Here is a 60,948-nt window from a genome sequence, read left to right on the forward strand (position 1 = left end):
TGTGCAGAATAGACAGGATTCATTTGTTTTTTTAGGAAAAAAAAAAGATGTTTTCTTTGGTTTTCATGCAGTAAGCTGTGTCCTGTGCTTTGCCCACATTCTGTGGGTATCGTTTATGATGGCATTTGTTTTTGAGGTTTTAGTGTAAAGCAATGTTTAAAACACTGGCATCCTTGCAAAAATATTTGGTGAATAATAGTATATTTTCAAGAAACAGGTCAGTGCTATAAAGGTAATAGTTTTGTTGGTATAGATAAAAGCAGTGATAACCAGCAAATACAAGTTCTTAGTTCTCTAGAGGCAGAATGCGGTTCCAGACCTTTCAGTCTTCACTCATCAAAAGTTGATTTCATCCTGACGCTTGGGGCTGAATTTCCTGGTCTGCTCATTTAACCTTCCTTCAAGGTGAGTGGGAGAGAAGGTGATGAGGAAGTAACGATGGAAAGAGACATGAAGGACTAAGCCCACTGAGACTGGAACCCTTGAGACTATACAGCAGGCAGTGAAATGTGCAAACAATATTACACATTTGCTCTTGTGCTCATTAATTTTATTACTGTTGGAGAAAGTTCTACATATACAGCTGATTTTCCTGCTCCTTCCAGATGAAGTCACAGCTGGGTCACTCAAAGGCATATGCCTTCTTCCTTTTTTCCCCCCTCCCTTCAGAAAGGGATAACTGTTTCTTCCCAGCTGTTTGGATTCGCCAGTTAACTCCCTCCCTGCAGTTTTCCAAGTGGTGTGGTATTACTGCTGTCTAGCTCCTGCTAGATTGCGCATTTCCTTTTTCTCCGATATGCTACACACCTTTTGCAGCATCTAAAATAGGAGTGATTACTGAGCACAATCTTACATTCACTGGATTTGTTCAGTGATTAGGTGTGATTGTGCTAATACAGCTGCATCAGAGGTGTTCTACTGCTGGTAGAGCTGTGCAGAAAAATTAAAAGCATTCGTATCTTGTTGTTCCATGAATTACGTTCATAGTCTGCTGTGCTCCTTACTAGAAAGCAAACAGTTACTGTGAGGAGGTGTATAGAAGAATTGCCTCCCTGTAGCTGTCTGTCTCCTATCAATTTGTGAGCCAGTGGCTGCTCAATGAAAGTGACATTGTGAAGTGTTTTGTCTCAAGAGAGCAATTACACCACACCTAGCAGAATGTCTTACTCCCCACACTGTCTAGAACTGAGCTTCTCTTCGCTTTGGTAGCTTCAGATTTTGCCACCATCTCTCTGCCTTGCCATCCATTAGAGAAATAACACCTTTCTGACTAGAACTGTCCCTTTCTCCTCCTTGTATACACTGCATACTTAATAACTCCTCCCTTTCATCATTGCCATCCTGGAATTACTTTCTTATAATTGCTTGATTGTCTTCTAGTTGATCTCACTTTGGACATTTCCTGAAAAACAGCACATAATCATCTCTGGTGGTGTGCATACAGTGCAACCCGGATGGATTCATTCTCATCTCTCAGCCATGTTGCTTATTGGAGCCTCACTGAAGTGCTGGCACTGCTTTTGTTGCCCGTTGACATGCTCTTTATAGGCTTCTGGAAGTCTTGGGGAAAGGTGGGCACCGTGATGATGACTCACCAGTGGACATTTCAGGGCTTACTTACTTTTAGCTCCATTTGTCTCTTATTAATTCTGTAGTTCTCCAAAAACGTTCAGTTCATTGCAGTTTCAACTTACTGTCTCTGTTTACAGCAAGGAAGCACAAACCTGAAGTTCGGGAGCTCTGGCAATGGGCAGGGCTTAATGCCGGCCCATCTGCTGAGAGAGGCACTACCTCAGGGGGGGACAGGCTGTGACAGGCTGCTGACAGTAGTGATAACCCATTGGTGTCAGGAGCCTCTGCACAGCAAGGTTCTGTTTTGTTTGAGTTAGAGCTGGTGCAGTGTAGCCCTTAATGAGCACATAAGTTAAATCATATTTTTAAGTTTAATGGAATTATTCCCAATTTACATTGCTGTAATTGCTCCAAATCAGTAAGCATCCTTTTCCTACACCACAGCAATACAGCTGCAGCGGAAATGGATTAAGTGTAAGAGTATCTGCCTTTTATTAGAAGCCACCATTGATTTAATTTATCTAATGCAAATAACTAGATGAAATAGCTGCAGTTTAACCGTCTTGTGTCTGCAAGTGATGTCTGAGTCCAATAGACCAAAAATTATCATATGACTTGACATCTTTTTAAAACCCTGTTAAAAAAATTCTAGAAAAAAATAAAACATTTTCTTTCACATTCTATTGAGGAATAAATTACAAAGACATTTATGGAATTTTATATATATACATTTATGCCTGGTGCAGAAGTTGTATCACCTTCTGAAATATTTTTTATATATATAGCTGCTGTAATAGCCTTGTCTCTCTTGAGTGGCAAAAGGAAGCAAAACCGTAAGTCAAAGCTTAGCTTAAAGCAAGGTATGAAAATAAAATGTGACTCATACACTAAATAGGATAAATTTTGAATACCCTGTTGGTTAAATTTTATGAATGGTGAATGTATGATTCTCTTTACAAGCATTTCTGAATTGTTACATGCAGTGTGTCTCTTAGAAATCCTTTCATAGACTGTTGAGTGCTGACTCTTCCTTTAAAAGAGACATCGTTGTGCAGTGCTGTTTGAAATGAGGCCAGAGAGGAGATTTCCATGCCTAATGTATTTTTTTTTTGTGATCATTCCTTAGCAAAGAGAATTCACACCAGAATAAGGAATATATATCTATATTACGAAAGATGGTATTTGTATTAGGAACCTCCCATAATTCAGGAGGCTAAATGCAGAGCAGAAAGGGAATAGGTAGTAAGGATCTTAATCTACATATTCGTGCCTGCCTTGACACAGTCCAAACCAAGGACACAGCAGCAGACAGAGGTGTCTTTTTCTTTCTCTTGGTTTCTGCAAGATCATTAACCATGGCTTTTTGGCAGTGCTGTATTATTCCATTCTAGCACTGTTTCTTTAGAAAATTTGGGAGAAGGGAGATTGTGATGACACTGCCTACCTCTCTGCTCACTTACCTGTCCTTGCCACCCCCAGGCCTAGTTGAGTCTTTTCATGAATTTCAGGGAAATTTGGGACTGAAATTACCATTGCAAAGAGAGTGTTCCTGTAAGCTTTGAAAGACTGCAATACAAACTCATCCTTTAGAAGAGATCAGAGAATGTAATTTGGATTCATTTGTCCCAGCCATAAGAGAAGTTTCGGAGCTTAGACTTTACTGGGTGTGCAAGTCAACTACTGGAGGCACGGCTATGTGAAAAATCATGCTTCTTTTTGTAGAGTTGCTTGTTTCTTACTACAACCGAATTCTCTCTTTAGTTTTAAAATTAAACTGATCTTTCTGTACATGTTTTATCAGAATTTATCAGTCATGTTAAAGAAAGATAAATAAGAGGGGAAGCTGTTTGAATTCATCACTCCTAAGACCTTCAGTTTATAACTATGAAATGTCCAGAGGAAAGTACATTTCACCATATTGTAAGTTATGGTAAAAGCTGCCGCAGAGAATGGCAAGGTGCAGTTCATATAATAAAATACATTCTGTGGGAAGATAAACTGAAGTGAGTCATATGTCATCTGCCTTGAATGGGTATGGTGATAAATAAAAGTGACTTCTTAAAAACGCTGATGAGCATTTCATTCCAGATATAAACGGAAGGCACAGAATGGACTGCTCTTAGCAAAAGTGTCCAAAAATCCACAAAGAGGCATAGAAGCTGTATATGCACAGCCAATAAAGCAAGGTCAGTGAAGTGTGTGAAGAGGATTGGACTGAAGGAACTTTCAGAAAACTTGTAGTTGATACCTGCTGTTCAAGGCTATTGGACAGGAGGAAAATTTTCCAAAGCAGGGAAAATAAATTTTTCAAGCATCACTAAAATGGTTTCTAAACACCCAGTAGCAATGTGGCAAGTGCAAATGAAGATGACACACACAATGGAAACAGGGAATTTAAGAATGAAAGTAACTGATCACATATCAGAAAGCTTTGAGACATGCCAGAGTACGTGAAGGTGTTTTCCCACAGTTTAGCATCCAGGTTAATTGAAATTTCAACTGAAGCTTTACGGTTGGAGTATTTACAAAGCCTTTGCTTTGTGTTTGTTCACTAGTTTCTAGTGAAGAGGGAACTGCTGCAGCCTGCTGTGATCTGTTGCATCAGCTGCTCATGTTCATAAAACTTGTGGGTACTTAATAGCTTTGACACTATCAGACTGAGATGAAAACGATCATTTTGTCAAAAGGAATTGAGGGATAGGGAGTGGAAGAGAGAGGCATGTGCACGCATATATCCACACTCAGACAGCATGGTCTTGTGTTTCTTGAGGAAGCCAGGCTGAAAAATAAGGTCCAAATAAGGGTGAATGATGCTTCTTTCTCTTCTTATCTCTTGACTGTACTTCTGACCAGGATCACACTTTAATCTTAAGATTTAGAACACTGTCCTTAATTCAAAGTTGACTTGTGGGGGCAGAAGTGACTGTGATTTGTAAATGGAAGGAAATGAGCCATGGCCTTTAGCTGGCACAGCCCAGATTAACAATCAATAGTCCAACAGGACAAATAAATCACAAAATCCAAGTCAAATCCTGTGCAGTTAAAGGCCAGATGGATGGTCCAGATCCAGAACTGTGTCTTTTGTGGAAAACAGGATGGATGCTCCTCTCTTTTGTGGATTTCTTACATGAAGGTTGACTATTGGTCCTGATAGATAACGCAGAATCCTCAAAACAGGAGCAGCTGAGATGTGAAAGGTAGAATGGAGAGGGAAAGGCTCTCGGTCAGGCTGCATAGGAGGACCATGGCTTTACAGCAGGTACTGCAGTGAGGACAGTTCTATGGCTGTACATGGGCTTGACTGGAAGACCTAGCCTGTTTTGGGGCATGAGCCTTCCCACTGGAGATGAATGAGGGATTATTCAGATAAGTTGTCATTTCCCTTGGCTCTTATTGTGTTGTGGTCTTTTGTCGCATGATACAGCTGCAGCCATGCATTCTCTTCCACTGCCTGTCCTGTTTGGGGCTCCAGCACCTCTGAGAATCACTGCCTCCAGCCCTGCCCTGCTCTGGCAGGAGGGAAAACACCCGAGCAATCCAGCTGTTGCCTTGACATTGCTAATGCATTTCAAAGTGGGTAGAATTGAGCAAGGACCAGGTTGTTAACACAGATTCCTAAATGAGTGGATTTTTAATGTTACCCAGACTAGCAAGTAATTGCGGCAGCCTTACAATATTACCCTTAATCAGAAAATACTTGTCCTACATCCCCATCGTGTATTTGAACTCAGAGTGGTGCCAAAAAGAAGAGAAAGGCAGAGTCCCTCAAGAAGATTGCATTGAATCTGCATCTGTCCTCTTAACAACTGAGTATTGGAAATTTTGTTAGTTTCTCAGTTTCACCAGTTTCACTTTCTCAAGAGAAAACATCCATAAGGTGTCAAAATGCACTTGGCTGTGATTCTATCCATGTATTCAACTAAAGCAGACAGTCTCAGCATTTGACGCGGGTCACATTTGAGTCATGCAGGGAATGGAAGTTTTATAAACCCCAGACTGACTTGAGATGTCGCATAGGCAGGCAACACCTGGCAAACGTGCATGGCACTTACCTGCCATTAATGAAAGGTTGTCACTAAGTTACTAAAGAGTTAGCATCCGTGTGCAGTGTATGCACGTACACACTCACACTTGCAGTGGGAGCAGGAATACAAGAAGGCAGGCAGAGCAGACACATCCATTCTGTTTCAGCTTCATAAAAGGTGCCTGTGGCTTTTCCCCTTGCTAAGCTTGGAGTACAGAAGTGCAAAAAAATAAAAGCAGCACTCTAGCTCATGATGCACAGCCCTGGAGCAGCCGTGGGCTTTATGGGAATGACATTTACAGCTGACATCAGATCTGAGTATTTGCATTGGATTTCAGTGTCAGCATTGGAGGTGTGGCTTAACAGGGACACTGCTTCAGTCTTCTGATCCAGCTAAGAGGCAGCTCAGCTCTGTCTGAGAAGATACTCCCTTCCTCTCTGCTATCCTGCTTGCATCTGACTCCTCCCTCCTGCAGCTCAGAACAGTGCAGGGTGAATCCAACAGCCTCTCCTTTCTACTATGTTTCTTCCTGAGCTACTAGAGCTTGGATATACCTGATATTCTGCCTTCCTTTCAACTGAACTTGTGAGTAAGGCACATTGCCTGATATCTGTCAAAAGTGAATGGCATGTTATTACCTGAAGAACCTAAATTAACCATCTTCCAGTACTGAAAGGATTTTGAAGAACTGCATTTTTTTCAGCACCTTTGATACTTGTTGTTGCCTGATTTTTGTAGGGCATGACTTTTTCTGGTTATCAAGGGTGCTTTCACCTGAATATTTCATCAGATGCCGCAAAAGAGAGTCTAGGAAGACAAAGAAACTTGTGATGTGGAACTAACTTCTGGTTTCAGCTAGTGAAAACTTGCAGAGTCAGTGAGAAGGTAAAGAAAAAATTTGCCAAGGACAATGTCAGCAACGCCTAGTAATTTGTCACTTAATGGGACAAGCTTCTTCGTGGAAAATCGTAGCGTTATGGATAAGCCTAGTGAGCAGAGAACTTTGAATGTCTTTCTATTCTGCTTGACTTTTATCATGGCATTCACAGCACTTCTAGGCAGCATTTATTCACTAGTTTCCCTGCTGAAAATGCAAAACAAAACAACGGTTTCAATGATTGTGACCTCTTTGTCAATAGATGATTTGATCAGTGTTGTGCCAGTGATTATTTTCATGCTCACCCAGTGGTCAAGTGATGTCTTCCTCCAGCCTCTGTGCACCACCTCAGCGCTTGTGTATTTATTCCAGGGCATTTCTAGCAACCTGAAAGGTTGTCTTCTAGTTTCTTACAACTTCTACACCATCAACAAAACTGAGACAATATGCTGCAGCACTTCCAAGCAACAAGTGAGTGTGGTATGGGCCATTCTTACTATTTGGGTCATCAGTTTGCTGATCTGCATTTTGCCTCTCTGTGGTTGGGGCGCGTACATCCCCACCTCCTGGGGTTGCTTCACTGACTGTGCCAGTTCCTACATCTTGTTTTTATTTACTGTCTACTCGCTGTGCTTCTGCCTTCTCACAGTGCTGTCTGTTCCTCTAACTTACCAGCTGTTGTGCTCAGATGAGCAACAGCTATTACATACTGATTACCAGGAAATCTCTCGAGGCTACATCACCCCTGGGACACCTGCAGGCTGCAGTACTACTACCCCATCTGTGTCACTGGTGGACCCTGTGGATAAAACCCTGAAGCATTTCCAAAATGCAAGTCCCAGTTCGGAGGCAGTTTTGGGGAAAGGTGTGGCTGAAAGCAGTGCACTCGAGCCCCGTTGCATGAACAGCATACAGAGCAGGAGCTTCGCAGTGGGCTTCGCCCAGAAACGATTCTCACTGATTGTTGCATTGACAAAAGTAATTCTCTGGCTTCCAATGATGGTAAATTATCAGATTGATTTACTTTCTAATGCTTACTTACATTTAAATGGGATGTGACTTGGTGTGCCGTGTATTGAAACAGGTGAACGGTAGGTATTGCAATTGTTCCTTATAGTATAGTTTGTGCCAGCAAAAGTCTTTTTAAGCAGGTCTGTGTCACTACATGAATTTAACTGGCTTTCAGCAGGTTTGGCAGAGCCTGATTCATCAGTATGTTACTCTGTCATCACATCATTTGTATCACCTGAATACAGGGATGGCTGAAGTCCACCCTTTTTTACTGCCACCCTTCTATACTGGCAAGCATTTGTTCAGTATTATGGGGTCTGTGAATTGTACTAAGCTAGCTCTTCTGCCCCTTCTCACAGCTGTGAGTCACGTCCTTTGCCAGACTGGTTAAAAAAAAAAAAAAAAAAAGAGTTTGTTAGAAAAATGAGGTTTGCTTGCATCTTTGTAATCTCTATAGCATTGGTTGGGGCAGGAGGCGTGGTGGGGAGGGAATGTTGTCCATGTCCATGCACTGGTATATTTGAGAACAGGTATAGTTGTGTCTAATTAGAAAGGAGTGTTGAGTACACAGAACATGGGTCGGGGACAGTTACCCTGTCGCCCCTTCCCAGGATATGTATAGACTCAGCACCTGAGATTCTCTCAAAGGAAGGAGAGCATTACAGAGCATCCGCAGCGCAGCCTGGTGTGGTGCTAAGCTCTTGCTTCTGTTCCCCATCAGGAGCTGGAGTTCCTCAATACCATGCAGGAGAGACTGAACTAGCAGCCTCCTCTGAGTTGCTTGTTTTAGTAGTGCTCAAGCATCTATATTTAGCTTAAGCAAGGATTTTTCTGAGAAATACAGAACGAGGAGAGCCTCTGTCAGTGTGTTTTCTCCACTCTGTTAGAAACAAAACTGTTAGGCTTGACAAATATTAATGACAACCTGTGTCCTTTAGTTGTGTCATATTCATAGTGAGATGTTCTGTTTATTCCTGGAAGTATCTCTTTTATGTACCTGAAGAGTTTTAAATTTCAAAATGCTTTGCCTTTCAGATACAAATGGTTGTCCAGCACATCACCGGCTTTCAAAGCTTTCCATTTGAATCCCTTAGCTTCCTGCTGACTTTGCTGGCTGCCACAGCCACCCCAGTATTTGTCCTGTCAGAACACTGGATCCACCTGCCCTGTGGCTGTATCATTAATTGCAGGAGGAACTCATACGCAGTGTCTTCAGAAGAACTCAAAAGTAAGTATGGAAAGGTGATGCAGCTGGAATATATCTTGCAATAAAGAAGGTAGAAAGTCAGTGCCAGTAACAGTACTTTGTACTCCTTGAAATAATTTTCCTGAATGGCATAAACATTACTCAGAACAATATGTGAGACTCGTAACATTAATGTGAGACAGCTGGATGGAAATCATGGATGCTGAGGCACAGAAGCTTGGCTGATTTTCCCAGGTTACTGTCAGATCTTTTAGCAGAGCCCAATGGACTCTGAATCCTAGTTTTTCTCTCCTCTCCTACTCCGGAAAAGATGTATTTACTAAAATCTGAGTTCTACTAACCACATACATGGAACATGCTAAACCTGTTTCATGTTGTGGGGGGAAAAAAGCATGCTAATTGCAAGCAAATTATAAGAAGGAGAGAAGCTATTGTTTGTACAGCTGTCACAAGGACACCAAAAAGCACATAGAGAAGAATGTGATTGCTGGGAGGGGCCTGTATCTCACTGTGTTCATTCTGCTTGTTGAAAGCTGAGGGACTCCTATGCAGTTTTTGCCTAAAAATATTTCCCTGCATGTTTATAAAGTTTACCTTAGTGTAACAGAGGATGCCAGGCCTTCACTGGCAACCTTGGGATCTTCTAAAACCCTGGTTTTCTGAGGGCCTCCATGTAAAACCAGCTGGAGGAATAGAGCAGTTCAGATGGAAGGGACCTAAAAGGCTCCTCTGGTCCAGTGGTGGAAGTTAAGAGCTAAATTACGTTCCAGATTCTGAGGATCTGAGTGTTGTTTCACATTCTCTGGAGTGACAGTCCTCTAACATCATCGGGTGAATTCTTGTCGTTCACTGCATGTTTAGGAAGAAAGCAAGCTCCTGAATCCTCGAGAAAAGCCATTCTCCTTCATGGCTTTCTCTTGCTTTGAACACATTCTTCAAGTGCAAATGGCTTGTGCTGTGGCTGATGCTGTTGTAACCACTTTCCTGGAGAGGATGACTGCAGTTCATCAAGAGGCAGTTTGTTTCAGATGTATTTAATGACACTATTTAGCGAGATAAATGTACAACAGATAGAAAAGTAGCAATTGTAAAATTATTTAAAATAAATCGGTGACTTTTAGATATGCGTACTAAAGACTATGCTCAAGTTTTAACTCAGTGACTGCTAAGGTCAGAATTTCACCCATAGTAAGCACACAAACTGTTGAGCAGAAATATAGGTTGTGTAAATGTGTCCTCATACCTTTTATTTTACAATTTAGCATGAAAATTTTGGTGGGAAGGTGATTTCATTAGTTAAATAAAAAACACTTCTTTAATTTCTACATAATGTGAGATGAAGAGGAGGATGAAGAATCTCAGGTGGTTTGTGTCAGGAGGAATAATGAAGGGGTATAAATAACAAATGAGAATATTTAATTGCTCAGTTACTGTGTCAGATTAGTTGAAGCAATGAGTTTAGAACAGAGAATGCACAAAAATTTCACTGTGTAAATACTTCAAATATTTATTTTTTTATTGTAGAATTCTGTTTTTCTTGCTTAACTGTTGATATTGAAGGTTAGTTAGTTAGATCTTCAGAAATGTTTTATCATTTTGTACGATTTTTTACTTTTAGGAATGTAGCTGAAACAGGCTGTGAAAAAGTGTTAAAACATTTAAGTATTTTCTTCTTTTGTGTATGGCATAAAACATCATATATTGTGTGGTTTTGAAAATGGCAGATGGTCTACCAGTTTCTGGGAATGCATTAGCTTTGGAATGCATAATTACTGAATTTATTAAGAAGGCAGTGTAATAACATACTGAGAGGTCTTTTGTCTCAACAATTTATTCTTTTTATGGATAGAAAATTGTCTGTTTCTAGCAGTAGTTAAATAATTTATTCCAAGTTTTAGAATGTCGTTTTCATTGTGTATGCAATCTCATTTTTATTCTTTTAATACGACATTTCTTTCCTTTCTGCTTAGCGAAACGTAGGGGCTTCGAATTCAACCTGTCATTCCAGCAAGGTTATGGAATCTACAAAATATCCCAGGAACACCATCACCACCACGATGGGGATGGTCAGTCGATGTCCTATCACAGCCTGGTGAGCTACGACTGCGATAGCTCGACAGAACCTGGCAGAGGCAGCGATGCCCGCCCCCGGGCCGGGCGGGCGGCGTTCAGCACCACGGCCCGGGCGGACAGCTCCCGGGGCGGCGGGGGCGGTGGCGGGGGCGCGGCCGGGACGGAGCCCGGCGCGGGGGGCAGCACCGACCGCCTCTTCCCGGACAAACCGGCGCGCTTGGAAAGAGAGGAGGTCAGAAATTTTGATCAGTCGACTTTTTCTGAAGGACCAGAGAGGAGGTTGTCTCATGAGGAAAGCCATAAACCTGAACTCACAGATTGGGAATGGTGCAGGAGTAAATCGGAGAGGACCCCTCGGCAGGTAAAATACAAACTTGCCCTTATTTTTTTCTGATACTAAGATTTACCTTACAAAACAATAATTTTTACTTAAATTGAAATTACTATTAGTCCTATTGTTAGTGTAGTTATTTTTAGTAAGAATCATACTTAGTATTCTATATTTTAGTAACCACACACCTATTTGCAGATTCTCATCCTGCAATAATTTCTCACTTGTCTTCTTAATCATGGGGTTGTAATTATTATTACTATTTTGTGTGCACCTTCATGATTTGTATGTGGTAAGAATTCAGTATGAATTCTGTTAATTCATCATAACAAATAGGGATTTTCTCTCAAAAGACTACATTTTCAAGAGTATTTCCAAGCATCTGGTGACTTTCTGTGTCATGCTTACTTTTTGGGTAGAGGAAAAAAGAGAACTACAAAATCAAACCTGAATGGTAAGTCCACAGAGAAATGCACATTTCAGTCTGGGCACAAAGATTCCTTTTAGATTCAGACAAAAATATTCCCAATAATATATTGCTCTTCCCTTTCATTTAGATTGTGGACAGTTATTGGAAGAAGAAATGCTAATAAACAGATAAGTTTTCAGGAGCTCTTAGGAGAAAGTGAAGTCGGAGTCTTAGTACATCAGCACTTCAGGCGAAAGACCTGTTAAATCTGTCCATAACCTCAGCTTGTGTATTCCTTTGCACAGAGGTTCTGATTCTGCTCTCTCACATTTGCTGTGTGCTGTATTGAATCCCACAGAGCTTTTCAGATTTTGGGAGAAGGGGACTGTCAAAACGATCTAAAATTAATAGAGTGCTGCAATCTTGCTATGTACCTTTCACCTAAAGGGGTGCCCTGTTGAATGAGCCACCGTTGCCATAAAAGTTGGGGTTTGCTTTCAGTTATCAGATTGCAGGACTAAGGTCTGTGCCACTTCAAAAACTTTACTTTTAATTTCTATAATCAGTGTTTGTTTAAGGGGCAAAGTGTCTCAACTGTTGCAGGTTGAATGCTCTTAATGAAAGAAGGGAAAGAGTGTTAGCCATTCCTTGTCAACTGTCTGTTAAGCAGGCAATGAATGTGAGGATTTTCTATCTCCTACAAATTCATGATTGTGAACCAAAGTTTGAACATTGGCTGTTAACTGAACTGAGTGTTGGAAGGTGCAGTGTGGAATTCAGCTGGCATTTACCATGACAATCAGTGGGAGTGGGTAAGAGTTTGTGTTAAGTCCATGGGACAGGCGCTGCAGAAAGCTTTAGGTTGGAGAGGGTCTCTGAAAGTCACCTAATCCAACCTCCTGCTCCAAGCAGGGCTGATGTCAAAGCTAGATCAACTTGCTCTCTACCTTTGGCACATACATAGGTAAGATGTATAAGCTGTATTTTATATCTAAATAAGGGAATCCCTCTCCTTCTGATAAACACAAGTTTATCATGTGAGTCAAAGTAGGAATTTGTTTGATATTTCAAATTTAACTGATTATCCCTTTCATGAAAAAGCAAATGTTCACTCTGTTGCAGTGTGCAGTGATGAACTGCTGTGTTTGTGGGCAAAAGTAAATGGTGTCTCAAACTGGTTTTAATCTACTAGTTCGTGCTAACCTCCTGTGTGCCATGTAGCATTTGCTTAATAAAGTCAGTATATCACTAGGTTCATCCTTAACTGTGGCTCTCCTTGCAGTAGTTTCCAGGTGGTGTTTTAAAAAAGTAAAAAAATCCCTTTTCCCATCTCTTCTGGCTGCTGTTTCAAATTGCTAGACCTGTGACTTCCATTACAGCAGGTGTGAGCACCTCTCTGTGAAGCAGCTGTAACAACTGCATGTGGACGGCTTTGTTTGCCCTGGGGCTTTATATGTCACATTTGGACATACTTCACTACTTTCATTACAAGGAATCCCAATTCATCCTTTTCTGACATTTCCCAAGTTATAACCCAATGTGCAGTTGCCAGGCATTAAGGCTTCTGTGGTCTAGAAGTTCAAGGCTTCTGAGTAACAGATTGCACTGTTTCTGACATTCAGCATGAGTTCCCAGAGCTTCACAGCGCTGACATTTGCTTTGCTGCTGAAAAAGGGCAGAATATGAAACTCCAGCAAGCATTGTAAAATTAACTTTAATGCGTTTCTCAGATGTGTGCTGGATGAAAGATCAATTTGGGGCAAACATTAAATAAGTTGAAACCCATCCCTTTTATTTATCCTGTCTGGAAGTCTCTAAGTATCTGAGAAAAGTCACTGTATCCTCATTACTGTCCATTTTTCACCATTGTTAAAAAAGGAGCCTTTACCTAGAATTTATTGGCCATGTACGTATGCTTAATTTGTCAATTAAGCTAGCCAACTGGGGAGAAGGTACCAAAGCTTACAAAGAAACGGGTGATTATCCAAATACAGTAAAAGTTCCTCATTGTTACTACTTTCAGACTATACATGCTTGATCACAGAAGTAGATACATATGTTCTTACTAGAGTACTTCCAGCTTTCTTTTCAATAAGCAGAACTTGTAATAACTTACAGTAGGGGGAAGAATAGCAATTGCACGTGGATTTTCAGCTTAGGCAGTGTGACAAATGTGTCCTTACATGCTGAATTTCCACATAGCAAAGGGCATAGATGCTCGGCATGAGAGCTTGAGAAAAACATAATATCAGTCCTTCTGCATGTACTTGTTGCAAAACAGACAGTGAATTGTCTTATAAAAAATTAGAATGCATTTTTCTCACATTAAAATTATTTTGTAATTTCTGTTGTACTACCTGTTTGAAAGCTTTTGAATTTAAGAGCACCCATGATAGCCCTGGGAGCAGCCAGGTTGGGGTGCTCTATTTCTCTGATGCTGTTATAGGGGTTCCCCCTCCTGTTGTTGTGCCTATGTGCTCCTTTGTGTTCATGGAGAGAATCTTTTACTCATACAGCCCAATAATTTGCATTTCTGCAGCAAAATGGAGAGCAATGCAGTAATCAAATCTAGAAAGTACCATGCTAATGGAAGTTACAGTTGATAGAACTATGGCCAACTTCAGCCAGGTATTAAAGAAATCATTGTGAGAGTTGCTGCTGCTGAATGGGTGATACAGTGTGCATTGCTGTAGCTGACAGGTGTCCCATTTTGAATAAAACCTGCTTTGCCAAGTGCAATAAACCAGAACATTTTGGACAGGGCCAGAAAGGTATAATAGTCTCACCCTGATCTCCAAACAGCAGATAGCCAGGCATGCAGATTTTTCACAGGGGACAAGTATTTCTTACCAGCAGGACAAGTAAACCCTTTATAGTATAATCCTACTGCTTCCATCAGTGCATCAGCACTGATTTTGCCATGAAGGTGAAGCACAACGTAACTGTCTCAGTCTTCACCTGGTGCTGGCCACGGCATCTTCCTGTACAGCACAGGTCAGCAGAAATGAGCTGGGTGTCACCAGCTTTCTCAGGGCCTTCTGTTCTGCTTTTTTATTAATCCTTCTCGTAGCCACTCTGCAGATTGAACAGGAGAGGACAGAGAAAAGGGTGACAAGATGTAGCATGCAAATAAAAACATGCTTGAACAAGATTTGTTTTGTCACAGAGTAATTGCCCAAAGTTTCTCTGAGAAAGCTCAGGAGGAAAAGCAGTGACATTCTGGAGAACACTGCAGTCTGAGCATGCGGTGGTCCAGAAACAAACCCAGTGCACATCCTGCTCAGGGTGCCTGTGGCACCAGGTTTATGCTTTACAAGGTCACCTACTACTTCAGCCCTTCAAGTGGCACAAGTTACCTGGGACAGAACCTGGCTTGAGGAAGCTGTTGGCACAAGTGGCAGTGACAGGAGTCAGAGCTGGCTGTGCAGAATGGTCTGCTCACCATTTTGGTAGCGGGATGGGTATGAGAGGAAAGGAAAGGCAAAGAGGGTTTCTCCCATAAAAAAGAGTGCACCCATGGTCATGTTCTGTTTGAGGGAGGGACCTGTCTGAATGCACAGGCCTGTCACTCTATATTATTTTTAAAAGCCATGAAATCATTAAAAGGTAAACTGTTAACTTGAAATAAATTCTGCTTTCTCTGTAGACCCCATTATTAAGTGTTGCTTATGTAAGGAAATGTAACTAGGATGTATACTTCTCCTGCAAATCACCTTAAGGCCATATCAGATTCCAGAGTTCATACCGGTAAGAGAGGTTTTTACTGGCACAAATTTATAAAATTGGCATTGATTAAAGAAATTTGCTGCGTGTGTATGCACGCATGTTGATTTATATTAAGCTGGTTAATTAGTTGTGCTGGTTTTGTAGGCATCTGCAATGATCTGGAGGGTGAAATACATTAATCTGATAACACTGAAATGCTGATGCTACTCAGGAGATGCAGTGCAGCTGCATTCCATGTGGAGCGCTTGCTTGGCCCATTGCTTCTGAGAGGTAGCAGGGATTGCACCAGCCCTCCATTGCCTTGCAAGTTGTTCTTACCAGTGAACTGGTGATAAGATCTTGCAGCTATTGGTTTTCTGCTTCTGTTTGCTCAGAACTGGGGAAAAGCAGAGAAAAGCGGGACAGGAAAGAGAGAATTCAGTCATATGCATGAATGTAGCTTAGAGTGAAAGGGCTTTATTTCTGCTCTGACATAAACCACTCTCCAAAGCCACTGAAGTAGTGCTGGTCAAATGCAATACAATTCAAGAAAAATCCATCTTTTATTAGCCTTCTTTTTTGAGGACTGTCTAATTTACTATATACCAATAAATATTTATTTATTTATTTAGCATTCACTAATTTATTCCAGTTCCTCACCCTGTCTTGTGCTGTTGTCTAGTTCTAGTGACTGTGCAGTGGCTGCTGTTCAGGCTTTTAACAGCCTACAAATAACTTACTGCAAAAGCACGATACGAACCATTCTGTTTTTAATTCCCAGAAATATCCATGTGTGCTGACTGTTTTCCCTTCTACTTACCAACAAAACCCCGGATTATTTTGCCATACTCTATTATAAACTCTGTCTGTACTGGCAATACTTCAAAATTCTCTGCGGTTTTTTTCAGGCTGCCATCAAAAAGAATTGACCTAATCTCATGGAAATGGGATGGTCCCTTGCCTAATTGTAGACATTGCTGCTCTCACTGAGAGCTGATCCTAGTTCCAGTCTTAAAAAATTGGGTTACATTAGGAGTTGATACTGTGGGCTGAATTCCACAGGCAGTTCCTCTACCCCTGTGGCTTTATGTTACTGACAATCTACTGGTTTCTTCTGAAACCCAGATGCATGTTATACAAACACTGTGAGGCACTAAAAACTGGAGGTCTAGGCCTGTGGAACTGCAATGTCTCTAATATGTTTCATCTGCCCAGGAGGAATGTGTGAAGCTGCAGGCACTCTGCAGTGCCCAGTTCTCCTCGGCTCATTAGGCTGCTGGCTGTCATGCTGGGAGGGTCCAGGGAAAGGAACCCCAGGCTGAACTGGAGATGGGAATCTGCTTGCTCTGCCAGTACTGGATCCTCTTGAGGTTATAGAGGGAAGGTGGATTTTAGCTCTGTCCTGGACATAATCTGGATAAACTCGGCTGAGCTTCCCCCAAGTCAGGCTGGGGCAAAATACATGTACAGCCCAGTGGTACTACAAGCTGCTGCTGACTGCAACCTCCAGTTGGTCCAGCAAAAAAAGCAGCTGATACAGCTCTGACTGACAGCGCATCCTTTGCCTGCCACTTGCCTGATTAAAGGCAGGTTTGCCTTTGCCTTCTGGAAGGAGCCTAACACCAATGCCACTATAAAGCCAGTAGAGATGCAGTGTTTGCTTGTTGCTTTTTTTGTTGTATGGGCTGGCAGTCCATTGCACGGAGTAGGAAGAAATGTCTGATCAGATGAGGCTGAGCCTGGGGCAGACTTCAGGAGTTTCCCTGCCAGGACTTCAGTGCTGGAGCTGAGAGGAAGCCAGAGCTGGGATGGGGATGGGGTGGGGGCAGTGGGGACTGGTATAGCCTTTCTGTGCTGTGGGAGAGAGGACATGTACAAGAGGAGGTGCTAGGAAGGAGCAGGAGGATACAGCTGTTCTCTTGGGTTACTACAGTAAACCCATCCTTGGAACTCCCTTTATAAATGCTTTTATGTGTGCTATATCACAGTCCTAAAAGAATGCAACAATTTTCTTGGCTTGTGTTTGGCCTTTCTTCTAGTCTTCTTTTCTTTTCATAGCCAGAGCCTGATACATTGCCCCACTGTAGCAGTACTGCAAGCAGCAGTACATTCCTTTCAGCAGAACAAAACCTGGTGGCAGTTGAAGGGGGACATCACAATGTGGCTTCCTGTGACGGAGAAGCAAGTGGAAGGAGCAACATGGCATAATAAGCATAAAGCACATTAATGAGGACATACAGTTCTTTAATACTGGTTTACATGTTATAGAACTTTGGATAGACGTGCCTTCCTGCGTGTCAGTATATGAAGAGGTAATTCCAACTCTCTTCCCAAGCTCCTTCCTACCATGTCTTGTCCAGTTTTTCCTTTCTTTCTTCAGCACTTTCCAGTAAATTTACTCAGCCCTTTCACCTGATAGCTGTGGTTTTGCCTCCGTTTCATCACAGGGAAAATAAACGCAAAAATAAAGCTTCCATAAATCTTGCCTTGCTGCAAAGCTAGCATATGGCAGTGGCTGTGCTGATGAAAAGAAGGCAGAGGTGGGAATACTGGGTGCAGTGCTGTGTACTAAATCACAGTGTTTACAGGCAAAAGTATCCTCTTGGGTTGCATCCTAAGGGTAGGGACACAGCTGTGTTTTTCCCATTAACACTAATGGAAGTCAAGAGGCTGAACCACAGGCTGTGCTCTGGAAATGTGCCCCTTTATGTTTCTGTCCTACAAAGCCGTCTTGCACATTTCCTCCTGGTTCTGCTTCTGTAGCAGGAGGTATTCAGAGGTGTTAAATGGCTATAGTCATCATGCTGATGGTCATATGTACTACTCTGTCAGTTAGAAAGGTTACATTTCCTATTTTGCTACCCTCAAACTTACAGTATATACTGGGCTGTTTGGCCCAGTGTGCTTACCGCTTCTTAATAGTAAAAAAAAAAACCCAACCACCTCTGAGGCAAAGGACTTGCTGAAATCTTACTGAATTTTGTGTGATGATTTCCATCTCATTTGAAGGTGGTTTGCACTGCTTGGTAAGGGTAAGGATCTAGTGAAAGGCCTTGCATCTCTGATGCAGAACTAAGAAAGGAACTAGGACTGCTGGTCTCCTCTCAGTGTTAGGCCAGGTACAGTTGGAAATCGTGTCTGGTGTTCTGGTATGACCAAACCACGCAGCTGCACTGTGATTAAGAATTAAAATGTGAAAACTGTGTGCTTAGTAAAACCTGGTCAACACCTTGACAAAAGAGAACTAGTTTCAGCTGAATGGAAATTGGCCAGCATTGAAGACTCTGTGGTTTGAAATTTAAACCCTGCCCATAACACTTGCAACTGGATCCTTGTGAATATGACTTTGGTTTTGCTGATTTTAAAGTTACCAGACTCGCATAGTGAGATAAAGGCATAAGGATTTCATAGTTAAACACACAACCCTGCAGTTACTGTAGAGGTGGTCCTCATTGATGGCCTCTACACACACCGTATGAAGGGTGAGAGTTGCAGGCTGACCTGCTGTCTGCATGTCAGCAAGCAGAGGTGTGATATTGGACTAGTGTTAAAAAGTACAGCTCTTGCCAATAAACCAACCTCTTAGCTCAGGTAATAAACTGGGGTTGGCTTTGGAAGTTGGAAGATCAGAAGCAGATGTGGGTTGGTTAGCTTTACCAACTCAGACTTTATCAAAATGGGGGAAAAATCCAAGCACTTTTTACTAAAGATTGTAAATAGTGAGGTTAGTCAACAGTGGGTCTCATCCAAAGCACCTCATGTCCAAATATCCCAGCTTTTAGTCAGGTAAATATTCCATTCTGTTTAGTGGGGCTTTGTCACAGTTGGCATAAAGCTTTCACTTGAAAAACTGCTGGTACATTTTGTGTCTGATGCCAGCAACCATTCCAGTACCTCAGGGGAAGGTAAGTCTTGGCAGGACTGAGTATTTTTCTGTGCTGTCTGCTGAAAGGAGGTGCTGTTCCACAAATGGAGTTCAGAGTTCATTACCTGCTGTGTGAAAAGCCAGTCTCACACACAGAACCGAGATACCATTTATTGCATGTCTGCACAGAGGTGGGTGCTAGGTGGCAAAGCCACAAAGCTAGCCCACCACTCACACAGGGTAAAACATTTCATACAGTTTGAATAATTGTTTTCAATTGCATTTAGTCAAACCTAATTCTCATGGGTTCTTAGGAGTGTTACATATCTACTATTAGTTAATTAACCACATTTGATTTTAATAGGAATATAGAGTTATAAGAAATATTTTAGTGGAATTTGTGTTTGTGTAGCAACCGACAGCTACTATGAAATCCTCCGTACCAAGGCCGAAGGGATTGGTCAGAATCACCTAGTAGGAATGTTTAGAACTTAGATAACAGTTTCATGATTGGATACAGTGTTTATGCGTAGCCTAGGAGAGTGTATTGAGATGTCAGAATGTAGAATTAATGGGAACTGGGGAGAGCTGAATGAAGCAACTCGTAGTTACCTGCCAAGAAACAGTGAATGTAGGTAAAAGGTAATTCTGGCAGGGGGCATCGCGACCACCGACTCATGTACCACCTACCCGAATAATACCCAGACCCATTTCTAGACCTTTCTAACCTTTACTGCACAGAATCGGATATGGGAGGAGAGTATGTTAATGATTTTTGGGAAATACTATGTTTATGCATGAATACTTAATGAATATGTATAAGTAAGTCCTATATAAGGTGTATGATTTTGAAACTTGGTGTACGTTGATCGTGAGAGCAATCACTCGCGCACCTGCCTGTTAATAAAGAAGTGTCTGCTTATCTGCATCACATTGATGTTGATAAATTCTTTATTCCACGATTTCAGTAACAGGAGCCTCGTCTCCGTTTAAAGGTACAGCATTATTTTTTCCATCGTGTTCTGTGGGGAGGGGGGCTTTGTTAGTAAGGGACTTACTTTGCTCTAGGAAGTATCTTTCAGTATGCTAATTAGGATAGTTCACACATAGTTCAAGTAATTTTCTGTTCGATCTCATTAACCATTTGGTTCTCCTTGAGCTTATCTTGTTATGCCCCAGCTTGACATATTTACCATGCCTATCTCTTCTCCCAAGGCCATGTTTTGCTAACTATTTGTAACATCCTCTGTTTTTCAAATTCTTTCTTGTTTTCATTATAGATATTTACATACTTTGTCTAAATTTCGAGTTTGATTTAATACTGAGCCACTCGACTACAGAGGCATAGTGCATGCCAGCTGGCCTGCACTGCTCATTTGCCTGAAGTCAGTCAGGGAAACAAGGGATGAGAAGTCTCTCCCTACATTACTTTTTTTCACCCTCTGAGGAACAAGTGATACTTGCAGAAGGCTGCCCATTTTAATTTGTGTTGTGAAAGCAGTAGTTTTTATTCTGTTATTTTCAGACCTTAAAAAAGCAGTTAGAAAGGTATCACTTGATTTAGCTTTTTGAAGAGCAGGGTGCCAGACTATGCATGTGATGCCTCTGATTTTCTGTTGAAGCAATGTGCTACCTGGAAGGTGGCGCTACCCTGGAGTGACAGTAATGATGCTGTAACTGGTTGTCTCCTCATTGTCTGTTCTGGGAGTAAAGAGTTACTCCATCAAAGTGGTTTCTCTGGAATATAAGTGTCATGAAAGGAGAATGAGACAGCAGGTTTTATTTAATACCTATATAGGCTAGCTATAATTGAGAGGGAGATAAAAAATGGTACTTGTCATTTCTAACTCTTGCTGAGCCACATTTGTGAAAGATGCCTTTAACATCTCATAAAATACCAGTGTATCTCCCTGTCATAAAGAAATTGAGTGTAAATATGTCATGTATTTTTTTACCTATACTTAAATGCCTTCAGGCAACAGAAATCTCCCAGGCTTGCAATATGTTACAGGCTTTCTGCTTGGTTTTTTTCTTTGACTTGATATCTCATCTATGGGTTGCCTCAAGCAACCTCTTTCAAGAGACTGTCTGTATAGAATCTGTTTATGTGCCCAGCAAAGAGAAAGAGGGGGAAGCTGTGTAATTTCACTGAGGCAGAGTCAGTGCTGTATCACTGTATGTCTGCAGTTTGAAGGATTTTAACAGTGACAAATACACAGGATCTTTCTCAATCCAGGAAGGTATAAACATTCCATTGAACACCAGGCACAGCACAGAAGCTGAGGTATGAATGGACTTGAAGATTGTATTTGCTTTCAACTGGCCTACAGAACTGTACCATGCTGGTCTGCTGCGATGTTCTTGTCTGGTCTCTTCCCACAGGTGGTGTTCCCTTGGCTGGAAAATCAATGTAGCAATTTACCATCACCTTCTGACTTTGCTCCAAGTGGGACAAAGTGGTGTGGTCCTTGCAGTGCTTGCTGACTCTCTGCTTGCAGTTAAACTGCAGTTGGCACTCTGTTGAATTGCACAAAGGGGAGAAATACTGGGTGTAAAAACATTTGCCCGGGAGGATATACAAGGCTGGATATACACAATTTGGAATAGCGCTTCCCTCATGCTGGCACCCTGGTGTGAAGCAGCTAGCTTCCTATGCCTGCTGTTTATTCTGTCTGGTTCAGACAAATAAGCAACAGCTCTCAGATCTGTTGCTTAAACAGGTCTTCATGAATGCTAGGCACAAGTATACATGCACACACAGAACTAGAGAGAAGAAATAAAAACCCAGGCTGTGCAGAATTAATGAGGGTGAATAAGCCTTGTGGAGCTGACCAGTGACACTGTTATATCAGCGTCTCTTAAAGGAATTGATCCTGCAAAGAGCTGCCACTGATTGGTAGCAGTGTTCCTTTTCTGAGAGAACAGACAATGCTACAAACAAAATCAGTATCAGACTGACCAAGGGACCCTTGTACATTTGCACTAGTACCACTTAATGGAATAGGAGTTTCAAAAGCATTGCAATTTACACAGCTCCCAATAAAGCCATTACACTCTAGGCTGATACATTCTCCATCTTTTAAAGGCTTCTACTGTTCTTCAACCTGTTTTTCTTCATTATATTTCCCTAGTAAGCAAAACCACCATTTCAGTTTAACTTTACAATACCTGCCGCTGAGCAGAAAGCCTGTTATGATGCTGACAAATGAACTCAGAACTTTTTTCCAGGACTGGCAGTACACACATCAAATAAACTTCACCAAATCTGGTGAAAAGCGTAAGGCCCAATTTTGCGGCTGTTGCCGAAAAGAGAATGGCTGTCAGCAGATCATCTCCTGTGTAAAGAGTCACCACTTCCTGGTAGCAAGGTGATGGAGGGAGCTGGACCAAACATCCCAAGCTCTGATTTCTGTACCCACCACATGCTGCCCAATAGACCTCTTCTCTCTTCTGCAATACTGACCTTCTTTAGAAGCTGATAATGCAATCAGCCCTGTCAGTCAAGACATAAGAAGTCATTCTCAGATATTCATGGCTGGAAAGCTTTGACAGATAGATAGAACTATGCAAAAGTCATGTTCTTCTTAGTGTGGTATGTAGATTGCAGAGTTGCACCTTTCTAAAGCAGGAAATTTCAGTTCTGTGGACACTGACACTGCTTTAATTGGAGTCCGGTTGACAGAACCCTTATTGAGAGTCATCAGTACTGTGCAGTGGAGATGCAGGGCTGGAGCTATCTCTACAGCTAGGAATGATGTGGTTGCCTCAGTGCAGTTCTAGCCTCATTGGTCTGCTTCTACAGCCTCAGGTAGCTTCTCCGCTTGCCTCTGTGCGTGAACATAGATATACACATAAACCATGATCTTAGGCTTCAGTTGCATGGTCGGTTGTTGCCCACATTCACTGTACCACATGAGGAGACCGCACAAAGTAGAATTCCAAGAGCTAGAATTTATTTGCCCAGGTAGCCACAGTGCTGACATTTTTATGCTTTCAAGTGCATGACTTCACAATTTAAATGTTCCTCTAGCGTAGAGTTTGAAGACTATTTGCTTCTTGCACACACTCCAAATATTTATATTCCCGCAAAGAATTAAAACTAACACTGAATTGTTAATTCCGCACACACTTTTTTACCTGAAAGTGCAAATAAGCTATCAGAAATTGTCATAAATATCTTATACTGTGTTGTGAGAGCAAATGCACAGAATTACATAAAGGCCAAGTCTGTAATTATTCTGAAAATCTTATTAAACCTGACAAGCATACACATCAAAACAGACACATGTGTTTTCCCAGTTATTTTTGAAAGATCAGTGTAGGATTTGAAACAGGTGTCCTGAAGGCAAGAAGTTTGGTGAAAGCCGGACATATCACCAAATCCCATCAGGCAGGCCTGTTTCCATATTGAAGAGAGTTGTTTCTTGTAAAATCAGCTATTCTGTCTGTTAAGAAGACTATTTAAATGTAATAAGACTTGAAACAAAAATCTTTACATGAAAATACAGATTGTTTGTAATAATTCTACCATTAAAAAAATTTACCGTAAGCATCTAGACTTCTGTGGGACATCAGCAGTTACAGACAACAGAGAAACTGAAGCTCATGGCAGATGGCTCCCATCAAGTCCAGCAGTAAGGAGAGACCTGAGATCATCCAAATGGCCTTAAAGCCAGGCACCTTCTGAGCTTCTGTCCATGCAACCCATACCACAGGGGGGTCACTAAATGTGCCATATGCATTATTTGTGGAATATTAAAGGGCTTCCTGTTGAGCTCATTCACTTCAGCACCAGGCAACTGAGTACCGAAGTTCTGGTTATGTAGATGCAAGTATTCTTACCTTGGATGCCTCTGTTGCACTTTCTAATTTGCTCCAAATAAAAGTCTGTCCACATTAGGTAGGCCAACAAGAAACACTGGTTTTCAGGTTATCTGAGGTGAGCTTGTCTCTTCTTTCAGTATCCTATTAGCCCTAAATTTACTGCAGTCAGCCTCTCAAAGGGCAAATCATTGCAGTAATTAATTTTACTGCAGCTAACTTATTTTTAGGAGAGTGGAAGAGTAAGTCTCTGTTTTAAAATAAACGGAAAACACATTGACTCTGGAAAGAAACATCAGGATCCTTACTGGAAACATTCTAAAAATAGAACTTTACATCTAGAGCTGTATTCCACCAAAGTAATTAGGAATGCAAATTATTTAGAACTTTCTTTAGATTGCTGATATTTCTGTTTGGGAAGGCAGCATGGCCCAATTGGAGCGGTGTTGGACTGGGACACAGCAAAACCTGTGCCTGTTCTTGGCTCTACCACTGTGCCATTCTGCAGGCTTGGGAGAGTCACTGTCCATTCTGGGACCTCACATCAGAGCTCTCCTACCTTTTCCAGAGATGAGATACACACTCTAATATGATCTCTACTTCACTGTAACACTGACGTTACAACTATATTATTATTCCAGGGCCTGTGATTCATGATGCGAAGATTGGGCATCGTGAGGGAGAGTCTACAAACTACCTTGTGCTTGAGTCTGTTGCCCAGACACAGGTGTGTAGAAACAGTTGAGATGCGCTCAGGTGTCCCACCTGGCCTCCAGCTGCTGCTTCAGGAGGCTGTAGGTCACCTATTAGTCCTCTGTTACATTTGAAAGTTTTTTGAGGATATCCCAAATCCTCTGTGGCATCTCTGATGACACTAGACACCTATGCCTGGGCAACAAGTTCAAACTAAATGTCTGAGTATGCAGCCTTCTTGCATAGTCAGGGAGGTTAGCTCCTAACTTGGGTGCACTTGAGTATCCTCCAAACAAATTTTTTTCTTCCCCTTGATCATGTAGGGATTCCAGGCTCTTAGGCATTTCCTTTCTTCCCCCAATTAACCTTCTTTTTTTTCTCTCCACTGGCCTTGACCATACTGCAAGAGCAGTTTATTCTCTTTAAAATCAAATAGCTGTGAGCTACATGAGGCACCACTCAGGTCATGTGGCTCTGAACAGTTTATCTTGTATTTCAGTTGCTAACAAGGATTACCTAGTAAGGATCCACTTCTGGAACAGTCTCAGCTTTGTTTTTAGGAGGTGACATATTAATTGATGTGTGTTTGGAGAATGGAGCTGTTCATGCTTTTCTTTCCCTGCTGTGCAGTCATCTGCTGTCTGAAACAAAAAATTACCAGGAAGTCCTGGGAAGTGTGTGCTTATCTAGAGTGGACAATGGTCTCTGCAGGTGCTAAGCATTGGAGAACTGGGACCGCTGAGTTTAAGATCCTTGTAACAGGATGAATCCAGTTACACTTAATACAAAATGCAAAAAGTATGTAGAAATGTTTGGTACTCGGAATATTAATGTGTCAGCCTTAAAGAGTTTTCTAGGCTTCCTCTAGCAGAATAAATCCTTGATCGGTTGTAAACTAGAGTTTTAAATTATTGTGAACATCATACGTAAATACATCAGAAGCAGTAATCAAAGTTGATTGCAGTCCTGCATTCCTGGCTTCTGTAAGTGTCCAGCTCTGCAAATTGCTGATCCGCTCCTGCAGACACTAAAGGGATGCAGAGGGAATGCTGCACACCCTTGGGAGGCACTTACCAGCATGCAGAATGAGGCTCTGCTTTGGCAATTGATGCTATTTTTCTCTGAGTGTACTTGCAGCTTAATACCCCTTTGTTAATATTTCACGTAAGTATAACTTTTATAGCAAACCGAATAGAAAAGGGTGTTTTTCTTTGATCTTTGTTGGTCTGCAAGGAGAAATTCAACAGCAGATTCTGTAAAAGTTATCTACCCCTTTCCTTCCCTTCCCCCTTAAAAAAACTATTTTCTTATTTTCTGTGAAGGGAAGGCTGCGGAGTTTTTAGGCTGCATAAATGGCCTTAGTAGGATTGCTTGGAAACTCTAAGTCAGGTAGCTCTTTGTGGGCCCTTTCTCACTGCGTGAGCATTTCCAAATTGAAGCCTTTCTTGCCAGCACCCGTTACCCAGCGCTGTGGGGCTTGGTTATGTCCTCTGCAGAGGCTGATCCTCCCCTGTGCAACAGTATCCTCCCGTGCTAATCCAGCTCAAACTCTGCCCAGGCAGCCGGAACAGGGCACGGGGGCCTGGTCTTAGACTGCAATGACTGCGTGGAAGGTTTGCCTCACAGCAACAACTGCTTTCTGTCTGCTGTGAAAACTAGAAGGTGGATAATGTAATTTAATAATGAAAGCATTTGTTTTATCAATTATGCAATGATTTCTCTGTTCAGAATGCATCACCACTCCTTAAGGAGCAAGTACATTTGTGATTTATTTCATTGTAATTTTTTGTCTTTGCTTATTAAAAATGGATGTGCTGGTACATGTAGTTCTCCGGTGAAAGCCCTGTCCCAGATTCTAACAGAATAGCCTCCAGCCATCTCGGGCAGGAGCTGCACAGGGGGCATGCCCTGTGGTGGGACGTGATGGAAGTAAACACTCTCCGCAAAAAGTAGAACTAGGCAAGGGAACGGCCAGCTCCCATTGGCAGGAGCTGGTGGCAGACATCATGGCGTTGGAGATCCTGCAGCGTTCCCAAGTGGTGAGATGTGTGTGGATAGATATTAAGCAGCTTTGAAAATTACCAACTTGCTGTTTCTGTGATGCAGACCTGCAGAAAAGAGTCCTCCAGAGGGCTAGCTCAAACTTTGTGCTAGACTGCAGCTTTTATGAGAACTGGCAGATATTTTGTGGTATTCAGTTAAAGCTGTCCTCAGCATAAAGACAGCGATTTTGGCTTACAGAATGTTTTAATTGGGTAATGCCATGATTTTTCTAATTGAAACATTTGAGCATTTCCAAATTGAAACTTTTCAATCTTAACAGAAATTAAGAAATTAATTGTAAAAAGGGTAAATATTTTATACATATGTGTGTGTACAATGAATAAATAAATAAATACTTGTATGTATCTGTGCATGTGTGCATGCAGAGAAAAGTGTCTATAAGTGGATATAAGAACCAGAACAGACTTCATTTTAAATGTGCTGTGTTCAAGCAGATGAGTGTCTGATCCTTCCTTCACCTCTCCTAGCTGAGAGTGAGCAATGTCTCAGAAAGACGAGTCTTCACAGGATTGGAGTCATTGATGTCAAGGCTTCCTTGTCCTGTGTAGTTGCCATGGATGCCAAATGGGTATGGGATGCGTGAGGGTTAGAAAGAATGCATTTCAGCTGTGGGGTGTCTTTGTGATAGTACTACAAATCCTGGTATAACTAATTCTGATAAAGCAAAACAATACTGGAGTTGTAGAAAAAAATCCACATTCTGTTCAGGAATAATGATAATTATATATGTATATCTAATATGCTGCAAAACTGCTGAGACACAAAAGCTGCAAAATGGCACTTTGGTTGAAAAGACAGGGGTTTATGTTATTTCACAATGCTGTTTAGCTTTATGCTGGTGCCTGATTCCTGCATGCACTCTCAAGATAGAATCAAAATATTGTCTTTCTAAAGATGTTCCAAGAAATAAGTGGCTGTAAGTTTTCTGTACCTTCTTAAAAAGGTCTGTGTAGAAGTGCTTTAAAAGGAGAATGCATAGCATAAATTGTGTGGGAGGAGTTAATATGTGTATTTCTTTTAGAAACTAGGTTTTCTTTTACATGCAAGAATACAAAGCATGTGGGCGAAAGGTCATGGAAAGAGCCCGATGTAGCAATATCCTTTCAAAAAGCATTTTGGGTCCAGGCTGTGGAGAGTGAGATGGCAGATGTTCAGAAACAGCAAGTGGATTTCTTTCTGTTTTCACTGAAGTAAAAATGAATTGTAACCTTTATACAGCTGTGGATGCTCTTGTTCGTGCTAAAATAATGCAGAGATGGAACCCGGATGGATGAGCTGAAGGCCACTGTTAAGTGTTACTCAGATTACTTCCTCTTCCTGCTGCTTTAGAATTAAATTGCATTGTAAGGCTTAAAATCAGAAAGCTGAACTGCAGGTAACAATGGGAGTGGAAGATAAAATACTCACAGGATGCACTGGTATAGTCTGGTTTACTAGTAGATTCCTATTTATTGCCATGGATGTGTCATAAGAAGCAAAATAGATATTTAATAGTGATATCAAGGACAAGATAAGGGTCACATGCTATTCTCATTAATAGTAATTTGGCTGTACATAAAGCCAGAAATGCATTCCTCCCTCCTTTATGCTAACAGTGTTTTTATTCATAGCATTTTTCTGTTGGGCTGCTTGACTGTCGAGCGAAGCTTGCAAAGCAAGCACAAGGGAGGGAGCCTGCCTGTGGTGTGTGCCCTGTGCGCTGCCAAGGAGCTGAGGGGCTGGATCCAGTTCTCAGCCGCTAGCCCCTTGCTGGCTCCGGTACAGAGTCCTTACAGGTACGCTGGCTGCAGGACGGTCACCGTGGGTGGCCGCAGTGGGTCCCCTCTAGTGTGGAGCACAGAAGTCTTCCTAGATTTGTGGCACTTTTGGGCCAGCCAAGGCGGTGCTCGTTCCCCTCAGCAAATAGCGGTGAAGTTTCAGTTCAATGGCTCACTCCTCTCCTCGGGCTTTACTCCTGCCTTCCCCTGTGGTGTAATTCCAGGGTCTGATTTTATTTTTCACAAACTCTGCTTAGTAAGTTCTGTAGTGTCATGTAAATGCCGCTTACTTTTTTTCAGTAATCATTTAGATTTTTTTAAAGTTTGAACATTTTGCGTTGCTGATGAATGGGTTTATTTCACACATACGTGTCAAAGCTTGCTCTTAATAGTCTCGTTTCCTTGCAAATCGATCGCTGCACTGAGGGAATGTAAGCTGTGATTTGAAAGCTGCTCCCTGCAAGGGCAGCAGTCACTAGGCAGGCTGTCACAGTCACAGGTGCATGGCATGATGATGCACAGTTTGCAAAGAGACAAATGGATTCTCTACTTTGCAGAAACAGGTGAAGGTGTCTGTAATTGAACAATATTTCTACTGGAGGTGTTCTAGTGGAAAATGACATCGCTACTGGCTTTCCTATTCAGTGACTGGGGAGTTGCATAGAAGATTTGGTATATCCTTTTCACTTCTAAATGCGAATAATGGTTTCTCAACAGAAAATAGACTTTCGGAAAGAGCCACTACATTCATAGTCACTGGAAATTTTGTCATTCTCCAGAACTGGAGTATTCATTCCAGTGAGTGAGGACTACTCATTCTTCTTCCTGGTGCCTCAGACATAGCATATCCTCCATCTCCTCGATGTTCAGTCTGACAAATCTCCAGTGTTTTATTAAGTAGAACGTAACCTTGTGCTGAAGTAATCAGTTCTTCTTTTTTTTCATACTCTTTAGACATCTTTCTTTATAATTTTGTGCTGGTTTAGACTGTTCTTCAGACTTTGAGCTTGATTAACAGCCAGAAATGCAGACACTCTTAAATGACCCTACAAAGGATATTCAGTGTTGATTGCAGAAACTAGGCTGGGGGCTGGAAACAGAGCTGTAGGGCTTGTATCTGACAAAAAGACCATTCTAAACGTGTGTTCCAAAACTGTTAGGTATCCAGATTGCATTGCAATATACGGGATGCTAAGCTTGTGCTTCTGTCTGTGCTGCTTTAGAACAGTACGCTTTGCCCACTTGATCTTATGCAGAGCTGGATTTGTTGCTCTGTGTCCTAGTGGCCTTGGTAAGCAACTGAGATGGAAGACAAGTGGACAAGAGCTTCCTCAGGCTGAGAAAACAGTTATTCTCACATCTTTCCTTTCTTGGAGGAGTGATCCTAATTACTACAGAAAATACAAGTGCCCACACCTAACTGCGCTTTCAAAAAACCCTCCCTCATTACTACTTTGACACAAAGGCTGCTGGTGCTTCCCCTTAGGAGAGCTACACTTGAGGGAGCCCATGTGCCAACCATGGCTCTGTACTCTGCACAGGAACTGGCAGCGAGCTGCTGTCATCTAACATTCACCGATCTAGGACCTTTGTCAGCTTGACGACACAGCACAGTAGCTGCCTCTGTAACTGCATGTTGGAAGAACACTTGAGGACCATTTTTCTCTGGCAAATCTATTAAGGAGACTAATACAACTTTGATTTTCTTCCAGCAGGGCAAGGCGGCTCCTAGGGTTTTCAGGCAAATTCCTTTGTCAGAGGACCACATTAAGTTACAGTCTGGCAAGATTTTTCTATGCAATGAAAACTAATTTCCTTTTCATGCTCTTTAGTGAAGGTGAGATAATGTGGCACTCGATTTACCTGTGCGTTTGTAAATTTGTGCCTAATTCGATAGAAGTATCATCACAACAGCTTCCTTTAATAATCACAAAATAATTGCCCTTCCCAGCTCCCTGTGAACAATTTCACCTTTCCAACCAATACCCTAAAACTCTCTGGTTTTACTCACTTTCTCAGTTTTACTATAGAAAGGAAACATTAAACAGAACTGATAGAAGTGGAAAGGGTCCTTTTGGTGCTAAAATAATGCTAGCACTTCTCCATAATGCCTATTATCAGACCTGGTCTTTCTGTCACTCCTCTTCTTCCCCTCTTTCTATTCACAGTTTGCACAAAATGAATCAGTACCCAGGAGGACAGTGCTGGAGCTTCTGCTTCTGAGGGTGAGCTCAGGGCATTCCCCCTGTAACTTGCCCAGGAAAGACCCCTTTCCAAAACCCAGGATTTCTTTGATTTGTCTGTTCTTGCAGGTGGATTAATCACAACACTTACAAATAAAAAAGCATATCCTTCTCTCTTAGACAGCTGTCTCCCTCTCTCATCTTAGCCCTCACTTACACAGACAGCAAGAAATGTGAGCGCTATCCAAATCCCTTAAATGCCTCAGGCTTAAACATCCTGATAAATCAACTGTCATTTTTTCACCTCATGCATTGATTGCTGTAAAACTGTTTTGTATTCACAAATCATTCAGAAAATTACATGCTGCTAAGAAGGATCTTCTGTGCATGGGTCTGTAGTGTAGAGGAAGGATGAGGAGGATGAGGTTTGGGCTGGTGATGTGCCCTGCCAGGCAGCAGCAGCAGGTAGGGAGGCACGTTCGCTGGGGACAGAGCTGCAGCACAATAGAGTAAGGTTGCAGTTGACCTGTGAATATTGTGTCCTGGAGGTATTTGAAGCAGAGTTAAAAGATCATCACTGGGTCCTGAAAGCAGCATAGCAACAGCAACACAGAAGACTGTACAGGGTGATTCACCTTGCTACCTGGCAGCTTTTCAGTACCCTCAGTGAACACTTCTCCCAAATGTGTCTGTGGGGGTACAGAGCTGGCTTCTGCAGCTTCCCCTGTTTTCAGTAGTCTTCTCTGTTCTGTATTTCCTTCTAAACCAGTGCAGCCCTTCCTTATGAACTGCCCTCTCCCAAAGTCAGCACTTCACTGCCTGCCAAGGAGCGTGCTTTTGGCAGAGATGCAGTTCATTTTAATAGTATTTTTCTAGTGAGTAAGAGCAAGGTTTCAAATAGTAATCCCTGCCCTTCTCAGTAAAAAGTCAAAGCCCAGCTGTAGCAAACAGATGAGGACAGAGCAATGGATTAGCCCTCAGTGAGATTCTCCAGAACCTGAGTCTGGTGTTTCTTTGCTGTGTGTGTCTACTTCTGCCACCAATGAGTCACTGAGCATGAGTCACTGAATGGACAACTTCCACAGTTAAAAATGACAGTCTTTGGAGCATGAGAGGAGGAGTCAGGGTCTGCCTTGCAGCATTATGGAAGGGAACATGTGTAAAAATCTACCACTTAGTCAGCTACCACAGTCCAATATGAGCAAGCCATGTCCTTTGTTCTCCGCACAGGCGCTCACAGTGATTTCTTTGTGTAATGCTTTTATTTATTTACAGCCTCTGAAACAATATTTTCATTGCAACTGATAAAAACACTTGGTTTGAGCATGACCTTTAGTACTGCAGAGCCATAACTGAATTTTCTTTCTCTGTTTTCAAGTGTGTCAAAAATTCTCTACTGATAAATTCAGCTTTGTTCTAGAAGAGATGTCCTATATTGACTTCTAGTACCCTTGTGAAATGTGTTTGGCAGTGAGGTTCTGGATCTTCCCTCTGGCCCTCAGGGTGGTGGCACTGTAAATCCTTGTTATAGATGTCCAGCTGATACCGTTGCATGAACATTATTTCCACTACAAAATTAAACGCACAAAAAAGTTCCTTGAATAATGTGCTGATTTGGGCTAGGGTAGAGTTTAATTTTCTTCGTAGTAGCTGGTATGGGGCCATGTTTTGGATTTGTGCTGAAAACGGTGTTGATAATACAGGGATGGCATCATCAAGCAGTGCTTACACAGAGGCCAGGGCTTTTCTGCTCCTCACCCCACCCACAGCGAGCAGGCTGGGGGCGCGTGAGGAGTTGTAGGGGGACCCAGCCAGTACAGCTGACCCCAGCTGACCCAAGAGATATTCCATGCCATATGACATCGTGCTCAGCATGTAAAGCTGGGGGGAGAAGAAGGATGGGGGGACATTCAGAGGGATGGTGTTTGTCTTCCCAAGTAACTGTTACATGTGATGGAGCCCGGCTTTCCTGGAGGTGGCTGGACACCTGCCTGCCCATGGGAAGTGGTGAATGAATTCCTTGTTTTGCTTTGCTTGCGCGAGTGGTTTTTGCTTTAGCTATTGAACTGCCTTTATCTCAGCCCACCGGTTTTCTCCCTTTCACCCTCCCGATTCTCCCCCCACCCCACAGTGGGGAGTGAGCGAGCAGCTGCCTGGGGCTGCGTTGCCGGTCGGGGTTACACCATGACAACTAATACCTAACAAGTTGTTTTGGAAAATTCAGCTTGGTCGCTAAGCTGTCTGACTTTAGGCACTTAATGTAATTGAGACTAATTAAAAGAGGGTGCCCAAGGGATACAGATGTTGTCAGCATAAGGTCCTGGTTTTGAACAGTCCTCTGGTGTCATTTCTTTTCTTTTGGTCACTGCATGAGAAGCTCTAGGAGATCAGTGTCTTGATCTGATTTAAGCAGGGTGAAAGCACTTTCAGAGGTGCCTGTGAGTACTAGCTGGAGAGGTGCCTGCTAGTGCTGGCTGTGCTGTTGTGGAATGGTTGCAATGAAACGTTAAGTGTAGACTATTCTAATGAAGTGTGTGTGTGTGTCCATAAGCTGTAGTTCAGTCACAATCACTGGGACTTCATTTTTTATACTAAAGTGTGTAATTAGAAAACACCTTTCTACTCCTTAAAGTAGTATCAGGTTTCTAAAATAATGCAAGGAAGAGTCAGTAAAATAAGTCAACAAACTAAGCATAATTGGCTTATTTATGGTGGATTCTAACTTCAAAAATTAGCATTAGATAATGGTCATTCTTTCTCTTTGCAGCGATCAGGTGGGGCCTTAACTATCCCTCTGTGTGCATTTCAAGGAACTGTATCTCTTCAGGCACCCACGGGAAAAACGCTCTCTTTATCTACATATGAGGTAAGCACCAAAGGGCAAAAAATAGCACCTGCATCAAAGAAAATCGAAGTATATCGATCTAAAAGTGTGGGTCACGAGCCAAACCCAGAGGACTCTCCTAATACGCTTGCTGACACAAGTGTTAAAATTCATTTAGAGGTACTTGAAATTTGTGACAATGAAGAGGCCCTGGATACTGTGTCAATCATCAGTAATATCAGCCAGTCCTCCACACAGGTAAGGTCTCCATCCTTACGTTACTCACGGAAGGAAAACAGGTTTGTCTCCTGTGATTTAGGGGAAACTGCCTCCTACTCTCTCTTCATACCATCAAGCAATCCTGACAGTGATATTAACATATCAATTCCAGACACTGTCGAAGCTCATCGGCAGAATAGTAAAAAGCAGCATATGGAAAGAGGTGGTTATCAGGAAGAAATACAAATTTTGAATAAAGCATACAGAAAACGGGAAGAAGATGGCAACAGCAATTAAAAGGCATTCAATCGAGACTTGTAAGCTGATCTGACAGGCGTTGCTTCTCTTGACTCAAGTTACCCTAGCAAGTACAACATCAACTGTTTTGTCCTAATGTATAAATTAATTTTATTCGGGTACAATGTTAAATTGATTAAAACTGCATAGTGAATTTCAAGTTATTTATTTATCTGTTTATTTGAGGAACATGTGTGTCTAAAATGAATCCTAAAAAATGTCTGAAAAAACAGCTTTGGTTGCTTGTTGGCACTGGGTGATCTGCAGGAAATGAGGGAGCAGCTCCACAGCGTGAAGTTATAATAGTTCTGGCTGGCTTGCAATTATGCTCTTGCTGATGTGTCAGACTTGAAACATTTCTCAGACAAAATGTAGCCCAAACCTAAGACTAGCTCATTTAGTTGATGAAGCAGAGGATTAGAGATATGTAAATGGTTTAATTTTCTACTGCTCTAGACATGTTTCATATGTAATACCTCTGTAAGTGGCCACCGTAGATCTTTTAAGTATGGGCTGAAACGTAAGCATGCACATTTTGTAAATACCACGTTGTGAAACTTACGAGTGTTCTCATGGCTGACATTTCTCTGATCATACATGACAGATGTTGGTTAATTTTATGCCAGTTACTTTGAAGAGTCCCCTTCTTTTGCCTCTGTGATCTCTTACCAAGTTAAGAAGTTTCCCAATCTTACAGAATATTTCCAACTTGATCTAGATAAAGGCAGCATTTGAAATGTTTGAAGAGCTAGAATGTCAAAATTAATTTGAATAATTCTTCATGTCTGTGTCGTCCCTAAGCAAGGAATAGTTTTACAGTGTCATTTTCTTCCTCAAGACCCATGTGAAGCCAAAATAAAACCAGTGAATACTCTGTAATTTGTGTCAAATTCAGACAAGTCAAGGTGGAAACAGTGAATGGAGTCCTCAAGTCTTACATTAAATACGCTTCATTTTCTTGAAATGCTAATGCATTTTAACTGAGAGCTCTTTTTCTGAGGGTGTGTCATTCATTTCAGTTAAACAGAAGTAAATACACTCTCAGGACTTTCAGCAGTTTGATTAAAAATTACACTGCTTCTTTAAGGAATAGGTTTCATTTCAAGTGGTAAGTGTGCTGACATAATCATGTAGGGGTCTGCAGTCACCCTGTTTTCCACTCAGTGGGGACGATGCAAGGGAATATAAGCACAACCGTATTCAGGATTCCTTAATGGGATATGAATGGACAGAGCAAAAGAGCCAAATACTGTGTCTGTTTGGACTCAGCATTTGAAACAGAGGCATAAAAACAAGCAGGCGACTTGTCTTCTCACTTCAACATAAATCAGGCCTGCCATCACAATCAGTGGGGCTGCACTGGAGTGACAGTGATGTAGCACTGAAGAAAATCAGGGTCAAAGACTGCAGGTTGCTGTGATAGAGAGGGATTGCTCTACAAGTTCTGCTTTCCGTATGCTGCCTTTCCAAGGTGAAAACAAGGGCTCTCGTTAAGATTGCCTCAAGGCTTTTAGTTCCACTAGGATGCCACGTTATATTTAGCAAGAAACTACAGTAGAAGTTTCTACCAGAAAGAATCTACAGTAGAAGGAAGAACAAGTGGTGAGTCTATTGAATAAAATTGTATCCATACATGTAGAGCAGAGAAACATTCTGCTGTCTCTGAGTATGTTGCTTTTCCGTGTTCTGTAGAAGGAACGCAGAAAGTATCTTTATAGCAACAAACGTGCTCGATCCAGATAAAGGTAGCAAAGTTGTGATGGAGAATGCATCCATTGCAACTTCGGTTTGGTCAGGTGTTCTGTGTTCTCTGGAGGTGATTTGGACTATGTTAATGAGATTACAGGCTGGTGTGTTAAATCTCTGATGAATGTATTTACAAAGGGTTCAAATTTGGAGGCATTAAAATTCTGCATAGCTATGACCTAGAGCTTGACCTTATTGTAGAGTGTTGTCTTGCTGCTGTAATGAAACATAGATTTTATTTGATGAATCTGTAAATTTGATAATGTACAAATGTCTGATTATTTTTTTTTTGCTCTAAATGGTGCATATCATTAAACAATTTAAAGTGTCTGTAAACCCAAGTTGTAATTACTGAGTAGATACCAGCTTCTTGCACAATGCACTGGAAAACTTGCTGTTTGAGAAAATTTGCTCCTGGTTTGTTTATTCACGTAAGTGCTAAGGTGTCTTCATTTATCCTTTGGACTTACTTTTTATAACAATTATTTTGTAAGTGTTTTTAAGGAAAAAAAAATCTTCCTCCTCTGTTGTTTTTCCCTTGTCTGACCTTTTAACGTATTTCAGTGACAGCTTGCCATTTGAGGGCAAAGTGTCTGTCAATGACCGTTTGAAGGTGACTTGAAAGAGGCCTCATCTCTGTTCAGACACCACAGCAACTGACTGAAAAAAGTCCCTTGGAAAATGTGACGTGAAACAGTGCCCACGTTTCCCCTCCTCTTAGGGTGTGGGTTGTTGAATAATGCAAAGGAAAGAAAACAAGAAGCAAGGAAATACTTTTTGAGATAATCTTTGGTAAGCAGTATATCCAGTGCATCAGAGTTTCTTTTCAGTGGCACTCATGTATGCTGAGAATAACATTATGTTAACAGAGGTACAAGAAAAATAAATCTGTAATATGCAAGGCCAGCCCCCAGAATCCCAAGTGCCTCAAAGGATTGTGCTTCTTGAAGAAAAAGATATAGCCAGGTACCGGAATGCAGATTTGCTATATTAATCTTGATAGAAAATATATTTTACAGCATCATACTATTTCAAAAGACAATAATTTCATAGAAAGTAATAAATGTTACCTATATGTTTTTTTTACCTTTATAGATTTGGGGCTAGTGCATAGTTTCTGGAACATGATTTCACTTCCTGGTATGTATCACTGTAGTGATTTCCAAGATGAGTGTTTGAACATTATGTTCCTCTCTTTTAATGAATTTGGCAGATTTAGGTGTCTCAGAGCATAGTAAATTCTGCTTTTCTGGACTCCAGCAACAGCTCCTATAAGAATTACAATATCTGTATCTGCTCCTGTACGTTGTACACTGTATATTTTATAAAACAAACTGAATTTTAAAGCCTTTCTGTCCTTGCACGCACAATCTTCACTGCTGGAGGCAGTCCTGTTGGCTGCAGTACTGCTGGTGTGCAGTAGCAAGATACACTCCCTGGACAGAGAGCTGTTACGTGGGATCCTCTTCTGTTGTGTCTCCCCCTTCTCAGTATCTACCTAACGTGTTTCCTCATTAGGAATGTGATTTTGAGGAGTCTCACTTCAAAGTACTGAAAGGAGAACACTATCTTCTGTCCTCTGAGGGCATGCTGCTGCGTAGACACCCTTATGTACAGATGCATTACTTCACCTCACGATGGTGGAAATGATGAGAACTGAATGTGAACAACGGTTAAAAGGAGTTGAAAAGGCCCAGTAATATGCAAACCACTGAGACCATTTCAAGAAATGTATCTTTTCATATGTATTAGAAAATAATCTTTACATGAATTGATGCACATTTACTATCTTTCCAACATCTAAATCTACAAACTTACTAAAAATTCTGGATTTGTAATGTTTTCTTTAGAATGTGTGGGTTTTTTTGCAGTGCTGGTTAAACAGGAGACAAAAAGGCACGGCTGAAATGCAGTAGCTACATGCATGCATATGGAAATTTCCTCTCACACTGAAATCCTATTTATTTCCAATGTGTGCACTGCTTAGGTGCCCAGATACACTATCATGGAGGGATCCAGGATCAAACAGAGTACATCTGTTCAAGTCACCTGAGTGATTCAAGGTAACCCGAGAACATTTTCTTCAATGATTTTAAGGAGATAAAACAGACAAAACCAGCTTTCTGACAGCTTCCTTAGGCATGCAGAGCCTAACATGACCCACGACTAAGCTGGCATCTGAGAGTGCGGCCACATGCACTGCTGACAGGACATACTATCAGCCCTGGCTGCTGGTGTGTCGTACATGGGTGGTCACCAGGAGCCATTTCCTTCCTGGCCTCACAGGTTTCAGATTAGCATCAGACACATCTCCTGTCCTGGTATATCTAAATAACACAACTAAAGATAATAACTACCTGAATTTATATTCACCTACAGGCTAAAGAAGGCCCAGAAGGCAAGCCCATTTGTGTCTGGGCAATGTTGTGCCATGGACAGGAAAGCTCATACCTGAGCAGCGGGATGCGTTTTCCCACCACCAGGTATCCTGCCCCCTCCACGCCTTCGGAAGGACGTGGGCCATCCTCCCTCGTTTGGCCTGTATAGGTATGCCAGTGACGTATTTCAACAGGGGGTCTTTTAACATTTCTTAGATTTCTGAGAACTTACTTTGTGCTGATTTTCTTTGGCTCTTTTTTACTCCACAATCGGTTGTCACTGTGAGACTTTCGAAGAATGCCGTGAAATTTGTGTTGGTCTGTGTAGTGACGAACGCGGGGAAGTCATGGAGTGTGCTTCCCTGGGCTGTGTTAAGCCCCAGATGCAGAGTGAGAAGAGGAGGAGTATATTTCCTCCTAGATTTCTCATTTCTTCCCCATGCTCCTTCCTGTAATCTGCCTTTCAGATGATCTTCCTCAGTATCTTCTAGCTCTTGTACTCGCCCCTGGCCCCTCCTTTTCCCTCTTGTCTCCAGGTAACCTCACCCTGAGTGCAGCTACTCCTGGTGCTGATGGTTCACAGATCTTGCTCTCTACCCCTTACTTGTCTCTATTAAAGTGAAAATCTGAGCTTTTCTTGAGATTTCCTTGTACCTGAAACTGGGTATAGCTAAAAAAAGACCCACATGATGTTTCTTGCACTGGCCCTCCTGTGCAGGGCCGTGGCATGGTGCCGTGCCGTTTTGTAGATGTACAGATGCGCGCTGGGGAATTGGTAGATCTGTACAGGTCACCGGGGGTCTCATCCCCAGCGCAGTGCCATTTCATCCTTGGAGGAACAGTCCCTCTTCAGCCATCTGCCACCTACTGCCATGGTCCCTGAGAAGGGTTCCGGTGGCTGCCTTGTCACCTCCGTCACCGGAGGTGTCTTTGAGTAAAAGGCTACAGATGTATGCTGCGACAAAGCATTGTGACTTTGGTTTCGTGTTTTAAGGCCATAGAGATAAGCATTTAAGCATGGAAAAGAATAAACCTAGCAGCCAGTCAGCTGGCTACTTGGGTGCTTAAAGCATTTTGTGAGGGGAAAGGAAAAAAAAAACCAAACAGATCTTTAACTCAATCACTTAGTTCTTCTTTCTTTTCATAGCCAACTGCTGGGAGTTGCTGGACTATCTGTAGGTAAACTGTAGGCAGAGGGAAAAAAAAAAAAAAAAAAAAAGAGAAAATGGTTTCCTTTGAAAGGGAGTCCTTTACCTGGACCAAGTTTGCAAATCAGTGTGTAACATTGTATTGCAGAGATGTGAATGCTAGTAATTTTTAAACAAATGTAAATTATACCAACAAAGGAGAAATGGTGAAACAACACGTAAAAAGATGAGATTGAAGAAGCATTTATAGCTTCACAGCGGTACTCAAGGAAACAAAAAGAACATTAATTAACTGTTGAAAGAGTAATAAAGCTGAGTAATTTCATCTGATTTAAAAAGTTTAATTTAAGCCTGGAGAACGTGGACAAGGTATGCCACATAAAGCAGCAATCAGCCGGCAGACCCAGAACTGGTAGCTACTGAAATACGTCTGTTTTATTTTAAAAAGAAACAACAGGAATACCGACCCGGTACAGAGAAAGGGTGGCAACGCCACATGTAATGATGGGGACCGACACGGAACGCGTCCTTAAAATCCTCTCGGAGGCCTCAGAAAGGGACCTCAAAGCTTCAGGGTCTGTACGTTGACACGAGAGGAGGCAGGCGTGCAAGGTGAGCTGCAGGGGCATATTGCTGTGAATATATTTAATCGCGACTGCGCATCGCCCCCGGGTGCGCTGCGCTGCCGTCCCGGTAGGCGGTGCGCAGCACGTTCGGCACCCGCAGGACGCGGGGCTCGAACCGGGGGCGGGGCGGGGCGGGGCGGTGCGGGGCAGGCGGAAGTGAGGCGGCGGATGGGGCGGGGGGCGGCCGTGGGGCGAGCCGGCTGCCGGGCGGCCATGAGCTACGAGCACCGCCGGGACTGGGGCCGGGGCCGGGGCCGCGGCGGCGATGGCGGGTCTGCCTCGGCCCCTTCCTCCTCCTCCTCCTCCGCGGGGGGCCACGGGGGCCGCGGCGGCGGCAGGGGCCGCCATCCCAGCCACCTCAAGGGCCGCGAGATCGGGCTGTGGTACGCGCGGAAGCAGGGCCAGAAGAGCAAGGAGACGGACCGGCAGCAGGTGGGGGGCGGCGGCGGCGGCGCGGGGAGGCCGGTGTCTGCGCGGTGACATTACGCCTGGGGAAGAGCTTGCCGAGTCGCTGGTGGTTGATGTGTAACATCTGGCCGGTGACAGTTGTGTTCCCCTCTTCACCAGAGAGCTGTGGTGCGCATGGATGAGCGCCGGGAGGAGCAGATCGTGCAGCTGTTGAGCACTGTCCAAACGAGAAATGAGAAGGAGCAAGAGGCCATGTCGTGGTGGTCTGGGGACGAAGAAGGGTAAAGAGAAACCAGTACTAATGGTTTTATTTACTTCGCAACAAACAGATTTCCCACAAACTTGCAAGAAGATGTATCAGAAGTTATTTGCATTTAGTCAGTGAATTACATTAGCGAGGGTTCTGGGTTCTTTCCGCGCATATTGTCATGCTGAAAGAGTCAGCTGTAACCATGGCCATAAAACTCTTCCAGATCATTGCTGAGTTGGGGGTGTTACATTTTTACTTTAAATCATAAAATCCTGTAATTGATTTCCAGGCCTACTAGAGTAGATGTATGGAATTTTTAAGTTCCCCTGCCCTCTGGAATTGCTCTTCCAGAGCAGGCATTCAACTTCATTTTTCAGTTACTGTGAAGTCTCAGAATGTTTTCTCGGTCTCTCTGAACCAGGGTCTGTTTTTTGCACGTAAAGGATTTTAAATAATAACGTGTGTTACTCACAGTCCACTAAAACGAGGTGTTTGGGCCTTTTTGGCTGAATGATCCAGTTACAGGGCAGTGGTTCTGACAGCAGGTTAAGCAGTAATTCTCTGGAGATGTTTTGTTGCTTTGTTAGCTTCATTTCATATAAAAGAACACATTACAATTCTGGATACTGATGTAGTATTTTTGACGGCTGGTGATTTTCAGACTTTACTTTTATCATTGTTTTAATGATATACATTATATTCTTATGGCCTGATGGTCAAGTAACTTGTGGATGTAATGTCTCAAAAACGGATTTGTGGTTTGCCTTGAATGGACTCTTCGCAGTGGCCCAGCACATCCTGGGTAATCTTTGAAGTGTCTCTTCTCTGCACTTATTTCAGACCTACTCCAGAACAGCCTGCAAAAGTGAAACCAGATGCTGAAAAAGCTCCTGTAAGACAGAGACCAGCTTTGGAAAAAACGTTTCTTGATCGGGATGTGGAATATCTTTTTGAAAAAAGTGGACAAGATACTGATTTAGATGAGCAGCTTAAAGAAGACTTAAGAAAGAAGAAATCTGATCCTAGATACATTGAAATGCAGGTACTTTTCCATGTTAAGTAGAAACCTTTTAACTGGGTTTTGGGTTTGTGTTTTTGTTTTCTTTTTTTTTTTTAAAAATTAACCTGAAAACATAAATTCTTGCAGTTTATTTACTAGGAAGTTGTAATGATGTTACTTTTGCTAAAAATTGCCTTCAGCATTTATAAAATGCATGCCTATCAATAGGACAGCAATTTAAAAACAGACTTTCAGTTGCAGTTTTTGATTGCATAGCATCTAAAGTCTGAAGTTTCGCATTGTTTAGTTGGATGGAGGTTTTGGGTTTGGTTTTTTTTTTTAATAGATTGTATCGCCACATTTATGTCTAAATCTGAAAGCACAAAAATGAGCTCTCAAGGAATTGCCTCTTAAAAACATAGTTTATGTTGTTCTAATAGCCATATATAAGGTTGTCAAATAAAGCAGTCTTACCATGAACAGACAGTGCTCCCTTCGATACAAGGCCCTAGTCTTGCAACTGTATATACATACCTCTTCATGTACTGACCAGTTGGTTTTAAATGATTTTAATGAAACCGAAAACATGCATAGAATGAAAGTTACTTTTAGTGGGCCTATGCTTATATAAGTTTTAGCTGAACAGTTTGTCATGTTATTTCACAGCTTAGCCTAGATTGTAGATGAAATCTGTTGTATTAGTTCAGTGTTGAAAAGGTGTTTAAAGATATGTACTGCTGTTTTCTTTCAGAGATTCCGAGAGAAGCTCCCTTCATATGGGATGAGACAGGTAAACATGTGTTTCATTTGAAAGAATATGGGTTTCTGTTTCTCTGTTATAAAATAGGAGAAAACGATTGTGTGACTTGGACTAACAGGAAACCTTTGTTGCCTTTTATGAAGGTGCTGAAGCCTCCCAAATTCTGACACTGGGTTTGACTTCTTTCCAGAAAGTAGCTCAGGTTCACTGCTTCATGAAGTGGGTGAAGTGCTGTGGGGCTATATACAGTACAGTTCTATCGGTAGGGGCAGCAGCATTCATGGAAATGGTATTGACTACTAGATACCTTGAAGTACCTTTTTTTTTTTTTCTTTTTTTTTTTTTTTTCCTTAAAGTATAGATCTTTTCTTTCTCTGTCAGTTAAACTTCTAGGGAATGTTCCTAGTTACTTGGATTTTTTTGTAGAGTAATTGGCCACTACATAAATTGTCACGCTTTATTTTTCTTACATAATATACAATTTTGGCCTTTTGTTGAACACTTGCCCAATTTAGAATTTAATAAAATGCTGACTAACCCTTTTTTGATCACAGACTTAATGGCTGTACTGCTGACTCTTGCTGCCATTAGTTTCCTAGTCAAGAGTACAACATCCGTGATAGTATGGGTTATTATTAATTGATGTTAATTCTTCATTTGTTGTCACCTGTATGAAATAGAAATTGAGTATTCAGTTATATCTTCTTTTGTAGGTTCAATGAATGATTAGTGACCTTCCTTTCTAAATTTAACATATTTGGCATAATGTGGTCCTTCCTGTTGGTGTGTGTTTCTAATAGTTGTACTCCCCTTTACAATCCTTTGGATAGAGAGATAGAGGCTGGGAGTGTAAGAAATCTGTTCCTGTTGGTATAAGAAATGTTAAAATACCACGCTGAAAATCTTCAGTTAGTACAGTCTTAGAGTCCAACAGGGAAAATACTTGTTTTCAGTCACCAAAGAGACATAGAAGGCAAGTAGGAGCGAGAAAAGTTTAAAAATGTGTTTCAGGCTTTCGTTTTAGTGATTTTATGTTGTTTTCATACAGGATCTTAAGTATTTGAAGCTAGTATTCAGATTTGATATGCTTTAAACCTTAACACATGTGAAGCGCAAATGTGCAGAAATTACCTGTGTGGTTTAAACTAAACTTTTTTAGTATTATGAGAAACAGATGAGTATCTGTTTCTTTAGTTGCTATGACAGTTTCTCCTAAGTTCACTGCGCAGTAGTAGAGAATTGCCAAATCCTTCTGAAATCTGTTTTGAACAGTAGTACAATAAATACTTTCTTTTTGGAAACAGGAACTTGTAAACCTTATAAACAATAATCGAGTAACTGTGATAAGTGGTGAAACTGGTTGTGGAAAGACAACCCAAGTTACACAGTTCATCTTGGATGATTACATAGAGCGAGGGAAAGGGTCTACATGCAGGATTGTTTGTACTCAGCCTAGGAGGATCAGCGCTATCTCGGTAAGTGCCGTTTTGACAAACTGAGTAACTTCTTGTGATTTGCCCCCCCGCCTCCCCCCCCCATCCCCCCCCCCCCCCCCCCCAATAAATCTGAGGAGAAATTGCTGCCTTACTCAGACTCATTACATGAAAATACATTTCTCACTGGACCTAGGATCCATGGGCTAGCTTATGAACTGGGTGTACAGTCTGCTAGATTATTTGAAGTTAAGATCTGAAAAAATTCCAAATGACCAGACAGGTGCTGTACACCTCTCAAAGAAACTGCTCTGCCATCGCATGTACTCATACTAAATTTAAAACTCAAGATAAACATTCCGTCTGTAGTGGACATTGAAGGGGGCTTTTAGTGTGTTCATTTTCAGTCACCTTAGATTCTATTGCATATGACAACTTTGTTAATATACACTAATTTGATACTTCATAAATTTTGGTCATTAGCAGAGTACTGGCATGGCAAGCTTATTCTTCCCTGAATTTAATCACTTTCTGTTTGTGATTTTAATATATTTGGGCAGTGCAGGTGTGAGTAAAGGTAAAAACTAATGTTGTGTCGGGCCCTTTGGAGGTGTAATAATGAGCAAGAAAGAGTTTGGCCTTTAAGTGCACAGTAATTACCCTTCCTGGTAGTTAAGTGTCAGAAAATTACAGAACATTACTTGCTCTGACGAAAAGTTCACCCTGTCAAAAGGGTGATTGTATTGCTAATGCTTAATAATGGTTGTGTTCCTTTAAAATACATCCTGGGTTGCAAACCTGTTCTTGGGTTGCTGATAGGAAATGCTGTTCTCAGTGGAGGAGCAAAAGTGGTTTTCAGGGTGTTTTTTTGTTCTTTACATAACATTTTGGTTCTAGATATTTCCTCCTAATAGGTAGCTAAATCATAGTTTGCCTGGTGGGATTTTATTTTAATTTTGTTTTATTTAATGCACTATTTTGATTTTACTTATTTTTTTAAGGTTGCTGAGAGAGTTGCTGCTGAAAGGGCAGAAGCATGTGGTAATGGCAAGAGTACAGGATACCAAATTCGTCTGCAGAGGTAAGAGAGGCTCCCTTGGCAGTTTTTACGCATTCGTGTATAGTGGCATCTATTCAAGCAAGAAAACTTGAAGCTCTTAACATAGATGACTGCTTTCATTCTGGTATCTTCTCCAAAAGGGATTCCTCTGAAAATAGCTGGTGTGAGGAATAAGGTTTTTGAAATGTAGCAAAATGTTTGAGTGTGATCACTGTATTTTATGTAGCATGTAACAATGGGTAGCACCAAGTTGTACGTTGTCTAGTAAGTCCTTTTACCAGTTCAGCTAAAAGGTTCAGCTATAGATAGCAATGAAACTGATGTCCCTAATCCTTGAATTTCAAGGAAAAATGGAAATGCTAAAGAAGAGAATGTTATAAGCCATATTGCTGTGGAAAGCTATCTATTTGCTACACTTGCCTGTTGAGTAATCCCACTGGGATCAGGTAATAAAAGTTAGGTGCATTGACAGGAGATTGTAGACCTAGTGCTGTAGAGCAGAAGCTATTATATTTGGAGTCATCTGTAATTTAAAAAAAAAAATATCTGAATTTCTTACTAGCAAATAATGGAATCTCAATTACTGTTGAAGAAAAACTGCTGTGAGAGGTGACAGTTGCTTAGTCTTCAACATTCTATTTTGAGTTTATAGAATCTCCTATTTTTCTTTACTGTTTAATCAAGCATGTTATGCTGCTGTAAATTAAGCTGTTGTCTGCGCTGAGCTTAGATAGCTGCAGGAATTTGGGGTCAGCAGATCAATGTGCAGATGATGACAAAAGATATCTGGGAAGTCAGGGCTTCTGGCAGATTACAAGTAGTTCATTCTCCGTCATCAAAAATGCTGCTACTGTGGCCCGGTGCCTTGCTCCTCCAATTGAACTGTAAGTGAGCAAGTTAGAGGCGTAATTCATAGTGTCTATAATGACTACCTGCATTTTGATTTTAAGCTTTTAAAGTACTTTATAAAATACAGAAGAGAACTGAGGCATTCTTAATGTATCTCTTTCAGTCGGTTACCAAGGAAACAAGGTTCAATTTTATACTGTACCACAGGGATTGTCCTACAGTGGCTCCAGTCAGATAAGTAAGTTATCCTATTTAATAAGAAACTGAATACAATTATGATACGACTTGACTACTGAGCTGCTTCTTACAGTCTCAGCTCTGTTTTTTTAATTTTGCTAAAAACAAATGTTTTAACTTCCTCCTCTTCTGTTTTAGGCATTTGTCCAGCATTAGTCATGTAGTCCTTGATGAAATCCATGAAAGAAATCTTCAGTCAGATGTTTTAATGAGCATTATTAAAGATCTTTTGAATATTCGTTTGGATCTGAAAGTAATACTAATGAGTGCTACTTTAAATGCGGAGAAGTTTTCGGAGTATTTTGGTAGGTGAAATGCTTCCTGTCAAAGTTCCTCTTAAGTAATTTAGGCTTCTGTGTTATAATGTAGTTCTCAAATTTTAGGTTTGCTTTTTATCAAAAGAGGTAATGGCTTGAGTTTTACAAATAATTGCCAACTGTTGGACATGCTTATTCCCTTCGTTTTAGCGCATCCTGGGCATATATTGCTTCTGTATTTGCTTTTCAGACGTATTATGGAAGTGGACTCTGCAGAGTATTTTTATATTAAAATAAATTACTAATGTTTACCATACTTTAGAAGTCTGGGTGTGAGTGGGCAACCAGACTGAAGCCTTCAGTTGCTCAGTCTAACAGCTTTGTGCAGCAGCTGGCACCAGATGAACATGGTGGAGAGCAATATACTGTTTGCTGCCTGTGGGGTTTTTTTATTCAGCAACGTTATTTGGAATTGAATTTTGTACCTTCTTTGAGAATTTAAAAATAAACAGAAAACCCCTTTAGACTTGGCAACTATATAGCAAAAATAGTGAAGAATGTTTATTGCCTCCGTTATTTCAGTACAGTATTTTATCTGCTGTTTTAAAACTGAATTGTGCCTTCCTCAACAGATAATTGTCCAATGATTCACATACCTGGGTTCACTTTCCCTGTGGTGGAGTATCTTCTTGAAGATGTAATTGAGAAGTTGAGGTAAGTGTGTTTTCTGAACACCATTATAGATAATGTTTTAGGGTTTTTTGCTCAGTATGTCTTCTGAAAGATTATCTTTGTGTAGTTAACCAGTGGAAAAATTAGCTGTGCTTCTTCAACAGCAAAAATTTTAATGGGAAGTTTAGTAGCTTTTACTGTAATTAAAAATGATACATAGCTACCTGGAGATGGGGGCCTGAGGAGAAAAAAACCCACTTGTCTGTCTTTTCAGTGTGGTGAATTTTCAGACTGCTAAATCAAGCTACTCTTCCTGTTTGTTCAGTCTTTTTTTCTACATGTTCTCATGCTTACTAGAGTTGGTACCTGTCATCGTAAGTAAGATTTCTTTCAGAAAAGAAATTTTAAGAATCTTATTTACATGATATAGCTAAAGCACGGCATGTTGCCCATAGTTGTAAAACTACTATGCAGCTAGCCTTAAATTACTGTAGTTCCAAAACTGAATTATGTTTGTTATTTAAATTTAAAGGTATACTCCAGAAAATACAGACCGTCGGCCACGGTGGAAGAAAGGCTTCATGCAAGGACACATAAGCAGACCAGAAAAAGAAGAAAAAGAGGAGATTTACAGGGAACGATGGCCAGACTACTTAAGGCAGCTGCGGGGCAGGTTGTCCTCAAGTTACTCTTTTGCATTAAGTTTTTAGATGCTTCTTGACTGAGAGACATAAATGAATGCTGTATTCTATTACTGTGCTTTTATTAATGATGTGATAGTTGCCACTGTGGAAAACAGTAACGATGAAATTGCCAGTACAGTTGGCTGGCAACTGTTGAAGTACTTCAGAGTTATTGCAGAGAATTAGCTTCCTTTGCATGTGCAAACCATAAGAGAACTTACAGGTGTAGAGTTGCTTGCTGTTGGTGTTGGTGGTGTCCGTTACAGTCTGCAGCATAATATCAGGCTTCGTGAGCTTTGGTCAGTAGTTCTCCTCTGATGAATTTTCCCCTTCATTGTTTTTTTTTTTTCTTTGAGAGAGAGCTTGCAGTATTTTAGTCTCATAATTAACATAATACAAAATGAGCTGGTTTAAATAATAATAATAATAAAACAACAAAAAACCCAAACATACAAACAAAAGAAAAAACCCTCCAAACCCAACAAAACAAAAAAGCCCGTCACCACCTTTTCCTCAGAATATCCTAATACTCCTCTAGAGTGGTTTAAACCCAAGCTAAATAATTTTGTGTTTTGAGCACCTAGTAGAGATTGCCCACTTGAAACATTCTTTTGATTACCAGTATTTGACTACTTTGGTAATCGGGATACGTTGATTAATTGTATAGCCTGGCTGATTTATTTCAGGAACAGAGTCTTCCTGGTTTTCTCCTGTCTTATTTGTCCTCTGTGTTTTGGGACTGTCTATATATGGACTGTCTATGTATCCAGCTTGGTAACAACCAAGCCACCTATATTCATTATTTAATTTCTCTTTTCTAAGGGAAGTGTCCTCAGTGCTATATCTGTCTGGCTTATCCCGTGCTCTGCTCATCCCATTTCTACTCCTCCTTCCCTTTCCCACCATGTCTTTAGAAGCAATTAGCAATTCTTTTCATAGTGTTAGCTTTCATGAGATCAAAGTGTAGGACGGATGAGATGCCTCCAGTACTCACTGTGAACGAGAAGTAGATTGAAGGGTGAACTCTGATTGTTAGGTCCTAGCTAATCCACGAGGAGGAGAGAGATCCAGTGAATGCTTCAAACGCAGTTCAGTCATAATGTGGTAATTCTTAAATTTACTGTTCTAAACCGGCAATAATTGCACTAAACTAAATCTCAAGAGTACAGGCAAAGAAATACAGTGATCAGTAACGAGTTACACAGATGCGTGATTGCAGAGCCCTGCAAGAGAAACATGAGTGCATGACTTCATATGTTCCTAAGTTCCCAACATGTATGCTATCAACACCTGTAGGTATTCGGCAAGCACTATAGATGCCTTGGAAATGATGGATGATGACAAGGTCGACCTGGACCTTATAGCAGCGCTTATCAGACACATCGTTCTGGAAGAAGAGGTACACTGCTGTCTCCTATCGTCACATTTCAATGATGTGACTGAATTGTGATTGGTGGCGGTTGAGAATGTCAGAGCTGATAGTTTGGCTTATCGTACAGATAGAAAGAAGGAAAAAAAAATTGTTTTGCTCTTCAGAGAAGTCATCTTAACAGCTTTAAATATCTACTTACTATTTAAGCCCTGAGTTCAGAATGTAGTTAATTACAGCATTTTGTTGAAATGATGGGACAGAACCCACGTTTGAAGGGGAGCACACATCTAAGCATTTTCTTGAATAGGGGTTGTGGATACTAATAAGGGCTAGGTACATAAGAAACGTGGAGAATTTACCAGTGCATTCGATGTGCTCATTTGTGGTCCCTTCTGAACGGGGGGGGGTGTGGGGTTGGGGGGAAAAGGAAGAGCCTGACTTTTTGCACTGACAGTAGAGATTGTCCTGTAACTAAAATGGGGTGGATACGTGAAGGTTTGGGTGCCATTTTGCTTTAGATTTCTGCTGCTTTTTTTTTTTTCTTTTGACTAAGCTTTTAAATAAGCCTTCAAATTAATTATACATCTTAGTTATTTGATGGAAAGTAGTATAATTACAAATGAAATTTTAACGTTTAGTAGTTTCTGTGACTGTGTACATGTTTGTCAAAGATAGTATTCATTGTAATCTGTAGTAAAAGTTAATGTTTTGTGAAATAGCTGTAGAAAACTGTCTGAAAACCTTTTTAGTGTACAAGTGTACAACTAAATCTCCAGTCTTAATTCTTCAGCGATGGGAGGGAGAGGGCAAGAGCAGTACCTAAGTGTTGATGTTCACTGCCTCATATCTACACTGTGCAGTTGGCTTTAATGGTTTTTCTGCCTGAGTAATCTAATTATGACTTAAGATGCTATGAAGACTGAATTTTTATACAGTCTAGCACTAGGAGACTCTTCCAGCTTTCAGCTTGTCAAAATCAGTAGTTAATACAACTGTGTTAGTAGTTTTCCCCAAATGTGCATTAATATTATCAGATTATCAATTATCAGAAGGATCCTGTGCCTGAAGCAGTGACAAACATGAAGTGAGTTACCGTAGGTAACATGTATGTAGGATGTCATAACCTGAAGTTACATATTTGTTTCTGTGTTCAAAAACATCTGCCGAAGAGCTGATGCCTTGGCTGATTCCTTAAAGAGAATTTTGATTATCAAAAACAGCAAATAATTTAATATTTCACTTGATAGACCATTTAAGCTGTGGATAATGAGCATAAGTTGCTTTTTGTGTATTGTTCTTCCTGTGTTGAAAATTACACACTAGTTTCTCTCTTTTATTTGCAGCTCAAATTCTTCTAGTGTTGACATGGCTGTATTTAAAACACCGCAGGGGAAAATTTTTAAAATCCTATTTTTATTTGTAACATTTTGATGGATAGATGCAGCTAACTTTTATAGAAAACCATCTTACAAACGTTGTTCCAAATATCACCTATCCAACATGTATGTGTTACGGTGCAAGTAGCTGGTTCTTTGCATAGCATAATTAACTCTAACCCCTTTTCCCTTCACTCCCTCACTTATATATAGGATGGTGCAATTCTAGTGTTTCTTCCAGGCTGGGACAACATTAGCACTCTGCATGATCTCTTGATGTCACAAGTCATGTTTAAGTCAGGTAAAAACAAAATTTTACATGGGAATTCTAGCAGTAGTGTTAGTGGCAAACTAATTTTTGCATGTGATTCCTGGTATTGCACTGGATTTCTCTTTCTTTTTTTCTTTTTTTTTTTTTTTTTTCCTCTTCTCTCAAAATGATTGCAGTGTGTTCAGCATTTCTTGCATTTCTGTGGTATTTTTAATCTGTTAATGATAATAACTAATTTTTCCTCGGTGTGGGGGTGAACAGTAGGAACAACAATCTCAGACCTGCATCTTTTTCCTTTTATCCTTTCTTGTAGCTATAACTGCCATCCAAAACTAAACTCTCTCTCTTCATTTTGTGTTCATTTCTTCTTTTCTTCGTTCTTCAGCAGCTTGTCTGCTGCTTTACTGATAGTTGTTTTAACTCCTATTTATTCCTAGAAGCTTTTTTCAATAAGACACTAAAAGACTGTATGCCTGATACACTTTAATTTGTCCTGTTTGCATAACTTAACATCTTCATCTAACTTATCTAACTGTGCTCTTGAATATTCATATAGTTATCTTACGGTTCGTGTTGCATACATTCCATAAAGAGTTTCAATTTGATGAAAGACTGTTAGTTTACTTACTAAACTTGAGCAATTATTGAATAACTTGAGAATTTAAAAATGAAAAATAAATTGCTGTACATAACTTCATATATTTTCTTTGTCAGGTCATTGTAGCATAGTAAAAAAAAAAATCCTTTATACATTTTTACTTTTAGAATTTGCTATTGTGATACGTATATCTGTGAATTCAGAATAAGAAACAGGCTTACCTGCAGCATATTTTCTTATTCTGCGTAGTTGATTTTCCTGTAATTAAAGTTTCTTTGCTCACACTGTATCTTTTATTGGTTTTTAATTTTCAGATAGGTTTATTATTATACCTTTACATTCATTGATGCCTACTGTTAACCAGACTCAGGTATGCTTTTCTTTTATCGTAATATTTCACAACTACAAAAACAATTAATTAAGCATATGTTGATTTTGGCAAACATATAAATGGGCCATGGATAATTACAGGTTTTTAAGAAGACCCCGCCAGGAGTAAGGAAAATCGTGATTGCTACCAACATTGCAGAGACTAGGTAAATAGCTAGCTATACAAACCAAACAAAGCTATACATTTCACAAAAGAAACAAAAGTGATAATTTAAAGTATAAACCTGTTTAATCTTTCCAAGAACACATTTTTGTGTTTGTAGCATTTGTTTATAACACTTCATCTTTAGAAATGTTTATAGACTAAGCAGTTTTCCTTGAATTGTTTTAAACAACTAAAATGTGGATGTGACTATAATGACTTGGCTTTGTTGTACATGGTAAATCTGAGCTGCCAATCTGCAGACTTCATAACCCCATGTGATGACTTTTGCCAGGCCTAGGAGCATAAATCAGGCTCTTTCTTGAATTGCTTAGTAACATAATACTTAATGAAATTCCAAACACGGGTTTTTATTGTTGGCTCACTGTTTGGGAGGGGATAAAGAGAGGCTAAACCCCTTTCAAATCGTAGGTCCAGCTTGCAAAGATGAAGAGTTGCATTTTTTTTCTCTCTCTCTTTTTTTAAACAGCATTACAATAGATGACGTCGTGTTTGTTATAGATGGTGGGAAAATAAAGGAGACTCACTTCGACACGCAGAACAACATTAGCACAATGGCAGCAGAGTGGGTTAGTAAAGCTAATGCCAAGCAGAGGAAAGGTCGAGCAGGAAGGTAAGGATAACTGGGACAGTTAGAAAAGTCTTGTGATAAGTTCCCATCAGTCTTGGAGCATGTGTATGCTGAAGATACTACTTCATTATTCATACTTTCAGTAGCAGATGCTAGCACAACTGTCTCTTGTTCTTACAGAGAGAATGGTTTCTTTGTCTTTCTAGGCAACTGACTTAAGTTGTGTTGTATTTAGCTCGTGAGTTTCCTTTATAAGTCCTGCTTTTTTTTTTTTCTTTTATTCTGTCATTTTTGTTGCTAATGTTTGCCTGCACACCTGATTTTTGAGGCTATGATACGTTGGAGTGAAAATTGCCTACCAATTAGTACCACTTAGCTATATACCTTTTTTTTTTTTAAAAAAAAAAATCTCTCTCAAAATACCTTGTGGAGTATTTTTCTCTCTTGTTCAAGCTTACAGTTCTTCTCTGGTCCCTTCATTGCTGGTTTTGAGTGGTTGATGGGAGGCTTCTGTGTTCTGCGTGCCTTTTTACTGTTGATAGGCCTATGTTTCAGAATGCTGGAATGGCTTTTACAATTGAATACGCTTTAGTTCTAATTCCTTGAGGTGTTTTGGAAAGCTGTTTATAAACAAACATAATCATAATGTGGCAGTGTCATAGGAAAAAAACAAACCCCAAACCTGTTTATTTAAATAATTCCAGAGTTCAGCCAGGCCACTGTTACCATCTATACAATGGACTACGAGCTAGCCTTCTAGATGATTATCAGTTGCCAGAGATCTTGAGGACACCTTTGGAAGAACTCTGTTTACAAATCAAGGTAAACATGAATCTTCAAACATGTTTATTACTTTCCATTAGAGTCAGAGGTTGAGAGATTAAGTTAATGCAGCTGTGAGCCCAGGGTTGTCTTAAAGTCAAAATTCTGTTACAGCAGAAGTACAATCTATTTAGCTAGTAATTGCAGTTAACTTTTGCAAAATGCATGCTTGTATCTTAATGCATCAAACCCATGACAAACAGGATTGTCTAGTATGAATAAAAGCTTAAGTGTACTAACAAAAATCTGGACTGTGCGTCCGCTCCCTCTCCCTTCAAATATAATTCAATCAGAGAAGCTTCAGTGAAAATGCCATTAAGTTGGGGGATATGAAGTCTTAATTTTACTAAAAAGTAGTTTAGAACTGATGCGAGTTTTCCTTTTTGGCAGTTTGTATTGAATTCCTTACGTATGCATAAGGAATACCATGTGTGTATATATGCTGAATGAAGAGTAGATCCTTATGTTTTAAATTTTATCAATAATACATTTTTAGTTTTGTCCTTAGTTCTGAATTAGTGAAATTGTAACTCAAGCTGTGAATTATTCACGCTTTTTTAATTAGTGTGGCCATTGCTTACTAATTTTAGGTAACCGTCTTTCTCCAGTTGCTGTAGGTTTTTGGTGTTTTATTGGGTTTTTTTCAGATTCTAAAGCTTGGTGGAATTGCTTATTTTCTGAGCAAGCTAATGGATCCACCATCTCACGATGCTGTAATGTTGGCCATAAATCATCTAATGGAGCTGGTAAAGTATCACTTAATGCACATGCAAGGAAATATCTGTTTAGAACCATGTTACTGCATTGTTTGTTATCAGGCAGTTCTGATTCTACAGGTCTGGATGTTTGCAACCCCTTACTGTAATGTGTAGACCCTTTATATTTCTTGACTGAACAGAGGACATTTCACATTATGCTTATGGGCCACATAGGGTTCCTGAGGAACTTTGTAAATTACTCAAAACGGATGCATGCACTTTGCATTTAAAGTCCCTACAGATACTTATTTAACTCACTACTTCTGTACCACCCTGCTGACAGCTGCATGCATCCACCAAGCCTTCCTATCCCAGTCAGACTAGTGAAGTGTTTGAGATACTTTTCTGTAGGCGATAAGGTATATGGAGAAGGGTCTTGTATGTCATTGCCCCTTTGGATGCTGGGGAAGGAGAAGTTAATGACACATACGTACTACCAACTTCCTGCTCAGATATTATTTGTACAAATAATGTTGTAGCAATAAATTAAAACATTGGATTTAGGTGAAGGGCAGTGTTTAGACTGATAGCAATTCTGAACATTTCAATATCTCCATAATTTGCTTAATCACTTTCCTAGCTTACCTTACCACAGCTAGCTGTGTCCTCCAGCTATTAGGCTTTCCTTTGTTCTCTAGATATACTAGTGGCTATTTCAAGGAAATCCTCCCCATTTCAAATACGGTGTTTAATCTTTTTTTTTTTTTTCTTTTTTTCTTCTGACAGAATGCTTTGGACAGACAGGAAGAACTGACTCCACTAGGTGTCCATTTAGCGCGATTACCAGTTGAACCACATATTGGAAAAATGATCCTCTTTGGAGCTTTATTCTGCTGTTTGGATCCAGTGCTTACAATTGCAGCTAGCCTCAGCTTCAAAGACCCTTTTGTCATTCCTTTGGTAAAGTTTCTGAGAGGAGAATTACACCTAAGATTTTAAGAATCTCAGAAGGGTATTGGGACTTACGGAGATGTTGTAGTTCAAAAGCACTTTAATCTTACTTTCATGTTAATTACATTTTTATTAGTAAAAGAGTGCCTTCACATACTATGAAGTATTGTCTTTGCCTATGGAATGTTGGAAAGAGTTTTAATTTTCATGTATGTTGCATACAAAGTATTGCTTTATATATGTACTTTAATTTGCAAAAAAGAACTGTTGTGTCAGTCATGAATATTTTATAGGTTCTACTTTTTCTTAGGGCAAAGAGAAAGTAGCAGATGCAAGAAGAAAGGAACTGTCAAAGAACACTAAAAGTGATCATCTAACTGTGGTGAATGCTTTCACGGTAGGCATGTTTTAATGTTGTTTTCTTCTAGAGTTTTAATTTGAGTAATGTGGTTTGTTCAAAGGAATAAACCTGATTACTTTGTGCTCTGTAGTGTTTCTTTCTTGACTCCTACAGAAACATAAAACTAAATTAATTTTCAGCCTTCTAGTGTTGAGGCATCTTGTCTTCAGGTTCAGTAACCTGATTTCTTGTGGATAAGCCTGGGAAAGACAAAGAAAACTTAATGTTATAGTTACCTTGCTGAAGTCATAAAATCTTGTCCTTCTGGCCTCTACAAACAACTGAAGCTGACTTTAAAAGTGCAGGGGATGTAGCTGTGTAGAGTTGGGGCAAGAGGAAGAGGAAAGAAATGGCCTGGAATGCAGTTTCTACCCAGGACTGTTAATAACAGCAGATGAAGTTCTGGCAAACTTAGCTAGATTTTACCTCCTTGCCATGGAAAAAGGAAGTTTTTGATTCGAAGTAAAGGTATGGGTCTCCGCTCTGTGCAGCATGTACATAAACAAAGAGATCAAAGGATTTACTTTCTCTCTTGTAGAGAAAAATATAACTGTATTGTTTGCCAACCACCAGTTTTTGGTGTCCTTAATTTGTTAGTATATGTTTACTTATGAAACACCTTTGAACTATGGCTTTCATTTTTAGGGCTGGGAAGAGACTCGGCGTCGTGGTTTCAGAACTGAGAAAGACTATTGCTGGGAGTACTTCTTGTCTTCAAATACACTGCAGGTAACGTCCTGACAGTTTAAAAAAAGAGGATCATGTCTGTGGGGAAGAGGGGAGGAGCCTTTTGGCACAGCATCAATCTGGGATAATTTTTGTGGCTTCCTAGATGCTGCATAACATGAAAGGACAGTTTGCTGAGCATCTCCTTGCAGCTGGATTTGTGAGTAGCAGAGACCCCAAGGATCCCAAATCTAATACCAACTCAGGTAAACAGTGGAAGGAGATGGAAAATTTCTGATGGCTGAGATCTTAGTTTGCAGAACTGCGTTATTCACTTTGCTGTCTTCTACAGATAATGAGAAGTTGCTCAAAGCAGTCATCTGTGCTGGCTTATATCCAAAAGTTGCAAAGATCCGGCCAAGCTTCAGCAAAAAGAGAAAAATGTAAGGATTTGGTTCGATGCTGGTTTGTATTTGAGGTGTTTTCTACATTAGGTAGTTTAGCAAGGTGAGGCAGTGGCTTGAATGTATGAATGAATCTCTTTACAGCTCAAGTCATGGTTGTGGGTTACTTCGTTAGAGAAGGGTAGATGAGAGCATGGGATTGTTGATCTTTGTTTAACATTTGGATACCCGCTAGTCTGTGAAAAAATTTGCGTGACCTTTATCATCCCATGGCTAATGTTACGACGTGTCAATAATGCTGTTGCCAAAGGAGTCCTACGCTATCCTTTCTTCTTATTTGCCAAGATAGAGCCCAGAAATTCTGCTGTTGATTTAATACTTTTTGTATTATCAGGCTGTTTTATTAATTGTTACTCCAGTAACAGTACATTCATCAGAATATAGATATCCTTCTTCATGGACATGATATTAAGGCAGAATGAAGGGTTGAACATTTGGATCAGATTTCTGGGTGTGTAATGTTGAAACAGCAAGACAAGAGCAATCGTTATGCCTGTAATTACAAAGAAACCCCCAAACAAACCCGAGTGATTATTTCTATGAAAGGAGTAAGAACAGGTAGTCAATATTATACTTCAGATTGCATAATTTAGACCCGTCTGTAGCTGACACCGCTAGGCAGTTGGTATTCCCTTTTAAACAAAGTCCGGTGTGTTCGAGTCACCTAGTGGATGCAGTAATTTTGCAAACCTGATGGAAATTAATGTGTGTCTCTCTCTGCTGCACGGTGGGGCTAGGTGTAAGCCAGCTGCCCAGGAAGGCTCTGTGATCCTATAAGCAAGAGGAATTGTTACACTTAACAGCGCTGTTTCAGTTTCAAACACAGAATTCTATGTTTTACAAAATACTTCTGCACTCAGGGAGGGAGTAGAGAGCTCAGTGGTACGCACTCAAAAGAATTACATCTCTGGAAATATGGGAAGACGGAGAACAGTAGTGCTTCATATGTATTGTGGTTGGTTTCTGCTTTTTATTGTCTGATGGCATTATTATGTTAGAAAGGAAATGTGATTTCAGGTAGTAAGTATAACCAAAGCAGGTGACAGTTACCCCTTGAGTCAGATCAAAGGCGCACGGTACAAACAGAGGTACACCACTCTAGGCTGGTCGGTCGACAGTAGTGTAACTGATCCCTTGTTCCATGCCAAGCAAAGAATTTGGATATGCAGGCTCATATGTGGTTTTTCCAGAAAGCTGCTTCAAACTTGGTTTATGTAACCAAATTCAGTAATTCATGGAGTCCTTCATTTGGAGAAAGAATACTAATTGTTTTTTCTACTTGAGAGAATGAGAGGGTTTTTTAAGGGGATAAATTTGACAAAGAAATCAAACTTTTTAAATGCAGAGGGATGTCTAAAAATTCATACTGAAGATTCAGTTTTAATTTTTTGGGAAGGGAGTTAAAGTTTCTTCAAACATCCTTGTACTTTCAGACTTTAGTATTCTAGTAGAGAATTGGAGGGTTTTTTTAACTTGGGATTCAATTGTGCTAAACTTTCAAGATCTTATTTCAATCCTAAAATAATTTTCTTTTTTTTAAGGGTGAAAGTTTGCACCAAGACGGATGGAACAGTGAATATTCATCCGAAATCAGTTAATGTGGAAGAAACGGAGTTCCATTATAACTGGCTTGTGTACCATTTGAAGATGAGAACTAGCAGTGTATGTGAAGGGTTTACATTTATAATTTATTTTTCTAGCTCTTTAATAAGGTTGGATCAAGGTTCAAAGGGGATGTGAACATGCCTTTGTTTTGAGGCCTTCCTGTCTTGGGTCATTCCTTTTGCATGCCATCAGATGATGTTCTTTGTGATACTGGTGGTATTGTTCCACAAGTAACTACCTACTGTGGTTTTCTGGTTTTTTTGGAGGGGTTGTTTGGTTTTGGGTTTTTTTTTTAAAGTTCTGGCAATAACAGGTGTTAAGTCTTTTCCTTGATTTCAAATCAGTGTAACATTTCTTGACTTCCTTCTCCACCCCCACCCCCCCCTTGATTCTTACAGCATAGTTGCTTTAATTTCACCACTTAGTGTGAAGGACTATATTTGGGACCATTTTTGCTCCTGTTCAATCTGATTTCAGTTAACTTTTATCCAACTGAGTTGCTTCAGATATTTTTCCAATATATCTTGCTAATTTGTGAATGATTCTGGAATTCTGAGTTTCGTTAAGTGTTACTGTTGTTGCTTAAGATATTTTGAAGGGTGACTGGACAATTTTTTCTTATGTTCTTTCAGATTTATTTGTATGACTGTACAGAGGTCTCTCCATATTGTCTCTTGTTCTTTGGAGGAGATATATCCATTCAGAAGGATAAAGATCAGGATACCATTGCTGTGGATGAGTGGATTGTTTTCCAGTCTCCAGCAAGAATAGCGCACTTAGTTAAGGTGAGTATGTTTAATAATAATGTCTGTGGAAGATTTAGTATAACACTGATTCTTCTTGGAGATTTCTATATTTGATATTACAGCGTAGCTACTGATTTATTACGAAAGAGTGATGATAATGTTTTCAGTGTATTCCCAGTAAGCAGTTCAAGTACACAAAGTAAACAAAAGAGATCTACTGAAGGTGTGTAGATGAATGCAAGATAAAATGCAGCAGTAAAAATAACATTCTGAAAAGTAAACTGGGCAGAAGTAAACAGCAATGTACTCCCTTATGTTTGGCCTTAAAGGCATTCACATTAATTTTTTTGTTTGTTTCCAGTGTAATAGCTTGGCCAATGAGAATGAGGCTGTATGCCTGTTGAGGCTTCAGGAGTGTGGCGGTGGTGATGTTCAGCCAGTGCAGCCTCTACCGAAAATTTCATGGGGTATTGAAAAACTGTAGAAGCTTTAGAGAAGAAGAGTTACAGGGTGAACTGGAAGGATTTACAAACATGTGCTACAGTGAGAAATTTGGAGAGCTGTCGTTTTTTGTAGCACAGGCTGTAAGATTACTTTTATCAGCCCATGAAATGTCTATGTAGATATGGAAACGTGAGGATGGGGCTCTTCAGCTAACAGTAACAAGTTCCAGTGGAAAGAGGAGCTGAATAGAGCTCTGTTTAATATTAGACCTTAGAAATTGCAGCTGACTCGTTTTTTTTAAACTCAGATATTTTTAATCCTGAGATAGTCAGCTAGGGGATGTATAGGCTGTTAAAGGCCATCACATCCAGAGATGGTCATCTGTCATAAAAGGTAAAACTGCTAAAACAGTTGAGAAACAGCTTTTGATTTGGAAAGTAGCAATATTAAAATGCATTGATCAGAGAACAGCAGATGTAAACAGAGAACAGAGGAGCCCAAGGGATTTTAACTTACTGTACTAATGTGTGTAGCCCTAATTGCCACTTTTCTTTTTCCCTCCCCCCCTCTTCATTCCAACAAACTCTTTCCAGAATTTAAGACAAGAGCTCGATGATCTTCTACAAGAAAAAATAGAAAACCCTCATCCTGTGGACTGGAATGATATTAAATCCAGGGATACGGCAGTTCTGACAGCTATTATAGACTTAATCACAACACAGGAGAATGAAAGTGCCAGAAACTATGCTCCACGATTCCAGAGTGAATGCTATAGTTGACACACTTTCATCTGTATTGATAAAGCCAATGTATTCACCTGTCTTGTTTTTTATAGCATTTATTTAGCTAGAGGAAAAACTTTTTTTAGGGTAAGCTGGTATTTCCCTCATGCTGAAGAGCAGTTACTTCAAAATAGTTCGTAATATCTGTATATGCATGGTATTCTGTGTTCAGTGTAGCCTTTTAAGTAAGAGAAATGCAATGCTAGCAATGTTAGTTGATGTATGTATGGTTCTTGACCTGCTGTAGCATTATTTTTTTTTTTTAAACCCATCAGGTAACAGACATTAAAAAAAACTGCTAAAATACTGCTCAATACTTAAAACTGTTCTTCCTACTGGTAGAAACATCTCAGAAGACTTTTTTTTTTTTTTATTGGGGGTGGTGAGTAATTATATTTAATGTGTTATTCCAGCTGTGCAGCAGTCTTCTCACCAACACTTCCACAGAAGCTAATTATAGCTTAATTAAACTAAACTCAAAAACACTTATTAAATTTGTACTGTGGGAAGAAACAATCTTCAGAAATATTCCCTTCTTCTGCCTTTTATCCCATTCAGTCAATCTTTCTCCACTTTCTGTCTCCATCCATCATCGCTGCTGACTATAACTTCAGATTACAGGAAGCACGGTTAGAGAAAAGTCATGATGGAATACGCTTTAAGGTTTCATTGCATTCTGATGTTTTCTTTTTTAAAAACAGTCCATGTACGGGTTACAGTATTACATTAAAAGTCTTTTCTTTAAAGTGTTATTACATCTGCTCTTAGTGGTGAATGTTTCAAATGCTTCCACCTGTGTAAGAGCATCTGAGAAACAATGGTTGTTTGGGATTTTGAGTAGAGTGACTTGAGATATACTGTTGTGATCCGGCTCATGCAGGGGTGGCAGACTGCTGGGGCCTTTCAATGTGGGGGGCTGGATTTGGGGCCAGGCTCTGTTCCCCCACTGCCTGGGGAGCTAAAATGGAGGGCTGGTGTTCAACTAGGCACTGAAAAGTGCTGGCACTTCACTTGGCAGCCTCGTACCTGCACTTTGCAGCCATAGCTGCAGTTATTTCCAGGGGAACACAGCTCCTGCATCTCATTTTTGGTCACCTGGAGATGTAACCCCTCTCCCTTCTTGGGGTTTAGTTCAGTTTTGTTTCTTGTGCTTTGCAAAATGATCTTGAGGATTTATGAGCCTTATCTT

General features: G+C 40.6%; 2 protein-coding genes across 2 annotated transcripts; both read left to right on the top strand.

The window, feature by feature from the left end:
- Positions 1-6,501: 6,501 nt before the first annotated feature.
- On the top strand, positions 6,502-34,812 carry GPR149 (G protein-coupled receptor 149). Its single transcript, XM_037407080.1, has 4 exons — positions 6,502-7,476; positions 8,521-8,713; positions 10,663-11,126; positions 33,361-34,812. Exons 1-4 carry the CDS (start codon positions 6,508-6,510, stop codon positions 33,931-33,933), a joined length of 2,199 nt encoding a protein of 732 aa, XP_037262977.1. The 5' UTR covers positions 6,502-6,507; the 3' UTR covers positions 33,934-34,812.
- A 5,198-nt stretch (positions 34,813-40,010) lies between these two features.
- On the top strand, positions 40,011-60,514 carry DHX36 (DEAH-box helicase 36). The gene is made up of 25 exons (XM_037407572.1): positions 40,011-40,263; positions 40,399-40,520; positions 41,330-41,531; positions 42,241-42,279; positions 43,554-43,724; positions 44,684-44,763; positions 45,755-45,829; positions 45,967-46,133; positions 46,718-46,799; positions 47,290-47,430; positions 48,737-48,839; positions 50,402-50,489; positions 51,372-51,427; positions 51,529-51,593; positions 52,080-52,223; positions 52,886-53,003; positions 53,651-53,749; positions 54,488-54,661; positions 54,963-55,049; positions 55,698-55,781; positions 55,885-55,984; positions 56,071-56,161; positions 57,724-57,844; positions 58,420-58,572; positions 59,571-60,514. Exons 1-25 carry the CDS (start codon positions 40,045-40,047, stop codon positions 59,754-59,756), a joined length of 2,967 nt encoding a protein of 988 aa, XP_037263469.1. The 5' UTR covers positions 40,011-40,044; the 3' UTR covers positions 59,757-60,514.
- Positions 60,515-60,948: the final 434 nt, after the last annotated feature.

Source organism: Falco rusticolus, chromosome 13, assembly GCF_015220075.1.
Source record: "Falco rusticolus isolate bFalRus1 chromosome 13, bFalRus1.pri, whole genome shotgun sequence".
Classification (NCBI taxonomy): Eukaryota; Metazoa; Chordata; class Aves; order Falconiformes; family Falconidae; genus Falco; species Falco rusticolus.

Bases quoted from the DNA above. Each gene is read 5' to 3' on its own strand.
- GPR149 (XM_037407080.1), top strand. From the start codon at position 6,508: ATGTCAGCAACGCCTAGTAATTTGTCACTTAATGGGACAAGCTTCTTC. The intron at 7,477-8,520 runs GTAAATTATCAG...TTTGCCTTTCAG, and splicing joins TTCTCTGGCTTCCAATGATG to ATACAAATGGTTGTCCAGCA. The intron at 8,714-10,662 runs GTAAGTATGGAA...CTTTCTGCTTAG, and splicing joins GTCTTCAGAAGAACTCAAAA to CGAAACGTAGGGGCTTCGAA.
- DHX36 (XM_037407572.1), top strand. From the start codon at position 40,045: ATGAGCTACGAGCACCGCCGGGACTGGGGCCGGGGCCGGGGCCGCGGC. The intron at 53,750-54,487 runs GTAAAGTATCAC...TTCTTCTGACAG, and splicing joins TAAATCATCTAATGGAGCTG to AATGCTTTGGACAGACAGGA. The intron at 54,662-54,962 runs GTAAAGTTTCTG...ACTTTTTCTTAG, and splicing joins ACCCTTTTGTCATTCCTTTG to GGCAAAGAGAAAGTAGCAGA.